Below are 72,089 nucleotides of genomic sequence, written 5' to 3' on the forward strand. Positions count from 1 at the left end.
AAACAATAACACAGCTTCTAACAGAAGCTACCCCCGTAGCCCTCCCGGCTACCAAAACCCAGACTCAGAAACCCACTACACATGCAAATATAATTTAGAACTTTTACACACTCACCAGCTTCTACTGTTAGAGATCTTCACCCAGCAATGTATAAAATAGTTGCACACTGTCAATCAATCTGCAATAGCATGTTTGGCTTGGAGGTTCACTGGTTGTATTAGGTTCAAATGTTAAAATTCTGCATATTTATGTGATCCTGCTTCTTGTGTTATTAACAGCAATGAAACAGTCAGGTACTAAGAAAACAGGGAGACTGCTAAAGCTTTAGCTTTGGAATAATGTAAATATATAATCATTCACACAGACATCTCACTGCACAGTTTGCTTTGCAGATTGCTTTACAATTGCATCTCTTCATTATTCAGTGTGCCCCATCTGATTACTGACAGGAACCATTAGACAATCAGACAAATAAAATATGCCAACATAATCAAGGAGGTTTCTTTGTCATAAGAAGGAAATGAGGTGAAAACTAAAATACTCTTCCTGATTGGTGTTTTTAAACACATGTATCATGAAACACTAACCTACAAGCTACAATCTCTGCTGCCTTCCAGTGATTGATACTAAATCTTTAACCAGAGTTTCGATTTTTTTCAGAGAATGAAAAGGTATGGGTTTGTGTCTTCTAAAGTGACCACAGCCATACATTGCAAACACCCTGCTGTAAGCTGATGTGACCAGTTCTCAAATCCTGGGATTTGAGATAACCATCTGGCCTTCAACAAGGTCAGCTTTTGGCTTGTCCTCTTGTCAAACACACAACTGCAATGCCTGAATGAATGATGTAAGTCTGAGAAAATTATGCCCATCAATTCCACATTTGTGTAGCATTTATTTAAATTTTGAAAGGATACAACGTAGAAGAGGTCTCAAACAGTAGGCACTACTGATTGTGAATAAACATTTCTAAGTTACTGGTAAAAAAAAAAAGGTATGACCTTGTACATTGGCCTGCTAACAAAAGATTTGAGTTTTCATTCAGCTGCATCAGCCCCAGTGAGGAAAATGCATTGCAAGAAGGTGTAATTTTGTTTGATGATGGGTCACTGAAGAGAGAGTCTCATGATAAATCAAAATTTCCTACCCCTTCCTCAGCAGTAAGTTCCCCAAAGACACAAGTGCCTTCTAAAATTTCCGCTCATGCACACTGGTACACAGTCGTGTCTCAAAATCAGCCATATCTTCCCATTTTTTCTTATTCAAAGCAATAAGGCTTTGTTCTTTCTAGTGAATGAATTTGGATAAAATGGTGGATCAAAACCATCCTTCTCTGAGTGGTATAGAGATGACCAATCTTCCAGGAACAATTGGGATGCTTCCAAGGGAACAGCATGTATTTTGGACTCATTATTATATTATATTTAAACTAGAGGCAAAATAAAAAATTTCAGACCAAAAACTCTACCTACAATAATTTCTTCATAAATGTCCTTTTTATGTATAATTTATAGCAATTGTGTAGAACAATGTGGTAATCTGATTATACACCGCACAACTACAACTCATAATAAAACATGATTAACTCCTTACTACTGTGAACTATTTGCATGTGCAAATAGTTTTGAATAAAATTATTGGAAAATTTATTTTAAAGTCAAGTTTTATCTTTTGTTCTGCATATTAAGTATGACTTACAAGACATGTCTTACAATTTCTCCAGCTAATAATTTAAAATGTCATCTTATTTAATATTCTGTAAAACAGAGAAGAAGTGCAGAATGACTGTCATTCTCAGTGGATTTCTTTCCTCACACCAATAACATACTGTTGTAGTAGCCCAAATAGTGGAGTAGCCCAAAGCCAAAATAATTATTAGGAAGATTCACTGGAAGAAAAGCCAGAAAATTTATGGCCAAAAAATATATTTGTTTTTTGAAAAGGAAAATCTTTTTCTCTGTGTGTATAATTCAAAACAATTCTGGAAGATTCCATACTTACACAGTTAAAATTCTTTATCTTTTATAACACTGTAAATGTTACCAGATCTATGAAATGTCACAGAAATGTGATTTTGGATGGATTTGAAAGATGCAGTGGCACTTCCAAAAGTCCTAACTGTCTTAGCAATAAATCCACAAATGGACTTCAAAGTTAAGCATCTATAACTGGTCCGACACTGCCTTAAATTTTGATTATGCTTCCTGATATCAACAAAGCACAGACAAAAAGTTAAGGGCTACATCTAAGCCACAGGTGCTGTCAGTGAGGTCTAGATTTTGGTCCCCAAATCATTGATGCTGAACAGTTTGAGCACACCGTGGCTTCTGTGCACTCTGTCCCTCTCTAAACATGTATTCTGGCTTCCTTATAGCAAAAGAGTGGGAGAAAACCAGCAACAAGGACCAAATGCCCATGAAGCTTGTTATTCAGGAGATCTAGGAGAAGATAAATGCTCCAACATCTAACTACATACAGAAAGTTCCAGCCATGCAAAAGCCTAACTGAACTGTCAAAATAGAAACACAAAGGAGTATTCTATCCCCTGCCCCCAACATTTTAGTTCCTGTCTCTTTCCCTTTATGAATTTTCTTCTGTGTATACAGTCAACAAGATAATGAGCATTTCCCAGCCAGCATGAAACGGACTATAATGCGGCAGGAATCAGCAAGGTAGAACATCTTTTTTCACTTTCACGAAACTCAAAAAAAAGATTGCATACCATTAAATTTGGATAGTGTCCCAGGAGCTATTCTGGGAGCCACTCTTCAGTCTGCTCTGCTGATCTGGTCCTGATTTTATGGTGAGTTGAAAAGACTTCAACACGGACCCTCCTTTCACAGACTCAGTAATATCCTCAGCAGTGCAAGCTGACACAACTAAAATGCAGGGGGTGTTTAGCACTAAATTCACATTAAACCTGGCTCAGAATTATTAGTGTCAAGACAATAAAAATCACCATTTTAGAGTTAAGGGTTGTTGAGAAACTCTTGTTGTCAAAGAGCTCCACCAGGAGACAAACCCTGAGTCTCCAACTCAGCAGTAAGGTGACCATGTTTTGGGAAGCTGCTGCTCAGTTTTTGCTGGCATCAGACACAACACTAATGAATGCAAGTTTCCTACATCTCAGCAGACAGCCTTAATCACTAGGAAAGGGGCATCATGCCTTCCTGAACTGAATCTTCCCATTTTCTGTGTTTACAGCCCTAAAAGTCCTTCCCAGCAAGCTTCATCTGAGGTATTTGCAATTTCAGGAAATGTCTGGTTTCACGACTCAGTGTTTCTTGCCAGTAGCACATACCTAAAAGAATTCCTGACTGTGTCTAAATTCTTTGTGTAAACAATACATATTAAAAATATGGTTTTCTAACATGTAGACTCATTCAGGATACTAAGCACACATTCACAGGGACCTGACTGCATACCCCACAAGTATATGCAAAGAAAGCTAGCTTAGGGTTGTTTAAAACCACAGACCCATCTCTGAAAGCCGGGTTTCCAAGGGAAACCAAGGATCAAGAGATGTTGGAAAAGTTTTGCATTTCTGTTAGCAAGTTGATGCCTTCTTTAATCATATTGCTTCAAATAATGAAAGAAATAGTCAGTAGTGTTCATAAAGGCTGTGGTTTTCAGAGAAGCTCAGGGTAGGTTTCTCCCTGGGCAGATCCCAGCCAAACATACTAACATTTGAATGCAGCTGAATGCCAAATATTGTGCACTGGAATGTTGCCATTTACCTCAGAGTCCAGCAGCACACCCAAAATTCTCAGAAAACTCCCAGCCCCTGCCAGCCACTGCATTACAATGTATATTTTCACTATGAAGAGCAAAATATATAACCCTAGTTATTTTAATACCTCCACTTCAAATATTAAGACAAACAGATCTTTTAAGAATAAGGAGAAAGAGAAAGACAAATATCACCCGAACAGCCTACTATCAAAAATATGAGCTGACATGAAAAGAGTAAATTCACCATGAAAAGGACAACAGTGCTGGTGGTCTTGTTGGTTGATATAAGATGCTGACACACAGGCATCCAACCATTGACAATTCCATCAGAAGTCTTTATTTTTGACAGTCTGGGCCCCCAAAAAGCTTTCTAGTGTTCTATAAGTTGACAGGTACGTTTGACTTTACGTAAGTTGCTGAACAATTCCATTGCATTCAGAGAAAGCTTGCATGCTTGAATAAAGGGGGGATCATGCTTAACACTTGACTTTCACGGGACATTAGTGTTGCAGGTAATTTTCCTCTTAACAGGATGCAATGTGTTACAGAAGATGGGTAAAACAGGTCAAATAGAGTTTGGCAACTACAAGCAGGTTCTGTAGCAGCAAAGATCCCCTACACTGAGGCCACATCCCATCAAAACCCACACGTGTTTAAGAAAACCCACTAAATTTTGGTGTATGCTTTCCTTCCCTTTTCTTTTTTTCCTTTAGAAGAAAGCAAACACAGGAGGAGATAAGTTGAAAATGATGGCATGTCTGCCAGCAAATATCTTGATGCCAGTCTAGCTAGAAATGACTCTTTGAACACACAGAAAAGGAACAGTTTCCTTAGCAACCAGGGCAAAAGCTCTAAGAATCTCTCTTCTGATCTGTGATGCTTCACCATTCCCCAGTTCAGTCTGCCACCTGTCGCTCATGGATTTAATTTAGTTTAACATTTTATAAGGTTCAGATGGGACAACTCCTGCTAGTGGAAGAGATAGTAAGGCTAAAGAAATTTGACGTGGAGTGGCAGGGGGGGGAATCCATCCTCATAATAAGGGGAGGTATGTGGTTTGCACACCCAGTGGGGTGTAAACGAGGTACTGGAGAGTCCTCTAGTTTGTCAGGCAGACATTGGCCTTCTCAAATACCAGATCAGGTCTTCACAGAGCCCTGGCTCTGCCCCAGGTTTTGAATCCCTTCTACTAACCTGTCTTAGCACAAGTCTTTGCAAAGCAGCTCAGGGGCTCAGCTGCTGCTTCTTCCCTTTTTTATACAGCTACTACAGGAAGGAATAGGAGATAATATCTACATCTCTTTATATTTTCAAAGGTCTACCAAAATATTAATCCATGCATGTGATCTTTAGATACCAACACATTCCAAACTGTCCTAGAAAATTAACCACCTTGTTTTGAGTTGCAAGGAAAGGGAAGAGGATGGAGAGAAGACAATAGACCAATTTTATCATCAAAGCCCTCTATCGTCTTAATTAAAATAATACCATTTTTATATTATAACTCCTATTTCTTTTTTGCTATATCCGGGCATCTTAACTCCTTTTATACTTCCTCTGTTTCAACTTCAATGAGTGAATTCAGGTTGCTTCATGCATTTATAAAACCTTCGGTTAATACAGGCAAATATTTAATTTCCTCCACTAAAAATTTGGTGACGAGCCTCTGTAGTATGGGCTATTTCCCTTTAGCAGACACATGTGACATTTTGATTTGGGATTGTATATCAGATAGTACATAGACTATTAGCAGTGCTAATACATGCTAAGGCTGGAATTCTGTGACACTTTGACTGATCTCTTTTATCAAGGAACACAAGGAACCAAAATTGCTGGCACAAAACCAAAAAGGAATTCCTCTCCTCTTCCTCCCTACTACCAAGAATCCAAAATTTGCTGCAGCCTTCCTAAGACAGTTTACAAGGGAGGCACCTTGTGTAAGGAAGATGTAATTCCGGGAATACAAAGACTTAAGATGCAGAAAACTGTGTCGGCTTTCCAAGCCTCTGGAAATTATCAGATTCTGTAAGTACTGCCAGGAATAACCCGTGAAAATGAGACAGAACAGATCTTACTTTTTCTCACACATGACATACAAAAGTCTTAAACAGAGAAACAATCTCCACTTCAGAACCTAAACTGAGCTTCATCCTTGAGCAGATTAAGAGTTTTAAAAGTGAAGCGTTTCACATGATGTAGTAGCAGGCTTCAAGTCTATTGAATGCTTTATTGAATTTCACACATTTTAAAAAAAGTCACAAAAAACACCCAAACTTATTTTTTTATAGTCATGCAGCGGTTTTTGCTAGAATATCCCAGTGCTTCTGAGAGATGTCTGAATGAGACATGAATATAAAGAGACAAGATAGGAATCCCTCTTGACTTTAAACCATCTGTTGTAAATTTCCGGAAATTGGTTAGGTGATGATATCCCTGGATGCTTTAGTCACAGCAGTGTTCTATCACACACATTTTTAAAGCATCCATTTGGAAAGACTCATTTCATCTGTCCCTATTTGATCAATCTATGCAGCCCCTTAGAAACATACATATTGTGTCACTTCGGTTTTCAGAAGTTAAAATGGATTGCTTCCAAATCCATGTTCCAAATTGAATTTACCCACTTGCTGAAGCATTCTGCAGGATCACAGCTCTCAGGCTGAGAATCCATCCCTCTGCTGTTGTAAGCCAATCAAACATAATACCAGGCAAGGATTATTTATAAAAGTTCATTAACTATAGAAATTTACCTCATGCTGGCTTTGATTGATAGTATCAAAATGACTGTTTGCTTCAGAAGGTTCTACTTTTCCATGTGTGCTTGCAGTGCTATGTATGTTATTTTTCTGAAAAAAAATGTTTTCTCCTGGGTGAGGAAACTCCTCTGATTTTCCAAACCAACCACAGCCTTAGGAGCCAGCTGACAGTATGGTTCAAACAGCAGGGAAAGGGAAACAGCTTTTACTGTGCCCTTTCCTCTTCCTTTCTACAGCCTTTCTTTTATCCCTTCTTCCTATTTCTCACATAGAGTACAGTGATAACAACGAGAGAAAGTGAAAAGCATAGCTGAGTTTGTGAACAAAGTAAAATTAGCATTGATTGAGGTCAATCAATCAATCAAAGGGAGAAAGGAGATGAACTGTCTGAAAGGAAGTGACAATGAAATGGAAAATATGTCAAGAGTAGGGAGGGGAGTACACAGGGAAGAGCAGAAATGTGCTTAGAGCAACAGCTTTTCTGGTCCCACGGTAGTTTTGATTTTGATTTTGAGAGTCAGGACATTACCCATGTCATTTAGATAGCAATTGGCAGATGCTTAATCTGCAGATGGAAAGAAAATTAGATGAAAGATGATAAAATAATGTCCCTGTAGCTGTGTAACAATGGAAAGCTGTTCTTCATTCATAGGCATTTGGAAGGCAACACTGCTATTTTCAGTTTATTGTTTTGTTTGCATTTAGTCTGTTCCAAAGACAGTGACCTGGTTTTTAGGCACATATTTTAACAGGGGGAAAGTGGATTCACCTTGGGTGGCCAGGTAGCCCTGCCATTCTCACAGATGTATCTTCCATCTCAGTCCCATCCACATATGGATCCGATAGCACTGGCAGCACAAATATGGAAAAAATAGCACAGGTGAATGGCACTTTTCAATCTGGTGGACACAAGCTTTTTTATTCCCTGTATGTTGCTGAAACGTGAGAGCAGGAAACCAAGTGTAGATATGTCAGTTTACAGTTCAGTCAGGAGCTACACAGGAAAATGATTGGAAAATGAAGGGAAGGAGAAGGAAACAGCTCAGTTGAAAGGAAACATTTAGATTACAGAAGAGAAACAGACAAAGAAGAAATTGAAGGTTGTGTTTTTCAGCGTAGAAAGCAGAGTTTTCTCTCTAGTTCCACTCTTTTTTTCAGTCCTGAGCCTCTGTCTCTGTTACTATCACCTGTAATATAACTGGATACCTGTCAGACTCAGGGAAGAAATCCAGGCTTCTGGGGGAGTCTTTTAGTCTGAATTTATATCCAAAGAGAAGGAGAGAAACTAGGCCATACTTGTGCCATTTCCCATATCAGGTCTGCTCCTCACCGCACAAAAAACACATTCAAAGACTGTGAAAATGATATGAACCTTTTTATCCAAAAAGAAAGGCAATTGGAAAAATAAACCACAAGTACACTGTCAGGAATATAGGGACTGCCACAGGTACCAGTGTCATGGTTTGAGATAGCCCCAAAATCCAATTCCCTAGTTCCATCCCCCCTCCCACATCTCAACCTAATGTGAGATGGGTTTTTCCAGACAAAACACACCAGACTCAAAGTGGGGGAAAGGGAATATATTACAATGACTGTACAAATAAATACCATATCACATTATACACATGATCACAAACTATCTCTACCGTGACATATGTATTTACAATGATCAGATCTCTTCTCCCCTCCAAATAAAAGTCCAGGAGGGAAAGAAGGACAGATCCCTTCCAGTCCTTAAGCAGCAGGATCTTCTAATGCAGCAGGTTCTGTCTGTCTTCTCCACATGCAGCAGCTGATAGCTGGCTTTCTGCCAGCACTCAATGAGGGAGGTATCAAACTCCCCCGGCCCCATCGCCTCAACCGAGGGGGTCTTCCGTGGGCTTCGTAACCGCAGACAAGGTCGTATCACCACGTCATATCACGAAGACACAGGGGGGTCTTCGTGACTGTCTGGTATCTCTTGCAGGAGACTCAGCTCCTTCTTGCAGGGCTTCTGTGCCACTGCCTCTCAGGCTGCCACCATGGCAGCAGTGCAAGGGGGGGAGGAACCAAGGTCAACTCCCCCCGCATTCCATCTGGCCGTCCCGGTCCAGCTCTAGGACGTCTCTGAGCTTCTCAGCTCCTCTCTCTCTGGTGCTGCATACTCCAAGGCTCCTCTCAAATAGGAGTCCATGTCCCTCTTCTCCAAGAGGGTCTCCAAGGGAGTTTTGGGGAATCTGGTACAGTCTTACCCCAAACTCTGTCTCTCTGCTGCTCTCTTCTTCTCCTCCCTTTCCAGGAGTCTTCTCTCCGGTGCTGCATGTTGTTTCTGCTGCTTCTTCAGTTCAGGTCTTATCTCTGGCTCTCTGCCACCGTTTCTCTGGTCAGTCCCGGCTGCTGTCTGTGTCCATGGAGAAAACATTCTCCCGGCATAACTACAGGCACCTAGCCCAGCTTATGCTGTTCCAGGTCCCTGCAGCCCCCCAGCCGGGGGCTGGGAGGGGGCCAGAGGCCCCAAGGGGCACAGAGCCCCTACCTCGTGGCTCACAACATGGCCACCACTCCACAACAACCAAAAACTACAACTCTTCTCTTCCGGTGAGTTTGTGAGATGTTGACATTTCTGCAGGAGCGCCCATTGGGTAGAATTTCAAAACTTCTAGGGGTTTCCACCCCTTGGGGTCTACCACTTCTCTTGGCCTCTGGGGGAAAACAAGGTCCAAACCACAAAACATAAATATATACATGAAGGCGAATGACACTGATTAAAGCTGAAGTAAAACCCAGCAAATAGAAGGTTGAGGGGAAATATTTCCATGTCACAGACTCCTTGAAACCCATGGAATACTTTCCACTAAAGTTTTACTAGTATTGCAATATTTATAAAAACTTCTTGAACAGTGTTCCACAAATATTATAAAAAATACACATGTTATTGCCCATCACTAATTTATATCCCCCTTCTTGTGTTTCTCATTTTGGATGAATTTTTAAGGCTTTTTTGGGGAAAAAATAGCGGTTAAAAGTCAACAAAAACTATAAATCTCAGATTGACTTGAGCACCTCATCACAAGACATATTTCTGTCCTCCAGTTATACATTTTTCTTCACCTTATCTCCCTAATTACTCTAAGATTCCTATTCTTCCACAAACAGAGTAAGATTACTAATTGTGAAGTTAGGAGGACATGCCCATAAGTCACAAATCATCACACCCCCCCAAATGCCTGACTTGATCCAAAACCATCTTATTTTGGTGCTTTACTGAATTAACAGATAACTTTCTTAGGCAACCAAAGATGACAAAACTCTGTCTGGAACACTCTTACAAAATGCCAACAATCACTGTGTTGGCGAATGCATCTCAGAAGCAAGGAGGACCCTAAAAGAGTCATTGCAAAGCAAGATATTAATGAGTAATGGAAAGCCTGAATAAAAACAGAATGTAGACAATTACAATCCAGATGCAGCACAGGAGAGAAAAAAGCAAACATCATAGTCCAAATTTACCACAGCACTTCTTAGAAAATAGTAATTGATCCTATGTTGAAAAGCAAGGAAATAAAATAACATTAAGGAACTCCATGGCTGGAATTATTAACTGAATCCAAGTGTTTAGGACAGCACTAATTCAGAGTCAAGGTTTTCTGAGCATGGTGAACTGTCCTAGAGAAATATCATCATGTCAGTGGCAAGAGCTTTCTTTAGTGCTCTGCTTAATGAGAGCATTCCTTGGATTAAGCTTTAATGACTCCCCTAAAATGCTTTGCACTGTTCTTTTCTGCAGGTAGAACCAAATGTCAAAAGGAACTAGAGAAAAAAAGGAAATCTCAGAATCATAGAATCATAGAATCAGTTGGGTTGGAAGGGACCTCAGCGATCATCAAGTCCAACTTTTGATCCACTACCGCTGTGATTACTAGACCATGGCAGTAAGTGCCACATCCAGTCTCATCTTAAAAACCTCCAGGGATGAGAATCCACCACTTCCCTGGGCAGCCCATTCCAATGCCTCATTACTCTTTCTGTAAAGAATTTCTTCCTAATATCCAACCTAAATCTCCCCTGGCAGAGCTTAAGACCATGCCCTCTTGCCTTACTGATAGCTGCCTGGGAGAAGAGACCAACCCCCACCTGGCTACAACCTCCTTTCAGGGAGTTGTAGAGAGTGAGGAGGTCTCCCCTGAGCCTCCTCTTCTCCAGGCTGAACAACCCCAGCTCCCTCAGTCTCTCCTCATAGGACTTGTGCTCCAATCCCTTCACCAGCCTTGTTGCTCTTCTCTTGACCTGCTCCAGCACCTCAATGTCCTTCCTGAACTGAGGGGCCCAGAACTGGACACAGCACTCCAGGTGTGGCCTCATCAGTGCTGAGTACAGAGGAAGAATCACTTCCCTGGACCTGTTGGCCACACTGTTCCTGATCCAGGCCAGGATGCCAGTGGCCTTCTTGGCCACCTGGGCACACTGCTGGCTCATGTTCAGCTTCCTGTCAATCCAAACTCCCAGGTCCCTCTCTGCCTGGCTGCTCTCCAGCCACTGTCCCCAGCCTGTAGCGCTGCAGGGGGTTGTTGTGGCCAAAGTGCAGGACCCGGCACTTGGCCTTGTTGCACCTCATCCTGGTGGAATCAGCCCAACTCTCCAGCCTGTCCATGTCCCTCTGCAGAGCCCTCCTGCCTTCCAGTTGATTGACACTCCCCCCCAACTTAGTGTCATCTGCAAATTTGCTGATGGTGGATTCAATCCCCTCATCTAAATCATCAATAAAGATATTAAACAGAACTGAGCCCAACACTGATCCCTGGGGGACACCACTAGTGACCAGCTGCCGACTGGATGCAGCACCGTTCCCCACCACTCTCTGGGCCCAGCCATCAGCCAGTTCCTAACCCAGCACAGAGTGCCCCTGTCCAAGCCATGGGCTGCAGCTTTTCCAGGAGGATGCTGTGGGAGATGGTGTCAAAGGCTTTGCTGAAGTCCAGGTAGACACATCCACAGCCTTCCCCTCATCCGCCAAGCGGGTCACTGGGTTATAAAAGGAGATCAAGTTGGTCAGACAGGACCTGCCCCTCCTAAACCTGTGCTGGTTGGGTCTGATCCCTTGTCCATCCTGTACATGCTGTGTGATTGCACTTAGGATGATCTGCTCCATAACCTTGCCAGGTACTGAGGTCAGGCGCTGACAGGCCTGTAGTTTCCCAGGTCCTCCTTCCAACCCTTTTTGTGGATTGGCATGACATTCACCAATGTCCAATCATCTGGGACCTCCCCAGTGAGCCAGGACTGTTGGTAAATGATGGAGAACAGCTTGGTGAGCTCTTCCACCAGGTCACTCATCACCCTTGGTGATGCAGGAATCATGTTGATATATGGGACCAAATATTGGTCCCATATACTTGTGGGGATCCAAGTGGTTCAGCAGGCCACCAGCTATTTCCTCCTGGATTACAGGGGGGCTATTCAGATTCTTATCTCTTTCTACAAGCTCCAGAATCCAACCTGTCCTCAGGACAACCTGTTTTACTGTTGAAAACCGAGGTAAAGAAGGTGTTAAATACCTCAGCCTTTTTCTCACCTTTGATAACTATATTCCCCCCCATGTCCAACAAAGAATGGAGGTTTTCCTTGCCCCTCCTTTTGCTACTGATGTATCTGTAGAAGGACTTTTTTATCCTTCACAGAAGTGGCGAGATTAAGTTCAAGTTGTGCCTTCATCTCTCTAATTTTCTTTCTACATGACCTACCTATATTCCTAAACTCTTCTTAAATAGCCAGCCCTTCTTTCCATAATTGGTAGGCTCTCTTTTTCGCCCTAATTTCCTTCAAAATCTCCCTTTTCAGCCAGACCAGTCATCTTCCCCACTGGCTTGCCTTTCGGCACACTGGGACGGCCTGCTCCTGTGTGTTCAAGACTTCCTTCTTGAAGCATGTCCATCCCTCCTGGACCTCTTTGTTTTCAAGGGTTGTTTCCCAGGGTACACTTTGAGCTAGTCTTCTGAATAGGCCAAACTCTGCCCTTCGGAAGTCCAGCGTAGAGGTTTTACAGAGTATCAGTTCAGCTAAGATAAGGAACAACAAAATCTTTTTTTTTCTTTTTTTTTTTCCATACCACTTAAATCTCTATAGTCATGCTCAACACTTCCTCAAGAGGTTTCCAACGCTTCCTGCTCTGAGGCAGAATGGATTACTACCAGAATAGCCTGCTTTGTAGTTAATCAATATCACAGCTTTGAGCCTCTGCAAGAACACTACACTCCAGGTTAAACAAATATTTTAAAAAGCTGGAGAAAAAAATACATTGAAAGTACAAAGATTGAAGAATAACACCAGTTTTCCACTTCTACAGGACTTCTTTCATGCGTTCTAAAACAAAGAGAATGTTTGGAGATTCCTGCAAAGTTTAGCAGCAAGATAGTGATTAAAGACATGAAGAAAAAAAAATGAAACTACCTGAGAAAAACTGCCCTTTCCCCTAGATCTAATACATACAGATCAAAAGGGTATATACCAAATTCCATCCCCACCTCTCTTTATAGGATGCACAGTTCTCCTGTGCCCATTATTTCAGTCAGTTGCATTGTTAGCTTATGTTCTCTAGCCACCTTAATTATTTACATATGTCATATTTAAGTATTTTAATTAGAATTGTAATCATAATAGCCAGTAAAGCATCATTGCAAATTATCCCCTTAAACAGAATTCTCCAGTCAATTTTATCTCTTTTTATAATAACCTGAGCACATAAAAGATTAAAGGGATTTTTTTCAGCTTTTTCCTTTGGTCACATTAGGCATGATTCAAAAATGTAAATTTTCATGTTTCTTTGTAGTCCATGATGGTACCACCAACCTTCTGCAGTCTCCCATTGTCTCCCAGGTTCCTCCAGAATGTTTCCTAACGTTCTGTCAAGATCTCAAACGCTTTGACTGGATTCTTCTCTCGCTTTTAAAATATCATGTGTAGATTGCATGTCTGTATCAGTTTTGATTTCTGAATAAACATTCATAATAGACAATTAAATATTCACAAAAATAAAATAAAAAAAAGCCTTTTGAACATTTAAGTAATAGTATGTAATTAATCTATCTAGTATTTTTGAGGATTTTTGCCACTGGCATCTTTCATTTTCATTCAGAATTGACAATTTTATTTAAAACTAGAGATTTTTACATCAATAATTTGATATACATGACAAGTAACACAGGAATTACATAGCCCATGTAAACTTGTTTAGGTAAAGCACCAGTAAAAGTGCTTTAGGCACCAAGAAAATCTTGAAGTTTGAGATTACTGAGTCTGAGATTGCATGAGGACAAACTGTTAAAGCAAGACCCAAAGGGCACCTTCCTCTGATCAGGTAAAATAGGTAGTGAAGAGGACCTTGGAAAACCACTTTAGTTCCTTTTCAGTGTAGAATGAGGCCCTGATGGCTGCTGACATCAAACAGATCAGCTCATTCATAGTGGTACTGCACACAGAAAGGAACACAATACTTTCCTTGGGAGTAAGAAGTAGGACAAAGCACATGAAAGATGAAAATTATGTATATATTTAGGGTAAGATCACCCTTTGAGAAGAGCACTAAAGAACTGGGTTTCTTCATAAGACTGCAAGCCCTTTCTTTAATTTCTTAGATTTCTTTGTGGTTTTTATTTCAGTCAGAGCTGACCAAAGGGAAAATCAAGTATGACTGACCATCAGCTGCTTCTAAATTCCCGTTCAGCTCCTGTCAAATGTCAAATGCTTTGCTCTCTTGCAGATTTTTCCACTGGTATCATGGGTCTTCGATATGCCAATTTTTATTGAAAAATTATTCTGGCTACCCACAATAACTACATTAACTTACATCTTAAAGATGAAGGCCATAAATAGGTATTACACAAAAAACATGCACTTAATGTCAAAGACTTTTTGGAGTCTTCTTATTATTCACTATCAGAGTTCCAAAGAATCAAATATGTCTCTGACGATACAGCTATCACAAAAACATCAATAAAATGTGCTATAAACATATAGATATTTTTAAGCACTATCAATATTCAACAGAAGAAGTTTGCTCTGACCTGCATGATCAAAAACCGGTTGTTTCACCATTCAGATTTCTGATTTCAGCATATAGAAATGCATTTACTTTTTCCCCTGAAGCAGTCATTTCCCTGGTTTGGTACAGGTAAACTGTTGAAACATCAGTCTGGGTTTCTTCTCATCTTACATTTTATCTTTCTGTAATTTACAGTACCAGGAGATGTTAATTGATTTTTTCATTCTGCAGTTCTGAAATATTAAAGCTAACCTCTCAGAAACAAAACAAAAGGCAAGTGGCACTATTACCACAAATAACTGAAGTAAATACTAAGATACAACTTGCCTTTGGGGAAGTTCTTAATTAGAGCTGTACTCCTCATAATAGGTTTAGGTATTACAAAGCCAAAACATGAGGGAAAATTGAAATTATAGGAATGCACTTTGTCTTGGGGATTCTTTTAAATACATTCTTTTATGTCAAGAATAAACTGCAAATAAAGTAGTCAAAATCTTAGCATGGAAGGCTAAGTCACTGCTCTGGCAGAGGAAGCAGTGCAGAAAGCAGGACATAATTTAAGAAACTAAAAATGGATTCTCTATTCAAATCCTAATCCCAGTTAGGAATCCAGTTAATGAAGTACATCAAGAGACTGCATTTAATAGACAGGGTCAGACTAAGTCACCTCCTCAGTCTTATACATGAAGATTAGCAACCACCCAGCCCTGGGTCTTTTCACTTTTTTATCTTATGCTGTATATTCAACTGATTTTTGCTGTGAAAGCTCCATCGAAACCAGTTGCGCTCTGAGTGGGCAGAAGCAAAAACCTCCTCTCCTGCTGACTGGAAAGTGTAGAAATCAGTGATCAGGCAGGCACATGAGCAGTCCTGTGATCTTTGCCAACTTATTACACAGACAGGGATGGGCTTTGGAATCAGGTTTAAACAGCGGTATTGCAGAGGAGCATAACACTCAGTGCGGTTCTTGGATCAGAAAAAGGCCTTGATGCCTCTACATGCTGCTCCCTGAATATACCACCCTGCAAAAACTAAGTTTCCTTTGATTTTTTTTTTTTTCTTTAACACTTTTCATAGAATCACAGAATATGCTGAGCTGGAAGGGGTCCACCAGGACCATCGAGTCCAACTCCTAGCCCTGCACAGGACACCCCAACAATCCCACCACATGCCTGAGAGCATTGTCCAATGCTCCTTGAGGTCTGTCAGGCTTACTTTCTCTGTGTTTGAAAAGAAAAATTAAGAAAAATAAAATTTGGCAAACCCACAAATTGTCATTTCTCAGTAGATGTAACTTCTTACCCATGGGTTTATTGTCAGGAGGCAGATGATGACAACCAACTATCTCACCTCAGCAGAGCATTAGAAGAGTATTTAGGACTGTGCGCTATTCAGAAAGTATGATAAGGGGATAAGTAACATAGATATTGTCAGAAAGGAAATATAATTACCTACAAAGTCACCATTTCTGTGAACATCTGTGAAAATATCTCTTCACAATATTTAAAAAAAAAATAGACTGGAAAACCAAAGAGCTTTCCAAGTCAAGGGGTTTTCCAAGTTCATCTACTGATACATGCCACACTGCACAGATTTCACAGTTTTTAGCTAGTTTCTCCAGGTTTTCATACATCATGATTGTAATTTACACCATTAATCTCCCTGCAGTGAAACTGGGCAACTTTCTGAGAAATTGGAGGTGCATTTTTAAAACATAAATGTTTTGCCATTAGATTTTAACAGAAAATTTGATGTTAACAAAATACAAGAATATTTTAAAGTAATTTATATTTTATACTAATGGAATTTTGTTGAATAAATTGATTGCAGTTGGAAATACAAGTTAAAAAAATTCCAGTCCTATAACTGAATTAGAAATGTGTAGAAAAGAGTGAAAAATAGACTTAATGCCATTTTCACATTAAAATTAACAATATGAAGAAGTGTCATATGCAAAATTCATACAGAGAAAAACTAATAATTTTTTTTCCTTTCTTAATTTTTTTTTGCATTTTTCAAATACAGTCACATAGCTCTGTATGTAATTAGCAAATCTGGGAAACTCTTATGGAGGGTCAAAATTTCACGCAACCTCCATACCCCACAAATTTGACAGAACTGGGCAATGCTACACCTGGTTAACTTACTTTTTTTTCCGCAGCAACTTTTTTGATTCTACTTATCAGCTTCCCACTGTACCAACAGAAATCAGCAGCACCACCAATTTTGTTCCTTCTTGTTGCCTACATTTTATATTCCAGTTTCTTTGATGGATTGTTGTTTTGTTTTTTGAAAAGTGAAATAAACTTCACATCACAGAACAAAATTGTTGCAAGAAAAAAATTAAAGTGACGGTTGAAAATAAATAAATACATAAGTAAATAAATAAGTAATTTGATCCCCACAGCTTTAATGTTCTGCATATAACCTTAGCATGATACTGCTCCCCATTGCCTGTCAAAGCAGGCTACTGTTCTTGGATTAAGCAGTTAATGCAGTTGGTGGTGAAAGAAATTGCTCACTGTACAGTTGCTCTTGTTAACATTCAGCTCATAAGCACAAAATGCCTTATCCATAAAATACCTCTTTAGCTCTCTTTTGTCCAAGAACAAGAACAGGAGCATCTCTGACTGTATCAGTTTAATGAGACTGAAGTGTTTTGCTAAGGAGGAGGAGTTATGAGGAAGACCAAACTCCTCTCTCTAAGCAATTATAAATCCGAAACTAAGAGGCTCCAATTGAGGAAGTATGGAGAAAGAAAAAATAACAGCCCTTTATTAGAGGATATATGTGTATTGCCAGAACAACAAAAGAACACAAAACCAACCAAACAATAATCCTGTACCCAAAAACCCCCTTCAAAATGGAAACAGTTCAGTACCTTCTGCCTTTTGGCACAATTAAAACCACGATCAGGATCGTTGGATCGCTGTTGGATCACTGAAGGAGCAGAGCCTGCAGTTGCTCAGCGTTGGTCAGCAGGGGGAGCTCTTGGGCTCTGGTGGTCACTGTGTGGGGCCCCGGTACGTGGGAGAAGGCAGCGATGGTGATTTTCCCCCCACACACCAAGAAGGGGAAGGGGAACAGAGGAAAAAGGGGGCTCTTCCCACGAAACTCATGCTGTCTGCAACTGGCTGTGGCTAGACTTCCCCCCCTCATCGATGGGCACAAGCCTCTGCCAACACGGGAGTGGAGGAGAGAAAGGGTAGCCTCCTCCCCAAAAGGTTCCTCTGCAGGTGGGTCAAGACTCTGATGAAGTCCAAGCAGGTCTGGGCTGGGGGCAGAACAGGGCGCAGGAAAATTGAAGGCAAACTGGGGCCAGAAAACAGCCAGATGACCAGGCCTAAAAACAATGTGAACCTTGGACCCCTCCAACACACCTTGCCTCTATTAGGGCAAAAGTGAAGTGCCTGCTGTTTCCCAAGGAGAGGGGAAAAAAACTAACCTCCCCCCACAGTCTTCTGACAGCCATCAGTCTGGAATGCAGGCCTGGTAGTTAGTTCTTTTGTGTATGTCAATCACTCCAGCCAAAAGAACTACCCTCCCCCTCCCTCCTTCAATATCCCTCTTTCAAAAGTATGCAGGGGAAAGAAAAAAATCCACTTGTTTTGGTTTTTTTTAGAACAAGTAAACCTATGACACTGACAGACATGTAATTCGGCCTCAAACAAGCAACATCTCATGGACCTGGAGCAGCCTGACCCTGCAAAATGTGGTGAAGGAAATAGGTGGCTGGAGAGACATGGAAAGGAAGGAAAGCCACAGAATTGTTATTGAAAGTCCCTAAGAATGCAAGGCATCGCTTTTGTGAACAGACATCCGTAATTAAGCCCCTAGATAAAAAGTGAAGGCGTGAGTTGGGAAACGGATAACATGACTGACTCTGTGGGATGGACCTAATCCATAAAACTGGAGGTAGTTGGAGGCATGCAGGAAAGAAAATTAAGGTTAATTGAGGGAGCTTGCACTTCAAGGGTGCTATTTTTCTCCACTAAAGAAATTCTGGACAACTAACTCAGATGCAGAAATGCAGGTAATAAAGGCGGAGGGAAGCATAACAGATTAAGTATCTGTGCAGACACTTCTGTTCTATTTAACAAAAGTGCTTGTGGCACTTTAATCAATGCATGTTTAAAAAGACAAGAGATCATCTGGAGAATTTTCTTACTGGATAATGATAGGATTTACTCCTGTGATTAGTAACAGCATCGGGTGTATTTAGCTCTTAAGTCATACTCACAAATAAATTTGAGCAGCAAGCAAACTTCCTCCTAATAGTTTAAAAGTCCTTGTAGACTCTCATGTCTGTGTGATTTACATTGAAGAGGACAAAGAGTCTTGCAGAGCATTCACAGCCTTTGGCCTTGCAGAATGAACAATTATAAAGCAACAAAACACCTGTGGATCTACTTTAGGATTTTATCTTAGCACGTAACTGCATCATGATGCTTTTACTCACCCTTCCAAAAGTGAATGATCCTTGTCTTGGAACAAGGCATCTATGCCAGAGGAGAACACACTCAGATAATTTGTCATTATTCCAGTTAGAGGAAACCCAATATGAACTGCTCAAATAGCAAAAAAGACTTCCTGAAAACAATTTTAGGTGCAATAAAGAAACCAATCCTCATTTATTTATCCTCATCTCTCACTCAGAGATGCAAGTTCCTTGTACAACACCTGAGGTGTTACACTAATAACTAATGAGTGTAGGTACTTACATGTAAAATCATCACCCTGGTCTCCTGTATTCAAACGGAAACCATTTCTAGAGTGTGATATATTTTATTTTAAGAGAATTTGTAGGAATAGATCAGGTGCCTTTTTTTGAGAGACATTTTCAGGTCTCTAACCTGTCACAGACATTTACACTGGGACCTTCTAATGCCCAAGGAGATGCACAACGCATGAAAGGTACAGATTATTTTTTATTTTTCCTGACTATTCTGTACTAGTCCAATAGAACAATTCTAATTGCAAGCCAAATACATATATTTATATCAGCCTTAGACCCATTCAAATAATTGTCATGGAAAAATTCTCTCGTGACAAACTGCGGTTTGTGTGTCCTTTAAACTCTCAAGAAAGATCACCTTGTTGGAATATTTTTTTGTAGTTAAAACTGCAATGTCATGAACTGTCTCCCTGGCATCTTACCATAGGCCAAAACAGCAAAGTGGGTGAACAGCAAAGGTAATATAATGGGTGAACAGCAAAAGAAAAGCAATGAATTGATTTGGAACAGTCCACTGTGAGATCCTGGATCCGAGTCTCATGGAATTATTGATACCAGTCGGAACCAACTCACTGTGAGAGTGTGTGTGCATGTGGGGAGGGGCTGGCCCTGGCCCTGCAGGTCCATGGTGAGGCCTGCACATCAGGCCTGTGCTGAGGGCACAGGGCAGAGCTGAAGGCAAGGCCTGCAGCCCACGCAGAGCACGTGGCAGAGCTGAAGGCCCGGCAGCCTTGTCAGTCGGGCGGTCAGTCAAGGCAGAGCTGCCTGGCAGCTCGCCCACACCACACCCCTGCAGCCTGTGACTGGCTACAGCACAACTCAGCTGGGGCTGGAAAGCCTGGTGGGATAACCTGCCTGGGAGGGAAAACTGAACTCTAGAAATACATGAGACTCCATGTGGTCTCCCTGTTTTTCTCTTCTCCCTCTCTAGTTGGTACCATGTGAATCATCGAATCTTGTCAGCAACCATTTTTTTCCCCCTTTCCTTTCTCTGCTTCTCTCTTTCTTTTCTCTTTACCCCTTTTAATCTGTTTTCTTTTACTCTTTTCTTTCTCTTGTGGGTAACTTAAAACCAGTGAACTGTGTTTTACTAAAGCTGGTATATGAATTGTTTTAGTGGGTGTTTCCTGTGGAATGGATCTTTGTGCTGAATGTTTTAGTGAAATGCTTTTTTCCTGGTTGTATTTTACTCCTGTAAATACTTTTTGCCAAAATATCCTATTTTCTTACTAAATTAAAAAACCTTTCTCCTAGAGAAGAGTGTGAGACTCTTTCTCCGGATGCTAATTAGAGGTTATAACAAACCAAAACGCTTTTAAAAAGTTTTAAATAAAAATTTAACCTCTCTGGGCAGTTTATAGCTTAATCCAGAGCATGACATCCACCTAAAAGAAAATAAGAATTTTATAATAGTTAAATATGTGAACTAGAACTTGCCCATGTAAATCACGTAACTATCTTAATACTGTGTTTTTGCAACTTGCATCTCAAAAGCCTTGCAGAACATTTCTTTTGGGGAGGGGGGAGAAAAGCATAACAAGTGCATTTTTTATTTATTCTGTGTGAGCAACAGAAGCAATTCTCTATTTCCTTTGCCTTCTTTTCCTCTGCTTAAATTCACCTTCAGTATGATAAAATTCCATTGTAAAATGGAAAATTATTATACAGTCAGAAAGGAAACATATAGTAGTACAGGTTTTCAGCTTTTACAAATCACCTTACACAGATCATTTATCTGATTAAGATTTACTAGGTAATTATAACTTTATGCATTTAAAGAGGATAAGATATATTTAAACAGTCCACTTTCTTCAAATATAGTTTGCTTTCATTTAAAACATCTGAAGTCTTCTCAGTTTTATCGAGGGATGTACTATTTATTTTCCATAACATTTTGTTCTTCTTCTTTCCTTTTCTCCTGTAACTTTAAATCTTCCAATACCCAAAGGAATCCATAAAAATAAGCAATTTAAATTGACTCTTTCTATGCTGAATTATCCATTTTCGCCTCCTCCAGATTGCAATTTACATTCCAAGTGGTGTCTGAAATGAGAGTAAGTACTATTTTTTTTTAATTTTGATGTGTATTCTGTTCCAAGCACTATTTCTAGGACAGATTCATACATCAAAAATTCACAACAACAAGAATATAAAATTGCCTTGGGATGACTATTTCTAGGGCACATTCAAGCATTAAATTTGTTCACTACAGTAAGAAAATGAAATTGCCTTGGAACCTACCATTTAACTACTTTTAAAACTGTCCTGTTGAGGTGATGTGCAGTAACCCTCTTTTGTCTACAACAAAGTGAACTGCATTAATTAAATAATTTTCAGTTTCCAGTTAAATTTCACTCTTGGCAACATCAAAAGTGTAGATTTTTTTTCTTTTCCCTTTCAGGAGTACTTTGAAAGTATAAACCTACACATCTTTGAATTCCCAGACTTTTCTAAGTCACATACATTTCTTCCATGTCTACTGAACAAATATACTATGATCCAAAGCCCTTGAAAATCAACAAAAATCTTTCCATTGACTTTAGAGAGCTTCAGGTCAGCTCAAATGTACTAAGTTTTTCTTGGAAAAATCCTAAGAATTCAGGGGGGGGGAAATACAAACAATTGATTAGAAATTCTCTGTTCTTCTTTTTTTAACCCACAAGTGAAAAATGCCTCCCTACATGGTTGTCTGTAAATTAAGATATTCACAAAGCACTTTCAGAACAGAAAAGTTTTAGAGCTACAGAAAATGTAAGAATACCCATGAAACAGCAGGCTGTATCAAAAGAGCTAGAAAATGAAAAGCTATGTGCAGACTGCCTGTTGCATATTAAAGGCAGTCTGGGAAACTACCAAAAAAAAAAATCCAAAGAAGGAAGAAAGCAATGCAGTATAATAAGTTTTTACTGCTTTAAGTTGTTGGGCAAAATACTGACAAGAAGCATTCATAATGCTGAAATTGCTTCAAAACTTTTATTACATATTAGCACAAGGCAAACAGAATGTGTTAGATCTTACTCTTATAACTAGAACTGAGAATAAAGTAATGAAAAATATGCATGAGACCACTAAAGCTAGAGACTGAAACCTCATATTTCGTCTCACTTTGTGATGAATATTCACTTCCTGTGACCCATATGATTTTAAATCATGTGCTGCTTAAAAAACTGTAATAGTAACCTAAGCATAAGATGCAGAGGCATATATAGTAATTGTGGTAGTTTAGTCTAGGCCTTCCTTGGTGACCAGTTTGTAACCAAGGAAGTGCCCATATTACCCAGTATTCCGTATGATTTTTACGTAAGCCAGACTATAAGAAGAAAGGAGGAGAGGCCTTCCCGCTCTTTCCTTCTGGCGGCTTTGGAGGTGCGAGTTTCCCTGCTGTTGAGTCTGTCGTGTTGGGGAGTGAGGCCTGGTTAGGCCTTGCCGACCTTGGGAGGTGGAGGTTGCCAGCAGTCATTCCAGCATGACTTTCCATTGTCCCAAGGAGAGTAGTAAGATATTCTTTGCTAATTCTTTTAGTTGCTAGATCTTGGGCTATTGATCGTGTATATTTTATTTTGTCTGTGTTCCTTTTTCCCTTCCCCCTTCCCTTTCCCTTTTCCTTGTGAAATTGTATATATATTTCAATTGTATATAACTGTAATATAAGTGTAAATATATTTATATATATTGCTTTAGCTGCCTCTCTTGCTTGTTTCAGCTCTCTTTGGTTTTTTTCCCTCTTCTCCCTTGGTTTGTGGGGGGGGGGGGGGGGGGAGTCTTGTGGTGAGGTTTGGGGACTTGGCAGGGAGCCAGCTTCAAACCATATCGGTAATGTAAATATGATTTTGCAAATAGTAAATTGAACTAGAACTCATAATTTTAATTTTCCTGATAATAAGTGTCCTGTTTTCATGTTTCCTTCTGATCCTGGACTAGATTTGCTAAGTGATGTCAACAGTACTTCCACTACAATTTTGGGGGATTGGTTTGTTGGCAATGTGGCAATGCCAACATTTTAGCCAGTTGTGCTATTACTGAGCCAAATATATATATACTATTAATAATTAGACCATTTATAAACCTTTTTTTTTTTAAATCAGAGTATTTTTAAGGCATGATGCCTGAAAAATTAGTTTTCTAAAATGTGCAGAAGGCATAAGATGAGTTTGAGGAATTATTCAGGAATCTTTTACTTTAAATGACTGCACCAGCGAACCTGTATAGTGACACTAGACCTTGAAATTCAGAATCTTTAAAAGATGAAGTCTGTTTGGGTGTTCGTTGCACCTTTTGTACTTACAGCAGTCTACTTTTTAACTTTGTCACTCACAGTCTGTCAGGCTTGTAATAAGGTGATAAATGCTACGATGCTACTGATTTCTAACATGCAACTCCGTGCCAGACTTGTAATACATAGTTACTACAAACTTCTTATCTCAGTTTATGACACATCATACAAAAATACAAGATAATCAACCATAACTTCCTCTTCCCCTCAGTCTCCTCCTCCTCCAAAAAAAGAAAAGTAGCTCAATATTGGGCTAAATGTCAAGTTCTCCCCTTTGTACAAAAACTGAGTCATAAAACTACAGCACCACAGTTAGAAACACCACCCTGCCTCTGGCAAAAAATAACATTTCTATTATTAATATTTCTTAATTCCTTTGGTACACAAGTACAGGGACAGGGAATGGCTTTGCTGCTTGCACAGGGACAGGGAATGGCTTTGCTGCCTGTCAACCTCTCTCTTGCACTACCAGAAATATAGCCCCAGAGTTAGGATGAGCTTTGGGAGCAGAGCAGTAGCTCAGCTATGGTTGTCCTTAAACAATGCATAAAGTGAAGAGCCAGACTTGCTGTGACCCACTGTGTGCTCCCCGTGAAGGGTGAAACAGGATTCTTGGAGAAAGGAAGAGGGAATAATTGTTTCCTTTCAATCAGCAAGTCTCTGTTCCTCACTGCCAGAAACATCACTAGAACCGAAACCATAATGTAATTATAAACTCTTTCTGAGAACTTTTAGTAGCACCTGAGCAGAATAAATTGCTGTCGAAAATATCAGAATTGATCTTTCCACCTCTAGAGTCTGGGGTGTTCTCAAAAGCAGAAAAAGAAACTGAAAAAGATGATCATTCACTGGAAGTGGTTCTGAAGCCTCCTGTGAAAGCAGTATTGGCCCCAAGAGAAGTCTATAAGGAAATAAACAGCACTGCTGCTCAGAGCTGGGGAAAGGATGCAAAGCCCAAAGGTAAAAGAGGGAGCCCAGGTGTCACTTAGGGCTGAGAGACTTAACTGTCTTAGCATGGAGCCTTGGAAATCTGTTCTTAACCACTGCTTAAGAATAAATGTTAAACATTAACACTGAAAAAGCATCAAAATTCATTTCAGACCCAAAAATTTCCAGCTAATTCTCAGCTAATTCTGCTAATTCCCAGTGCATCTTTCTTGATAGTGCTGAGTTTTGCTGACCTCTGATTCTTACTGGGATTCAGGAATAACATCATCTCCTGCATAAAACTCCCAAGGAGTTCAATCCCATGAGTGTTCTGAGATGAAGTTAGATCCAATAAATGTTCCGAGACTAAATTTAACACTTACACCAAACCTGGGCAAACCATAAAACAGCACCAGCCACCTCCGTCCCCTTGAGTGACTATGGAGCTGCATCCCAGCTGGGAAGAAATGGAGGGGGCTTTTGTCAGAAGGAAACACACAAAAAACAGGTAACACAATTCTGTTATGTTCAAGACATGCTTCATTTGCTTTCAAAATGAGGAAATAGGTCTCTGTTTCCAGGAGAGCAGCCGCTGTGGCTTTACAGACTCAGATCTGCTGAATGCACGGAGTGATACTCGTTATAAATTACTATGGTTTTGTTTATTCTACTTCTATGTGGGCAGAAAAAACCTATTTCACATGTATGACATCAAAATTGCATACATAAATTCAGGAAATAGTTAAATTACAGTATAAAGATTAAATTAATTTCAATAAAAGCAATAAAAGTGATGTTGCTGAGTATTTGCAGACTGTGATTGTCAGCAAGAACTTGGATAGATCTCCTGATTTGCTCTTTATTGAAGCACAATTGATACTAATTTGATGAATGCAGAAATACTGACTATGGCTTTCAGTGAACTAACCTTGTTTAGGAATAGAGAAATATGAAAAGCATGTCACCAGTGCATGACAGCCTTTGTGTACAGCTTCCTTCCTTTTACCTTTATTACCTCAAAATGAGACAAATATGAATGCAAGTGTTAGCAAACCTGAATATGGAAAACTAGAAGTCCTGACCTGACAAATGAATTTCAGTTATTCCATCTGATGGAATATTCTTCTATTTCTATTTGCTATTTTTTCCTAACCATGCATAGAAATAATTCAGGAAAATGTACATCTTTACATATTGTTTTCACTATAACCACTGGTATGGATTTTTTAATACTTTGTTTTTAATAGGGCCAATTACATGAGAAGATCAGAGAAATGAAGGAGGTTATCTCAAAATAAAATTGAGTTACAGGATACAAGATTTGGCCTTCCTAGTATAACTCTTGAGTGATGCTCATAAACAGATCAGTCATGATCTGCATTACTAAAAGATACCCCCACAGACATTCTTTTCTGTTCATGATTGTGAGTGTTCATGATTCAGCTAAAAAAAAAAATGTTACTTTTCAGAGGAATGAAGTGTCGGATTTATTGGGGTTTTGTTTTAATTTTTTTGTCTGGTTTCAGTGTTACCAGAAGGAATGGCCTTACCAATAAGGAGACCCAAGACTAATTTCCTCATATAAAGCATCATCCACTGACAGGAGACTCCACACCTTATGGCTCAGAAGTACCACTGACTCCCACAGAAGTGTTATTAAAACTAAAATAAATACAACTTTTTAGTTTCTTCCATAAATTGCAGCAGTGACCACAGTGGCACAATAGGTGAAGCACTCTCAGGTCACATTTATGTTCCTTTCTACAGTGATTTGGCTTGGAAAATATTTACATAAAAGGTAACAAGGTGCACGGTGCATTCAAAGCAAGAATGACAATGAATTTATCTTCCTCTAAACTTGTTTCAGCTGTTAAAGAAGGAATGATACAGATCATGCTTGTACAGGATTACTCACCAATCCAACCAGTTTCCAAGATTTTTGCATTCATTTGTGCTTATTCCTGAAAGAATAAATTATACATAAGATATCTGTGTTCTGTAGAGTTTAATTGGAAACACAGAGTGGGAAAACAGACATGAGAAAGAATGCTTAATTATTTAACAGCATTGAAATAACTAAGTTACTCAGACTCAATAGCAGTCGGAGTGTGGTACAGCTAATGCTTTGAGAAGTTTTAGCTTCCTTTGATTTTTTTATTCCATATAAATTGAAAGACATGATACGCATATTTTAGCTCATATTTTCAACTACTTTTCAGCAGATAATATGGCTAAAGGTCAGCAGCCAGCTTAGAAGAAAGGGAAACAGTGTCTCTGTGAAGTTAATTTGCTAGAAAGCAAAGGGGACAGTCCTGTAGTTGCTCATAACGCAAGACTGTCACTGCCTTCCCAGGAAGATGGAAGAGCTCAGTGTGGAGGATGGCTAGTAATTTGCAGTGCTGAATCCGTGATGTGCAAATCTGCCTAATTTCCGAGAAATTATGTGCTAAATATTTTTATCCCCAGCTGGAAAAACCACAGTGGAGAACATTAACAATATTCATAAATGTAAATGCCTGAATTTTTAGTTGGCTGAACCTGTCATCCACACAGACACACAGGAGCCAATCACTACTAGGGATCAAACCCAGAAATGTCAAGACTGAAAGATCAGACTTCCATTGTATCAAGTGAAAAATTGATCACCAAGATGGAATAATTAGTTTGTTCAGTTGCTGGAAACAGGTATTGTGGGTGCTAGTTGAGATAACAATTTCTGCTTTGTTTTTTAGAAGACCGCGTCTAAAGAAAATTAGGCATTGACCATAAAATTGGTTTTACACAGACTAAAAAACAGTCACTTGAAAGAAACTTTTAAGCTTTTACAACCTGAGCCAGGCACAAACTCAGAATCTGAAAGGAAGGGTCCTTCACTTGGACCAGACACACACACACACATCGCTTTAACAAAGGTAGAACGAATGTTGGTGAATGCAAAAGTAGCAGTTAACTTACTGCAGCTATGCTGCTATTTCCTGCTCTATTTACATGGTGTGTAATTACTTGGTTGTATCACTTAGGCATCTACAGATGTGTAGCTATTAAATGAATTATTCATTCTTCTCAAAATGAAAGTTATGATTATGCATCAAAAATGAAAGTTGCAACTATATATCGCTTTCACTCTTTTCTCCTTTACTCTATGTCATTATTCATTTTTTCCACATGCATTATTCTGTCCAACCCTGTATAAGAAAATAAGGTAGATATATGGAATCATACATATCTTAACAGTAACTATTTTATTTACATAGACAAATGAAACCATGATTGCTGTCCATATAGATTTACACAAAGCTAATATAAAAATACATTGTCTACACTTTGAAAATAGAAAGTGTTTAAAAATTTATAAGCTTTGTGATCCTCAGCTGCTTTTCCATGATCATGTTATCTTTAATTCAAACTGAAAGTTTTGTAAATTATTATAGACCAAAACCTTGTTGTTTTTTTTAAACTATGTATCAAAGGTAATCATCTACTAGTGATGTAGAATAAATTGTTAGTAAAATATATGAGGGTCTAAGTTTTATTCAGGAAGCTGCCCTGAGGCTGAGTTTGAATGAGCAACCTTGGTCTCTTTAAAGAACTCTCTTACTTGACAGAAAACAGAAAGCAGGGATGAAAAAGTCAGGGAAAATCAGCTTGCAAAGTGATGAGCAATGGAAGCCTCATGACTTCTTTGTATTTTAATTACTCCCGATTTCACTGTAATGTCATAAAATAGAGGAAAATGTGTTTGTTATTTTGAAATCATTACTCAATTCATTGGGTCATTAGGCACCAGATAGATCTCTTGCATGGAAATGCTCCATTCTGTGCATCAGACAAGTAGCTCCAGGACCACAGTTTCTGAAGGAGGTGTTATGCTGGCACTGAGCAGGAAATTACTTTTTCCTCTCATGACCAATAGTTCAGATGAAATTTTCTGAACTGATAAAATAAGTGCATTTTCAGTTTGAATTACTCAGAATGTTCTACTGACATCCAAATAATCCTCTTCAATGTTATGGAGTTTTGCGAAGATTACAGTTTCACTTCTCATTAAATTTCTAAGTATCATGCACTTAAATTCTGTTTCAGATAACACAATCAAAACCTTCACTGAAACAAGGCAAGAACATATTATAAAAACCACTGTTTTCAAAAGCGTTTCCTGAGAACCTAACTGAAACAAGCACTTTCTCATGAAAGGCTTCTATTTTGCTAAATTACCTCTTTCAACAACAAAAATGTCTCACAATATTGAGAGGCCTTGTTTTTTTATGAAACCTATCTTTCCACTTTCTGCGAATAAATCTCTGTAACAAACTCTTACAAATGGTAATTTTCCCACATTTTAAGACTTGTGTCTGAAATGGTGACATGTAGCAAGACTCCCTGTATTGCAGTGTCTGGCTGTGAAGGGTTCTGGGACATTGCTACCTTATAATACACACGAAGTGAATTACCTCTGAGATCATCAAGTCCAACCCTTAATCCACTACTGCCGTGGTTGCTAGACCATGGCACTAAGAGCCACATCCAGTCTCATCTTAAAAACCTCCAGGGACGAGAATCCACCACTTCCCTAGGCAGCCCATTCCAATGCCTCATTACTCTTTCTGTAAAGAATTTCTTCCTAATATCCAACCTAAACCTCCCCTGGCAGAGCTTAAGACCATGCCCTCTTGTCTTACTGATAGCTGCCTGGGAGAAGAGACCAACCCCCACCTGGCTACAACCTCCTTTCAGGGAGTTGTAGAGAGTGAGGAGGTCTCCCCTGAGCCTCCTCTTCTCCAGGCTGAACAACCCCAGCTCCCTCAGCCTCTCCTCACAGGACTTGTGCTCAAGACTCTTCACCAGCCTCATTGCTCTCCTCTGGACCTGCTCCAGCACCTCAATATCCTTTCTGAACTGAGGGGCCCAGAACTGGACACAGCACTCCAGGTGTGGCCTCACCAGCGCTGAGTACAGGGGAAGAATCACTTCCCTGGACCTGTTGGCCACACTGTTCCTGATCCAGGCCAGGATGCCATTGGCCTTCTTGGCCACCTGGGCACACTGCTGGCTCATGTTCAGCTTCCTGTCAATCCAAACTCCCAGGTCCCTCTCTGCCTGGCTGCTCTCCAGCCACTCTGTCCCCAGCCTGTAGTGCTGCAGGGGGTTGTTGTGGCCAAAGTGCAGGACCCGGCACTTGGCCTTGTTGAACCACATCCTGGTGGAATCAGCCCAACTCTCCAGCCTGTCCAAGTCCCTCTGCAGAGCCCTCCTGCCTTCCAGCAGATCAACACTCTCCCCCAACTTAGTGTCATCTGCAAATTTGCTGATGGTGGACTCAATCCCCTCATCTAAATCATCAATAAAGATATTAAACAAAACTGGGCCCAACACTGATCCCTGGGGAAAAGTGAAAATAAAAAAAAAAGGAAAAGAAAAATAGACTGGTCCTGTAGCTTTAAATGTTTAACATGTCTGTAGAAGAGAGATAGGATTGGTTTGTACCAGTTTAGAGATAAATCTCACATGTTGGTGGTCATTTTCTCAATCCAGCACACAGATCTATCTCTTCTGATCTTCTCTTTATTTCCTTTGTCCCTTCCTGTCAACTCTCTTCCTTAACTTTTTTCGCAGAAAATTAAATATGTCTGGATAAAGCAGAATGCTCCACAGGGGCATCTAAAAGGTGTTGCCACTTTGCCTATGACTAATAAACAAAAATCTCCTCTGAATCCTTCTTCTCTTACCACCACACTAACAGAAGTTCATCTTCCACATTTCCCTTTGTTGCTTTTCATTGCTCTCCACACTCAGAATCCCTGTCTTTGCCAGTGTGAAATTACCAATTCAAGCAGTGCTGGGAAAGCAAATGGCACTCCTGCCCATGTCTGACTGACCTGATACTCCAGATTCCACTCCAGAATTGCAATTTTTCAGTGCTATTTGTGCATTACTTTTTTTTTTTCTCTGAAATACTGAGGATGCCTTTGCCAGAGGGAGGAGGTAGGATTTGAGGAGTAAAAGTCATTCAGAAGCTGACACTTGTTCACCTCTTGACTTTTCTCTTAAAAAATCAAACATGATTAAAGATTTGTTTTTATTCTCATTGGAGTTAAAATAAATTATTATAATGAAAGATCAATGTGCTTTTCAAAAATATAAAGAATAATGACTTCACAGAGTTCATAGTCAGTCTTGTGGGTTGATTTCCTCCTTGAAGGCATATTTCATTTAAATAGATTCCTAAAAGTTGGTTAATGTAAATGGGATCTATATGTAACATATCAGTCCTTAGCTCTATTCAAAAACAAGACAATAAAATTTACAATGGAAAACAATAAGTAAATATTTATAATGTTTCTTCATGCCTATTTCTTGTACCAATCTTCTTAATCACCCTTTCTATTTCATTTGATAGCACTATATTTTGTCATTAACAATCACTGAATGAAGTTTCTTCCATGCCAGACTGTCTCAGTTTAACAAGACAGAAGTGTTTGCTAAGGAGGATGAGTTATGAGGAAAACCGAACTTCCTCCTCTAAGCAATTGTAAATCTGAAATTAAGAGTCTTCAGTTGAGGAAATGTGGAGAAAGAAAAAATAACAGCCCTTTATTAAAGGATATATGTGTATAGGTAACACAACAAAAGAACAAAAAACAAACAAAAAAGCCCCTCACCCCATGAGTTCTGCACCGAAACCCCATCCTTCCCTCTGAGGGAGAAAAAAAGAATACCAAAACCTAAGTTCTCGCTACCCCCCCACCCTGGCAAGACAGCCATTAAGGTCTAAGCCAAGCATTCAGCAAAAGCTGAAAAACTCATCTCCACCCCAGCGAAGCAGTTGGTGTGAAAAAATTTACCAGAAGCTAATGAAAAAAGGAAGAAAACCTACGAAACAGAGAAAGACACAAACAAAAAAACCTACAAAACCAACTGACCAACCAACAACAACAACAAAAAAAACAAAACAAACAAACAAACAAAACCACAAAAAACCACCACAATAACAACAACAAAACACTTAAAACTGAGTTTAGCACAGAGCAAGTCATTTCAGTGACTTTCTCTCCAGCAGAAAAGGAGCCGATCTCATAAATTTTTATCAGCAGTTTCTAGAGAATCATTAATGACTCAGCTGCCACTCTTCACCTGGTTGTAAATTTGATCTTCCATTCCCAAACATCTGTGCTGACCTTCTGGCATGGAAAGCAGACTATGTCACTTGGAACTTTCTCTGCAGGTCTTCTGAGAAGCTGATGAGGAAAAATCATAGAATTGCAGAATCAGAGAAATGTTTGAGTTGGAAGAGACCTTAAAGTTCATCCAGTTCCAACCCCCTGCAATGGGCAGGGACACCTGCCACTAGACCAGGTTGCTTGGTTTTGATTCTCTTATGCAGAATGGGGATAAATGTACTGATTTTTTATAAAATGATAATGTAAATGTCCCCTTCACTTGCATCACTTCTGCAACTGCTGCTGCCAAAGACATCACCATTCAGACTTTCTTCCAGAGACTTCTGCAAGCAGCAGAGAATTCCTTGTGGACTGACATGTCCACCTGAGAAGGTGAGTAGCACTTATCAACTGCTCTGCATGTTTGCATGAAGAAGTGTGAAGAAAATTGTCACTGTGAATTTAGCAATTGAAGTATGGACACAGTTCGTTGTCTGTGCATCTCCTCCAGTGTCCCAGCAGAACACAACACTATGAGATACAGCAGAGCAACAGCTTGCAAAGTACAAACATGAGAATTACAAGATTCCCAACAAAATTCCATCATAGCAAGAAAGTGTCAGGGAGAACAGGAAATGCATCCAAACAGGAAAATCACCGAAGGCCTATTGAAAAAAAAGAACTGGGAGAACAAACAGAAGTTACTATTGCCGTATTTCAGGTCAGCAGTAGGAAGGAAGTCTTCCATTATCCCCATATCACCATTGGCCAATCAGAGCACAAATCAGTCCAGCAGTTTAATTACCTAGGTAGCCTCATCTCCTCAGATGGTAAGATTGATGGAGAGATAGACAACAGGTTAGCAAAGGCATACAGAGCTTTCAGAAAACTCCATAAAAGAGTTTGGTGTAATAAACACTTGAAGAAAAGTACAAAGATCAGTGTTTACAGAGCCATAGTGCTGTCTGCTCTCTTATATGGATCTGAATCATGGGTCATCTACCACCACCACCTGCGACTCCTAGAATGCTTCCATCAACTCTGGCTCCATACAATCCTAAACATCCACTGGTCAGATTATGTGACCAATACATCTGTTCTAGAACAAGCAGCAGTCACAAGTATTGAGGCCATGTTGATGAGAACACAGCTGCGCTGGGCAGGACACGTCTCAAGGATGAAGGACCATCGCCTCCCTAAGATCTTGCTTTATGGTGAACTTGCCACCGGCTGCCGCATGAGAGGAGCCCCGAAGAAAAGATACAAGGACTCCCTGAAACAACATCTCAACCTTGGCCATATTGATCAACATAACTGGTCTACTCTGGCCTCAGATTGGGAGGCCTGGAGACACACCATCTATAACGCTGCTGCTTTCTTTGAGAACGCATGCAGGATCACTCTTGAGGAGAAAAGACAACGCAGAAAGAATCGTGCCTTGCAGAATATACCACCTAAGGAGTCTTTCTGCTGTGCCTTTTGCAATCGGACATGTCTAACTCGTATTGGGCTTTTTAGCCACCAGCGTGCCTGTAACAAATGTGGATAGAGCCCTTCCCAAATCTTCGTTTGCGAAGCCCAGCCCTGATGACTAGGAAATTTACCAGCCTTGGATATCAAGCAGTCCAAGGGCTTTCTGAATAAAAAATGAGTTATAGAAGTTCACCTCTGCCCATCTTGGACATCTTCAGATTGCAACAGGTTCATTTTGTGTTCATCTGACAGTAACTTTTCTTGTGAAGAGGCAAAATAGTCAAATGAAGCATTCATTCCTCTTCACCACAGAATGTCTGCTTCCTGTAGCCATTTCCAACATTCTCTTCCACAGTTTTTACTTTGTAAAGGCCAAATGACTGTGTAGATATTTGTCCAGTGGAAAATAGCAAAGTATATCCATGCAGCTAGTTAGTATTAATTTGCTGTAAGCATGTTATTCATTCTTCACCTTTTCAAGCGGTATGTGCCGCAGTCCGAAATGGGGAAAGGATCACGCAACAGCACAAAGGAGTTCGTGCGAAGTAGAAGGCTGCTCCGAGCTATCACGCTTTATTCTTCTCAGGGACTCACTTATATAGGGTAGGATTGGGAAGGTTCCAGAACTCGGGGTGGAGATACACCATATATGGAAAGAGTAGGAGGGGCTCAGACCTTATTAGGGTATAGGGGAGGAGAAATGCCCAAATAAAGGCATTTAGGGGATGAACAATACCAAATAAGGGAATACTGCAATGCAGTAAATTCTAGCCTATCAGAAAAAAGGAATAGCATATGAGGGAATAAACGTATTATAATTCGATAAAACTGGGGTACAAAGCTTTTCAAACTGTGCATTAACAATTCTATAACTCTCCTTTAGTAAACTTAGTTTGTTTTGTCTGGAATGGCGAGGTTTTAAGGCATCAGCAAGTGTCCACGTGTCTCTGTCATCTTTCGTACACTTCTCGCCACTTTTGGAACTTCTGCCAGTCTTCTCTTGTGCCCGCCACAGTATATGCTTGTGAGGGGGCTGAATAGGATTAGCCCAGCATGTGTGAATAGATTTTCGTAATTAATACCGTATTTGAATTCCTAATCCTGTATGGTTTTGGTGCTCAAAAAATTCTTAAGGCATTTATGAAGAACAGTCTTGCAAGACTTCAAGAGATACATAAGAGCTACACTTCTAAGGAATGGATAGCACAGACAGAGATTTTTTTCTTTCAAGTTCTTTTCATTGTGAAAAGACTTGATAAATGTTCAGTGAGTATTTCTTGTAGAAGTAACTGGAAGTAAAAATGAGAAGTCCTTGCTTTAGTTAGAAGGAAGTATCACATATTAGGCAAATCAACTCTTTAAAGCCTGGCCCTTTGCCCATCTTAACTACCTGGTAGAAACAAAAAACTGGACACATTATATTTGAACATTAAAAAAAAGCAGTTCTAAATATTTTGCATTACCAACTTCATGGTCCATTTTTATTAGATTAGTGAATAAGATTACCAGATAGTTAAAATACAGAGACTTTCATTAAGCACTAAATCAAAACAAATGAGAAACCTCAACTCTGAATACTGCATTATTGTAGTGTTCTTAATGGTGTCCAAGATATGATGCAGGTGTCTGAGTTACCTCCCTTTAAAATGGTACCATCAGAGGATGTCATCTGCTTTAATGCAATGCTTTTCAGCTTTAGCACATACATATTTCTAATTATTACAGTGATACATGGAACTGCTAATGACTCAAGTGAGGTATTGAGTGATAGCTTGCCTAACTGAGGGATTTACCTCAGTTACTAAGCACAACCTACAAAGTGTTCAGCTTCTACTTCAAAACAGGTAATTTCTTCCATTTAGTTGTGGAGGTGGAGTGTCCCTTTGAAATATGCTTTTACTGTTATAACTGTGTATCTCAATTTTTGTGCTGTCTTATGACTCTAAGTTTTAAGAAACGTTTTTTTGGAGGGTTATACTCTTCTGATCTTAGAGTAAAATATCTAATGAAGAACGTAAGTATTATTATAAAAATCCAGTGATTTCTCCCTCACAATCCACAGCTCACACCTTTTTCAGGCAAAAATTGCTAATTTAGGCAACCAGCTGTGGAGCTGAAAAAGATGCAAATGGATTAATCAACTCCTGTGCTAATGAGCAACTCAGCTGCAAGAACATCTCTGCTATAAGGAAAAGCTGAGAGAATTGGGGCTGTTCAGCCTGGAGAGGAGAAGCTTCAGGGTGACCTAATTGTGGCCTTCCAATACCTGAAGGAGCTACAGGAATGATGAAGAGAAACTATTTACAAGGGCCTGGAGTGACAGGACAAGGGGGAATGGCTTCACACTGACAGAGAGTAGGTTTAGATCAGATATTAGAAAGAAATTCTTCCCTGTGAGGGTAGTGAGGCTCTGGCACAGGTTGCCCAGGGAAGCTGTGGCTGCCCCATCCCTGGCCAGGCTGGACCGGTCTTGGAGCAACCCGGGATAGTGGAAGGCGTCCCTGCCCATGGCAGGCAGTGGATAGAGATATCTTTAAGGCCCCTTCCAACCCAAACAACTCTATGATTCTATAATTGTATGAACTCTGTCAAGAATAAGTCTTTCTTCAGCTACAGCAGAAAGTAAGAATAGGCCTGAGAACACGAATAAGCATCATGGAAAACATGTATCCACAAAAGTCTTCAGGATTTACCGACCACACACAGAGTTTTACTGAAAGCTTCCATCTCTCTTTTAAGTATATGCTCAAAGCCACCAGAAAAAATCTGCATGAATTAGTTACTGCATTAAAGTTATTGCCCTGCTACATATTCAACACACTGGCTATAGAACCAAAGAACAATTTGGGTTGGAAGGGGCCTTAAAGCTCATCCAGTTCCATCATCCTGCCAATGGTGGGGACACCTTCCACTAGATCAGGTTGCTCAGGGCCCTATCTCATAGCTACTGCTACAACCTAGAGTTGTCTATCTACTGGACATTCCTTAAAAAAATGCTGTTTATTTTGAAAAAAAAAAAAAAAGAGTCTTCAACTGTTTTGAAACAGCTGATGGTCATATTATTTTAGTGCGAGACCTGGCAAAACAGGTAATACATTTCACAACCTGGAAGGGGCTTTTATCTGCTTCATTGCAACAACCAGCTGAATATCACAGAATACACAGATCTGTGCACAATATTGTGGGATAACACCAAAAAATTCACCAGGTGCGTAGGAATCTGACTGTTAAAAATAGCACACTAGGACAGGTAAGAATATAGAGATTTATAGTGTTAATGCTTTGTGCCATCTTAATGCTTCGTCAAACTAAATATTTAATTGAATATTTTGTTTGTAGGACATAAAAAATTTTAAGATATGGATGTACACAATTCTAGGAGATTACAGAGTAGGCAGTTATGAATTTAACAGCTTAAGGCAAATGAACAAGAACTGTGTGCTCCACTCTGTGCCAAAACCACAGCAGCAAAGGGAAGCTCTACAGGGGCTGGTGGAAAGATTTTGGAGACTCTCAGAATAGACTGAACAGTCCCATTCCCAAGCAAACATGACTCACCAGGTCCTGCCACAGGGGACATATTGGATTCATGTTTTACCTACTAGTCTGAGTGTCCTGCAGTGAATGACAGCTCCAGACCTGCCCAAAGCCTGCTGGACTGTGGAGACTTGCTCATTTATTTACAGATGCCATACACATTTCCCCCCCCCCACCCCCCCGGAAGCTCTGTACATCTCTATAAATTCCAAGCAAAATGCTGGATGCCAAGTCACCACAAGGTACGTGTCAGCGTTTCTTAAACACACTCTGTAAACTCATGTTAATTTTACATGGCTGTGGTTTCACTGCTGGGGAAATGCAAATGGCAGCACATGGCATTGCCCTGTGGGGAAGCAAGGGAAATACTGCATATTTTAGTAATGCAGGATTCGTTTTTCTTGCCTTCATAGACTTCTTTGCAATTTTTTGCTGTATGGGCAGTTTCTGTGACACTTCTTACCTGCCTAAGGCACTCCTCTCTATAGGCAAGGTTTTTTACACACGACTTACAAATCTCTGAATTTTAAAAACAATGAAAGATGAGTTTTCATGGCAGGGGAATACTTTTGCCAAAAATAACGCCCTGTAATATTTAAAAAAAAACCAGCAGCAAAATCCTTCTTCCCTACGGATCAGTCTGTAGGGTGTAGAGAAAGGCTCATACAGCATTTCGGTTCTAAAGCTTGTGTACTCTCAGTTCAAATGTCCTGTTACAGGGCTGAAGAAACAGGATCAAATTGGTGCTGGATGAAAACTCTACTTGATTTGTAAAGATAAAAGGAACATGACTCCAACAGGCAGCTGTTTTTACTCTAATATGGGAAGAAGTTGCAGCAGCTGAGTTTCTGTGGCAAATTGATGTTCCCAGCAATGAACAGCAATCAGGTCTGGTGAAGCACAAGGTTAATGTGATTGCAGGGGAACATCAAGAGGAGAGGGTGAAGTAAACCTGCTAGTCTGATGGAGCACATTTCTTGCTGTATCAGTTTGTTATAGCCATCATCTGCCTCTGCATTTTTCTGCCCATTTTTCCATAGTATTCACTTAAGAGTCCTTTACCAGCAAAATCCCCAAGCACGAAGACTCCATACTTCGCACATCCCATGGCTACAGAAGGTTGCCCTGAAAAAATACCTGTGACAGTTTGGCATTCCCTCAGCCCCTTGGTCTCAAGACCAGTGGCTTGGCATCATTTATTTGAAGCAAAATAAGTACATACCTGCTATATTTTCCACATGCAATAGTTCACTCATGTCTTCTTGCCTGATGTCAGCCAGTAGTGATAGAATGTGAGAAACACATCAGCTTGACTAAGGACCAAATATTTTCCTTTTTCCATCTCACCAATTTTCAGATATTTGGCAGCATCCTGCTCCCTTCCCAGTATCCTAGAGTTTTCAGAGGGTTTCATCTGTCTTGTGGGGTTTTGTTTTTAATAACATCCTGCTTTTCTTCTTGTAAGTTTTGATCTTGTTATATACAATACATCTATCACTCCCAGATGTGAACAAAGCTAGGCACACATGATATGAAGGACTGTGCTTTTCAATTCACTGTGAAAAAAAAACCACACTGTAAACAAACAAACAAACAAAAATAAAACCTACAGCAACAGACCAAAGAGTAACAATAATTTTTTCAGAACATGACGTGGGTGAAGCAGAGAAGCTTAACTTAAATGAACAACTCCATTTTTATCCATAGTTCTAACTTTAAAAAAAACCAAACAAAATCTCCCTAGACTAGGTGATCAAACAATGTAAGGACTACAGGATTTATCATAGTTAAGAGAAGCCAGTTCCATAGATGCTGATTCAGGAACAGATGTAAAAGTAGCATATATTCCACTAACAGAAATAAAAGGTTGAATATATTTTAATTACTTCCAAACCTCTGGCCAAAATAATGCCTTATTGGATACATGGCTTTTGCCACAAATTCAGCATTGATGAATTTTGCTAATCTACTCCTCTTGTTGAAGAAATACGTTGAACAAAGAGGGAAGAAACCATGCTCAGGTGTTCCCCTCTCCCCACAGTAGGAGGTTCACCAGTTCTCCCCAGGTATTCCTACCAGAGGATAGTTTTGACTATACCTCAAGGTACACTGACAAATCTCATACACTGAAGAGCTGGCTACACCCCTCTCTCTGCACTGAATCCAGGTGTTAGATCCCAAATCTGTGAGAAATTATGAAAACAGCTTTCTGTTTCACTTTGCTGTTATAGAGGATAAAATAGCACAGTTCACTGTTTGGATGCAGCAAGATGACTTCTGATTCCTGAATTCCACTGGAGGATTCCTGAATATCCCTTGAGGATGTGTCAGAAGTTCACACAGTACCTTAAGGATGCACTGCAATTAATTTTAAATATAAGGTGAGAAAACTCTCTTTGCATCTGATTATTAGAAAGGAGTACATTCCAGATTTTGATATTATTGCCAAACAATGGACTTAGAATAAATTTCTACTGATAGAAGAAAAAAAAAAGAAAGAAAAACCAAAACGAAACAAAAAAAAACACAAACACACAAACAAAAACTAAAAACAAATAAAGAAAACCCCCTAAGTTTTGTATTAATTACTCAGTACCCAGCACCGTACCCTGAATGATTTATACAGCACAAGATAGCACCTTGAAATTTATGTATGTGTGTCAGTGGCCAATCTCTTCAGAGAAGTTCTTTCTGTACAGAACTTGGATACATTCTGGCATTTGTTCTGTTTTCATGCAGAGCAAAGACTTGGTTTTGTGGATTTGTGGGAAATTCAGAGAAGTGAAGTTACAAAAAGCCCAGAAGTTTCTGTTAAGTGGGAAATAAAATTAGAGCATACCTCAGTTAATCTGCAGTGTGAAAAACACCTCCCAGTAAGTCAGTAAGAACAGTGATGGCTTGTGCTATGGTCCCCTGGGCTAATAAATCCAGAAATAATTTCTGTTCCATGGAACACTCTAAGTGCCCTTCACATCAGTATAGAATAGAGTGCATTTAGATGTCTTCAGCAAAGAAGGGTCTCAAGTCTGCGTTGCCCCTCTCGAGACTAGAGGGGGAACCAAAGTGGAAACCACCAGCACCTCCAGAATTTTTAAATGAAATTATAAAGTAGAAATTAGTTCCAGAATGACACTGTGATATTTCTTAAAACATCTTAAAAAGAGTGCTCAGTTTTAATATTTTTTAGTTCTTTAAAAAATCTATACCAAAAACCAATTCTATGCTGAAAATAATAAATTCTAATGGCACAATAAGGCTAAATAAGGCAAAAGTTAAAAGATACTGAATTTAAAAGGTTAGATATATATTTGCACTATAATAATATAACTATAATATGTATATAATAACCATAATATGTACTATAATAACATATTCTCTCAATATAGTACAAAATTATTATGTCAAGCTTGCTGCCATAATATATGGAGAACAGGATTTTTAGAAATTCAGAAAAGAATAAGGTATAAAAAAAAATTTGTGTTTGAAAATTATTTGTATCATCTTTTCTTAAACTATGTTTCCTCTAATTTTGAAGATTTCCATATCAAAGATACAGGGCTTGATTAGTCAACACTTCTTAAGCACAAGCTTTTACTCAGAGTCTATCTAGCTTGGTATTTTTAAACTTGTGGTAAGGATATAAACTCTAACACACACAGAAAGAGACAAAATTAAAGTAACATGGCAAAAACATAATTTTGGGGCCTGGAAACAGGTGCTGAGAACTGATTTTAAAACACAGGTTCAAAAACTGACCACTTTTCCTCTTAAAGATGCTCTCCCCTACCCAGACAGGCATTAAAAAGGGAGGAACATCCACCTCGCTTCTGAGAAAACCAGTATATTTATGAATCTTTTTCAGGTATTTAAAACATTGTTTTAGATTGAGTTGCAAATTTTCCTTTTTCACTCACACCACCATTTGGGGGATTATGTAAGTTGGACTCTCAGAAATTTTAAAGTTTTAAAGTTATTTTTCTATTGCAGAGACTATATAAAACTATATAAAACTGTTAAACAAGTAAAAATAAAGGGAGAATAAAAATTAGTAATTCCTTAAACAGGACAGACACTGAAACTCATTTTACTTGTATGATATTCAGTAAAAAGCTTCTCTTCTGCCACTTCCAGAATCTTAACTACCAAATAAAAGAAAATGTTTAAGTGTTTATTTGGATATTTTCAACTGTTTTCATACATATGCATAATGTAATTGGTTTCCAGCTAATCTGATTGTAGTAATTTATCTTGCACACCACAAAAATAAAAATAGCTCCTGGGGAGTTTAAATTGTCTAGCAGTGAAGATTATATGGGTACAAAAGTCTATTATCCTCCAGTGCTGCAGAAATTAATGCTTAAATAAGGTTAAAATGTCTAAACATATTCAGTCATCTAAAATTTTGCCACTAGAAATATTTTATCATTGTAAGGACAAGTGGTCAATGATCCATCAAAGAATTAAAGTGTGAAAGCATAATTTATTTGGCTAAAAAGTTTTATGAGAGAAACTTAATAATAATAATAATAATTTATAATATTAAATGTCTGTCTTTATCACAAGCCAATGTTGAGTACATGTCAAGCAGTAATTCTGATTTTAATTTCTCTTTAGAGCACCACCTGAACTGTACTCTGACACTTCACTGGGCATTAGTCCACAAGATATAATGTGTGTTCTCTCACATTAAAATCTGTGTATGTTTATTGAGTGAATTTGGTAAGGATTCTGTCTGCTGACAACTAAAACAGTCAACTCTTTGGCTGTCAAGAAACCTCATTGAAAGCAGTGACTCATTTACAGACAAACTGGAAGTTTTCATAGTCACTGGCTAAACTCTCATAAAATATGTTCTTGACAGGTAACTTTTCACCACTACGAATTTCACCAATGTCTTTGGGACCTCTCTCAAAAAAAACTTTGAAATACAAATACATTATTTCCTCATTTTTCAGTTTCTTCTAGTACTCCACATTATGATTTTGGTTGGTATGTAAGGTTAAAACCAGTTCCTGATGGTTGATTCAGGGAGGGATTGTATTCTCTGCTTTAAGCCATGGAGGTTTTTCATACTTTTTTTCTTGGGCAAAGTGGGGATAGTTACCTCTAGAAAATCTAATTTGAGCTTCATTTCTACATTTTCTATGGATTTTATGGGTTTTATCTCATTATTAAATTATCTGAATAGAGGATCTCTGTTTGTTTAATGCATTTCAAGATATATGGAGATGGAGGCAGTGCTACCTTCTAGACAGTACTTATTAACTGGTGATTAATTTAATTGAAATTTCTCATACTTTGTGAAAGTCTCTCTCCCTTCAGAGAACTGTGAGTACTCTTGGTTGTTCTTGCTTTTTAAACACCAATTGAGATGCATATACAGATGTATGGATGTATACAGGGAAATTATATTTTAGATCAGTTCCGTTTCTTCAACTTACTTCCTTGTGGCATTTAGTTCAATCTTGCCCTGTCTTTGGTCTCAACCTGTAACTCAGACTTTCTACCCTGTCATTCACCATTGTTTGGCATAAGTTGCAATTCCAACTAATATCTTTCACGTTTTTCATATATTTTTCCATTTCATGACTTTATTTTTGTTGGCACCTGTGCAAAGAACAGTTTCAATCAACCAGTGTTGTCTTGGACCCCAATTTTCAATCAAGTTTATACAAACCCCTGTTGCTGCATGAGGCTTTCATTGGTTTTAATCAGTGAAAAGTTCAGGTGAAAATCAGTGAAAAGCACCATATTTCTATAGAATCCAGAAAAATTATGCAGTTTATTTGTCTGGGAGCAGGGAGAGACAGGGACGTAGTTCACAAACTGGGTGATTAGAGCACTTTTTGGAGGGGCAGATGGAGAGGTTTTTATTGTAGTGATTTCTCAGTGTTTTGTTCAATGTGAATTGGCTTCAAATGAGAAAATTATACTTTAAAAAGCCTTTTATCCTGAAAGTTCTCCAGGAAAATAGGCATCAGGGTTCAAATCAGCACAAACAGAACAGGTTATTGAACAAATTCCTATTTGAGTGTCAGTGGCTATAATACTCAATTAAAAAACGCTGACCTGCTGCAGCCTCTTCATTTTGCAAACTCTTCTCACAATTCATTTTGACTACTTCAATTCCATTCAGGATTTGTGAAATGAAAATTAAACTTTTTGTTTCAGGCTGAAAGGAAACAACATGCACTTCAGCAAGGTTAACCTGCCACACAGCCATGCTCCAATTTCTATTCACCTGATTCCTCAACCCAGCTGAGCACTAGCAGCACCTCATCTTCAAACTGTAAGAGAATTCTCTGCTGTAAAGAGACCAGTGATATTAGTCATCAAATTTTCCTATTATTTCATAAAATCTTGAGAGGATTCCATGTAATCTGGGAGGAATATCGACAATGTATCAAGCAATTGATTTATTAGCTTCACTGTTTTAGCATGAGCCCTTGGTTTGTTCCAAAGGGTCTAGCTGAAACACAGTAATTAAGCAATATCCAGCAGGAACAACACACTTTTAATGGATATGGATAATGGATATCTAACAAGAATGGATGACGTCACTTATATCTGTATTGAATGTGTATCCCTAGGGAGGGACAGACATCCTAAACCTTCACATAAAAGAAACCAATCTAAACCAGATATAAAAATTAACCTTCACCTCTTCAAAAAGTGGGGAGAAAAAATGAAAAAAAAAAAAGGAAAAAAGAGGCACCAAAATGCAGCATGTGCATTTTCTTGTTATTTCATTGGATTTGGCTGGTCTGAAAGGAGTGCTTATTAATGGAGAAAACAACTTCCTTTAGCAACCACATAAATCTGATCTGTACATCCTTCCTTCACTGCTCTGGGAAAGAATAAATTTCAGTCCCAGCCTTCAGGTCTTTCTGTACTATCTATCATGCCTGAAGTATTCACTCTGAAAACTTTGTTTTGGTATATTCAATAAAATCCTCTTCTGGTCACTCTAAAACCTTATTAGGTATGACTAGGGCTGATTTTTTAAAATCTGTATTATAGAAAAATAACTACTACAAAACTAAAACCTTTTAACAGTCCTTACATTTATTTCCTTAATTGAGGGCTGTTGTTTCTATCCCTTTTCTATTTTTGAAGGAGTAGAATATATATAAATTGAAAAGTCAAGCAAGTGAACAGTAACTTACTGTATTCTTCTTATTACTCTTCAATTTCTAAATTTCCTAAATCTAACTCCAATTCTTTTCAGGGAAAAAAACTATTTTCCTCTAACTAAAATATAATTTTCACCCAAATGAAATTTTGGCATAGAATACATCTTATATCCTCAAAAATAAAACACATACTTCTCTAAGAAAAATTACTGAAGTAATTATTAGTGCTAGGCCACTTTGCAGCCAACAAATATGCAAAGTGTTAAATTCCAGATTGCTGAATTGAGAAAAAAGTACTTTGGTGCTCATGTGTTTGCTTTTGATAGCCAGAATTTTCCCAAGAAAAGAAGCCTTCCTGATCAGCCTTCAAATACATCAACAATGCCAAGCTGACATTAACCAGTATACAATTTTCCTCTGAATAAATAAACCTCCTATAAATAAACCCAGTATATTTAATAAAAAAGGAAAATTGCATACTTGTCTTGCAGGTTGGGATGTTAGAAAGAATGGGAAACCTTCGTTTTATAAATCTTGATGACTTGGGGAAATCAGACCATATTCTACAACCTTCAGCAAAACCACAGAAAAAGTGTCTATACAGCCCTAAACTGTCATCTTCTGGGGAAAAAAAAACAAAACCAAACCAAAACCAAAAACAGCCTTGCTATTTGGAATACAGTTACGCTCATGCATTTCTTATGCCTCTAGCGTAGTTGATAGTAAAAAGTTTTCTCTGGAAATAATCTATGGAAACACAGGAAATAAAAACAGGCATAATTCTTTGGCAGATAAAAAAATCATCAGGAACAGAATCTGGTTTTAATCCTTGTCTTGTAAAGTAATTATACACTGGCACTTTAAAAGAACCTGGAGAAATAAAGAGCCATCATTTGTGGCACTTTATCTTCTTTCCATTTCCTAGTACCAGGAGTTTGTGGGTATTTATGTTTGACCTGCATGGAACTTCATTGCAAGGCTAATGTAATCTTCACTACTAAATGCATCCTGGAATTACAGCTATTGGTAATGTCTTCCCACAGACCTCATCCTACGATCACCTAATGAAGTATTACCTGTAAAGAAAACAGCTATTATAACAATTTTTTTGATTTCTTGGTGATGCTATTTGATCCCACCCAGATGTTCTCAAGATCAGCCCTTCCACGAGCAACTGCCACCAGCTCCAGGATGAAGGAATCTGTCCAGATGCTAATTTAAAAAAAAAAAAACACACAAACAAAAAACAAACAAACAAACACACACACACAAAAAAACCAAACAAACAAAACAAAACAAAAAAACCAGACCACACCCAGGCAGCAGAAATATGTAATTCTGTTTAAATACGTTTAAATATTTTGATGTAATTTTTGTCTTAATACATCTTTCTTAGACATGAAAGTACAGGTTTGGAAGATCATAATCTTTTAAAGATGTTTGTTTCTAAGAGTACTGCGAAGTTTACATCTCTTGGGCAAAAGACTTGCTTTTAATGAAGTATAAATCAGTTAAAAATACATTGAATCATATTTCTGTAGATGGGCTATTCTCCAGCTTTAGGCAAAACATTACAAACATCTGCTTCAATATATCTACTGTACCTCACTGGTCTACCGATGTGTGGTAGTTTAGTCTACGCCTTCCTTGGTGACCAGTTTGTAACCAAGAAAGTGCCCAGATTTACTCAGTATTCCCTACGATTTTTACGTAAGCCAGGGTATAAGAAGAAAGGAGGAGAGGCCTTCCCTCTCTTTCCTTCTGGCGGCTTTGGAGGTGCGAGTTTCCCTGCTGTTGAGTCTGTCGTGTCTGGGGAGTGAGGCCTGGTTAGGCCTTGCCGACCTTGGGAGGTGGAGGTTGCCAACAGTCATTCCAGCATGACTTTCCATTGTCCCAAGGAGAGTAGTAAGATATTCTTTGCTAATTATTTTAGTTGCTAGATCTTGGGCTATTGATCGTGTATATATATTGTTTGTGTTCCTTTTTCCCTTCCCCCTTCCCTTTTTCTTTGCCCTGTGAAATTGTATATATATTTCAATTGCATATAACTGTAATATAAGTGTAAATATATTTATATATATTGCTTTAGCTGTGTCTCTCTCATTTTGGTTCTCTTGGGGTTTTTTTCCCTCTTCTCACTGAGGTTTGGTGGAGGACTTCTTGTGGTAAGGTTTGGAGACTTGGCAGGGAGCCAGCTTCAAACCATATCACGATGTTATAGCTTTTACTGTGTTTTTAAATGGCTCTGTTTGGATGTATATTTTGTGATATTTAAAAGCAGCAGATGTATACCTGGGGATTTGTTTCAAAGAATGATTACTGCTACGGAACATAATTGGCATATTCCAAAAATACTCCAATTTTTATTGTTTTATTGTTATTAAATGTTCAGGAAATCAGTAGGACAGAATTTTTCAGATATCAGAGTGTGAAGTTCCCAGGAAAAATCTAAAGTTTTACCTTAATACTTGGATTGTTTGGGCAGAAAATCACACACTGTACCATAACACAATTTTGCTTCTACAATTTAATCCAAAATGCTCTTGCAGAATTAAATACAAAACTTTTGAGTTTATAGGGAACATGCACTTCACATACAATAGCAAAATTTGTCATTCCCTAAGAATTGGATTTAACAACTACTAAAATTTGCTAATCACAACGTATAAAAGTACACCACATGCATGGAATAGGAACAAGTGCTGGCAGATCACCCCTGTTCTCTCCTCGCCCACAGACCTGAAGGGAAGGGTAAAAACAGCCAGCAAACTTCATATTGCAGCTTGACTTTTCTCTAAAATACTTCTTTTCACTGTAGTAAAGAAAAAAAGAAGCCAAGAATCATTATAACCATTCTGGGCACAGAGTGGCTGGAGAGCAGCCAGGCAGAAAAGGACCTGGGAGTTTGGATTGACAGGAAGCTGAACATGAGCCAGCAGTGTGCCCAGGTGGCCAAGAAGGCCAATGGCATCCTGGCCTGGATCAGGAACAGTGTGGCCAGCAGGACCAGGGAAGTGATTCTTCCTCTGTACTCAGCGCTCATGAGGCCACACCTGGAGTGCTGTGTCCAGTTCTGGGCCCCTCAGTTCAGGAAGGACTGGAGCAGGTCCAGAGAAGAGCAACAAGGCTGGTGAAGGGACTCAAGCACAAGTCCTGTGAGGAGAGGCTGAGGGAGCTGGGGTTGTTCAGCCTGGAGAAGAGGAGGCTCAGGGGAGACCTCCTCACTCTCTACAACTCCCTGAAAGGAGGTTGTAGCCAGGTGGGGGTTGGTCTCTTCTCCCAGGCAGCTATCAGTAAGACAAGAGAGCACAGTCTTAAGCTCTGCCAGGGGAGGTTTAGGTTGGATATTAGGAAGAAATTCTTTACAGAAAGGGTAATGAGGCATTGGAATGGGCTGCCCAGGGAAGTGGTGGATTCTCCATCCCTGGAGGTTTTTAAGATGAGACTGGATGTGGTACTCAGTGCCATGGTCTAGTAACCATGGTGGTAGTGGACCAAGGGTTGGACTTAATGATCGCTGAGGTCCCTTCCAACCCAGCTGATTCTATGATTCTATGATCTCATATGTGTCAGCAGTAAAATATAATAGCACAACCAGACATGAAGATTTTCATTTCCAGAAGCAAAAAGCCAGTGAAATGCATATTTATCAATGTCATGCTAAGACACAAAAGCTGGCCTATAAAACATAAAGACTTAAACACAGCCCTGATGTTGGAAACATTTCAACCATAAATAACAGCTTTAAAAATGTGTAAAGCAAATCTGGAGCATCATTCCAATAAATTAGCAAAAAGGACTTATTGTAGTTACAAAATTTCAAAGTCCAATTTATTTAACACAAAATTAGTCCAACCAACTGCAGATGTTGTTCACAGGCTCCCTGTGTTCAACATATTTCTTTGAAATCCCATTTCTCTGATGCTAAATCTACATTAAAAAAAAATGGTAAAAAGAGAGGCAATAATTATTTGTTATCTCTTTCCTCTGTCCTTGCTGTTAATTGAATTTCTTCTGGCTAAGGAAAATAGACTGGAAATATCAAATCAGTCACACTTAATTTTATTGAGAACTATGAAATGTAAATGCAAAACAAACATTAAAAAAAACAAGCTAGAAAGGAAGATTTTGGCATTTAAGGATATTTGATAATAGTATCTTCTCTATTGCCTTTAACATTAATTTCCTCTCGATTATAAGAATTTTAATTGTATTAGCTCTCACAACCTGATTTTGCTTCCCTCTCCCTCCTGATATAAAAGCTGAGATATAAAACAAAAATTAAATAGGTTAACACGACAAAAAAATAATTTCTCCAACATGTAACTGGTTGGGAAACATTCAGAACCATGAATGTTTTTTCCCTCAGCATGTTTCTGTATGTTCCTCATTTAGTCAGTCTGATCCATTTCCAAGTCTTACAGAAACTCATATGTTTTTTAACCCTTGAATAATCCCCAAACAAACAACCAACACTGACAGCACCTGCTAATTCGAGGTCAGAAATGTTAGAATAGTAAATCTATGATATTCTGATCTCAAATGAGACTAGAGAAAGACAAGCATGCAAACATGCAACAAAAAATCATTAAGGTATTTAAGTAATATGCATTCATAATTTTATAGTAATGCTATGGGATACTTTTACAATTGATTAAGTGGATATAATTCATTCTGTCCTGTCACTGGTCATCACTGAAAAGAGCCTGGCTTCATCCACTCTGCATCCTCCTTCAGCTATTTGTACACAGGGATGAGTTTATCCCCGGACCTTCTCTTCTGCAGGCAAAGTACTCCCAGCTCTCTCAGCCTTTACTCCTAAAAGAGATGCTCCAGTGTCTTCAGCAGCAGCAGCAGCAGCATCATGGCCCTTTGCTGGACTCTCTCCAGCATGTCCACTTTTCCCTTGTACTGAGGATATGTACACACATGTTGTCTCACATAATATAAACTGACTTTAAAAAGTCAGTTTATTTTTAATTCCTTATCCTACACTCCATTATTTAGCACCCATTTTCAGGAATACTTATAAATTATGAATAATTTACCAGATTTACTTCAAAACTACAAATATTTCAGTAGTCAAAGAAGAAAAGACTTGGATTAAATTATTCTGCATGACTTCACACATATCACAAATAAATCAATAAAAAAAATCCAAAATGCACAGTGTGCATAAATTTAGGAATTATTGTGATTACGTCAGTATAGGCTCATGAGGCAACATTCAAAACAGCAAGATTGTGTGGAGGACGAGAAATCAGAGTGGGAAAGGTTCAAAAAGTGAAGTTTATGGAAATTAAGAGAAGACATTGCTAAGTTGACTTCAAGGACTTTAGAATGTTTATAAAACTGTTAATGCATGCATACACTGATGTACCCCATTCATTCCTATTGCCAAACATGTTCAGACTTGTTCACCCCTTGTTCCCCTGTTCCTCCCTCAAATTGGCTAGGATTTGCCGCAGTGTGGAGTGACTTGTTATTGGTCCCCGGTTGTTTCAGTTTCCCTACCTTCCTTAGTTTGTTCCCTAGTTTGTTTCCTCACCTGTCAATCCCATGCTCCACCTATCTTTCCAGCACCTTCCCCCAAACCCTATAAAAGCAGGCACCCTCCTTCAATAAATTTGGAATAGCCTCAGACCTTCCACCTTGTAAAGAGCCCTTTATTGCTGTCGTCATCCCATTCCACACCCGGACCTCGGCAAGACTGTTTGCAAGCAGAGCAGCTGAAGAATGCAAATAGAAATAGCCTCCAAGCTTCCATTCGTTCTTAGAAAAAGCAAACTTATTTGGCCTTGTTGAACATTTTATGACTTTATCTGTTCCCAATTTTATGTAGTTATCAGTATATTCCTATTACATTCCTACATCATTTGTGACAAAAACATGCAGTTTATTTTCTGACATGATGTGAAACTCTTGCTTTGCAGCACAAAGCATGTTTTTTGAACACCTGAAGAAAAAAATGGCTAAAATATACAAATAACTATTCTCATGGACACAGTCTGGGGCTGAGATAAATTTTATCAGTTTCATGCTTACACTTGCACAATTACAGCTACGTTACACATGGTTTATAATGTATGTGTGGTTTGCCTAATCCACACTGTCATTTTTCACTTATTTCCTCCTTTGGAAACATGGTGAACTAGTTTACTACTTCTTGTATTTTTAATTCTCTACCTCAGCTTAAAAAGGTTAAAAACATCTTGGATGAGTGTTGGAAAACCACATCATATGCTGGTTATTGTTTTATTAAACTATAATCAGTTTCAGCAAAGACTATGACATCAGTAGAGAACTTATGTAGATTTTTACTAAGTATAGTTTACAGAGCTCTTCTAAAGGTATCAATTTATTTAAGTATAAACTTCCAGCTTATGAAGCATTATCCAGAAAGTTTTTTCCCCATTGAACTTCAAAATGTTTATATATGGCATGATCCCATTTATAGATGGCACTAAGTAAAAGCACACCATTTTGAGAAAACAATTTCTATGATGGTATAGAATATCAGAGACTTGATACAAAATTATAAAACATGGATTTACAATTAAAAAAAATATTATGAACTCAAGTCTTACAGTGGTCAGTACAGGATCCCTAAATGAGATGGGAAAAAAGCAACATTTACCAAGTACCATATGAGGTACAAAGACACATATGTGTATACACAGAAACATAAACATCAGAGGAAGGGAAGAACACTCACGGATTCTTTCATTTAAACCCTCAAAAGGAACTTCTACCAAAATATTGGTGATAAACAAAACCTTTATCACTAATCAATAAATATTTTTTTTCTCACTGATTTCATTACCATCAAGTTTTTACCTCTGAACTAAAATGTTGTGAATTCCTTCTCATGTGCTTACCCCTCTGCTTCCTCTTTAAAAGAAAAAATCCTTACATATATGATACTACTGAAATGGCTGGAGATTAGGTGTCCTAAGGAACATATGGAAATACCAATAAAAATTGAATCAGATTTATGAATATATTTTTTACAGAAAGTTTCAGGTCCTTAAAAGACTATCTTTCTGGTTTTCCATACATAAACTTATGAGACAGGTATCTTTGGTTCCAGTGTTAATTGGCTATTTGGATGTGCACACAGCAAACTCCCAACACCCTCAGAAACAAGAGAATGACAGTATCTAGTTTCTTTCATACTGATCTGTATTCAGAAATAAAGAGAAGGAAACAATACACAATAATTTAATTTTATGAATGTCAGGAATGACAGTGCACTCCAATTTTGTATCTGTCTCAAATTATATCTGAGCCAAATATTTCATTTTAAGAGTACTGTTATATCTTTTTAAAGGCCTTGGTTTATGTGTTCACAAAATAACTCACTATTTTTTAGTTTTCAGGAACAGTAATTGCTGTAAATCTCGTAAATTACCATGAGTAGTACCAGGAAGACACTCTGTGAAAATTCATCTACATTGTTGCTGGAATATTTATTAAGTACTAAAATATTTAAAGGAAACCTACAACTACTAAAATTCAAATTACATTTCACCTGAGAAAGCCTTTCTTATACCACTTAGTATTATTGTTTTGTCACTGTATAAGGAAGCATCTAATCCAATAACTAATCTTGAGTGGAAAGATTTCTTTTCATTAGACAGCTGAATGAAACCATTATATTAACTGAATATCCCCTATTGTGTTTTATCAGTTTGCACAATAAATTGCACTGCTCACTGTGGTAACTGACATTTTCAACATTTGCACATACAATAGAAATGTTAGCACCACTTACAAGCTGGTTAGCTCCTGATGGCTTGGTGACCTTCAGAGGTCCTTCAGTACAGATTTTACCTGGCTCCTGCTGGAGAGATCACCTCACATTTTCTCATTATGATCACTCACTTTCCATCATCCCTTCTGCGTCAGCCTCTTCTAACTGATTCCAGTACAACTGAGTTACGTGACACCTTTTATTTAAATTTTTAACATTCACCTTCCCCCTTTGCCTCTCTTAGAGCTCATTTGTATTCTCTGCTCCAGCCGATGGGTGACAGGATTTGACAGTTTGCTGCATAGACCATACACCAATTCCTTCACATATTAAAAGACATTACTCATGTAAAGGCCAACCTCAGAAACTGGATTCTTCCTCCTCTATGAGAAAGTGAGTTGAGAAAAGAACTGCACATACAGACATGACCTCTTCTGTTGGTCCTACAAACAAACACAGAGCCAAGAAAAGGGAAGGAACTAACAGCATTTGGCTTTGTGCAAAGAAAATCCTTAACACAATACATATTAACCTGTGGCTCTTACCCTGTTCTGTTTGCAGCTAGTTTAGGAGCAAAATCTATAGAAAACAGGGCTGACCAAAGATAACTCAAGTAACAACTAGAATGGGTAGCAATTCAAACTCATCTCATGGAGAACGATGACATGAACTCCTCACATCTTTTCAGTGGTAAGAAGATAAGCATTTTGCAGAGATAAAACAATCACCACATTGCTCATCTTTTGTGAGAGAAAAGCAAAAAAACACATGTATTTTTATGAGACAACATACCATGTATAAGATGTTTCTCTTTAAACTATTTGCACCATCCTTATAGTTTTGGTGTTTGATTAAAAAAAAAACAAAAACAAGCAAACAAGCAAAAACCTCAGACAAAGGCAAACAAAATCCCATACAAAAACTCCAAACAAACAAAACCAAAACTGACAGTCTTGATGTTGCAATACACTTTCTCCTGCTTCATGGGAAAGAACAGCTGTCAAAATACTCTGCCATTAATCCATGATCCACAGGATCTTTCTACATGCATCCCTGTAGGCACTGAATGGTGGAAGTCTTTCCTCTTCTGGTTGATATGGCTGTGAAGCAGAGACATTTTTGTAGGCCTTAAAAATAAGTCAACTTGAATTAAAACAGAACAAAGCCAAACTAAAAGAGTGATGTAACATTCAGTTTTCATTTCTCCCTATAAAAGTAAAAAGAGAGCACAAAGTCCTCATTTTGGGATTCTCTACTATCTAAAACATTGATTCAAAATTTCATTTCAAACAATAAAAAAAACCCCTTGCCAGTAGGAAAGTATTAGTGAGATAGAAAACAAGAACTTGGTGCAAACTCACAGAAAGAGCAGAAAGAGACTCAGAAATGCAGTTACGGCCAAGCACTAACCATCTTTCTTACTTACTGCAAGTTTGGAAAAAAAAAGGTTACAGGTTATTACTCATCTAGTCAGGTTTATTTCAATATATTAGTAAATAAAGGATGATTAGTTCCGTGTCTCAAACTACAGTAGAATCTCAGGCATTGTCATGGAACTACCAAGTCTTGGGCTGACTGATGTTCAAATTTCAGAACAACCCTGGTCCTACTGAAATAAATGCAAAATTGTTATTTTGAAAGTCTGCGGTATTTAGGAGTTTTAGATTAGTTCTTTGAGCTCTAACTCTCTATACAGCATTGCCTAAAGACTCTGCACACTGATCACTCCAGTACTCATCACATTTTCCTGTAGCATGAGGTTCTGAGACAACAAGGCTATAAAACCAAAATATTCCCTATTGAGGAAAAAAAACCAACAAAACTATTTATTTGTTTTATTACTTGTTTTTTCATTCATTTTATATGCCCCTGCAGTGATGACCCAAGTCATACACAGCACAGCTTGTGGTAACTATGTCAATCCTATCTCACATGGGCTTTCTCATGAAGCACCTGCATCTTTGGAAGCCCTAATGGTAAGGGAGATACGCTAAAAAACCAGGACATAGCTTTGCTATCAGACGATCGTGACATTAAAAAACATAGTAATAAGCCCTTGCATCGCACTAAATAGAACACATAAGTTCTCTGTTTACATGCACACAGACAAAGGATTGATTTCTCCTCCTCCTCTAGAATGAGATCCAATGACAAAAAACAAGACAAATCATTATCTTCTGATACACTATCATTTAAGTCTCCTCAGTTAAGGTTATAAAATGTCTGTAGGCAAATAGAAATAGCCAGAAACCATGAAATATTGCTTAGGGATTTTTAAATTTATTTATTTACAATTTTTCTGGAAAAGAGGATCATTAGAATATATTGCTAGGGGCACTTTTTACTCAGGTGAAGATTGATACATATTAGGAATGACAGACAAAGGCACTAAACATCAGCAGCACCCTATCTGCATCTGTGTGTTCTGTAGCGGTCCTGTGGACAAATCCGAATAATCTCTGTGAGTCTCAGTCTGAGACTTGACAAGACTCACTCCAAAGATCATACAGCTACAGGTACAAGACCAAGGAAGACAATTAGCTTGTCTGTCTTGCAGATCAAAGAGAATAAATTAATATAGACAGAAGCTACTGCTGATCACCTTAAATCTAATTCACAGATTACATTCAGATTTGGACTTTGTCTCAACAACTCATCTTTCTTTGCTTGTCATAAATTCCAGCAGAAACTGAAAAATGCCCCATATTTTTGCTTTATGTGGAAGGAACATAAATCTCAAGGAAAGCCTCCTAACGGTGAAGCCACTATATGATTCTTGAGCAGGGACTTAAAATTTTCTTTAAAGTACAGGGCTATTTAATCTTTGGTGATCAGCAGATATGAACCCAGGTCTAGTTCTGAGTGAACAGTTGCAAAATCTCAGCTACCACTTCTGAAAAAATAAAAAGCTAAAATGTCAGAAAATGCTTTCAGAAAGTCCATAAACTAAATGTGGAAGGTAGAATTGCAGAGAATGTTAGGGGATTGTTAAGAACAGTTAGCAGAGTGAGATTTCAAGAGAACAAGAACTTGCACAAAAATATTCTGTGAAAAAAAATTAACAACAAAAAACTATGAGAAGTACACATTGTTATCATCACATGTATCACATCGCCAACACTAGTATGCCTCTGCACATCATCCAGGACAACAATTTACTGTTTAAATGTTTTACTGAAAGAAGAGAATGACAGATGTGAAAACATATTTATCCTCTCAACAAATGCAGTAGTCTCAGTAGGAGGCAAAAGAATAAACATCACACAAGGCACAGTAAATATAAACTGAAAGTATTTATTATATTGTCACTTCTAATTTAAGGAGATTTAACAGGTATTTCCTTATAACATTCACATGCCCTTTGGAAACTGTGACAATAGAACGATGTCTCTCTGTGACAATAGAACTGTCTCTCTTTTATTTAGACACCAAATCAGATGGATCAGATAAAAACATGGGCTCACTTGTAAGGCCAATCCCAGTTTAGTAAGCATGTCAGCACACACTGCCTAGGAAGCCTACTCCAGGGATGCAGGGTGAGGCATTCTGGGTCTTGGAGTGTCCAGAGGTACACTGACACACATGAGCAGTGTGTACACTACTGTCATTGGTCCAGGTGAATCACATGCCCCCCAAGGGTATATATTGGGGGTTTTTCTTTGAAATAAAGGATTTGGCTGTTTGCAATCCAAGCTGCTGGGTCATGTCTTATTATATTATATTAATAAGCCATCCACTGGACTGCCATCCAGTAACATGCCAGACCAAAGAGCCTTGAGAATCCAAGCTGGAATGGTAGCACAGAACACAAGCTGGTGATGTTTATCTCATGGATATGTCATCCACCCCCCTACGACTTCTTTCACTGGTCCCTTTCTCACCCATCTCTTCCCAAATATCCTTCCTTCATGTATTTGCTTCCAGTCCTGGCCCTCTGCTTCCTTCCTGCTTTCTCCCCAAAATCACTGTCCATGCATCAGAGGGATGGAACTGCAGCTTAAGGCAATTCCATAAAACATCAACAGATTAAACGGACACAGGTGCTCTGCCAAGAAAGCTTAGAACAAGACTTCAGATTTGGGGGAAAAGAAAAAGCAACAGAACACCTCTCCGCTCTTGTCCTAGGAGTTGCAAGTAGTTTCTACAGTAAACGAAATCCCAGAAAAACAGATGCAAGAACTGGGATGAAGTTGTGGCACACACCCTCAGTCTCAAGAGGCAAGAAGTTTCTGTGTTCTCATCCTACATGAGCAATTCTCACACTTTAGACATAATCTAAGAGAAAGTGCTCTTGGTGGTAAAAATGTTTTGTATGAGAAGTTGAGCTGATGTCTGACATTATGCATGTAAGTAAAAGCTGTGGGAGAACTGAGCTTCTTAGAGAAGCTTTATATCTCTGCCCAAAATTCCTCCAAGCAGTCAAACTCCACCTCAGCTTCAAGTAGGTTTCCAGCCATGCATCATATTTATCTGAAAAATTGTTAAACAAGTTTTGTAAGCTGTATTCAAGCAAGACTCAGCAATAGCTACTCAGCCATGGGCTTGTCCTTCCAAAAGAAAAGCATTCACTGCAGAAGTTCCTGCCCCAGTGTCAAGGCCCTGCTCCCCACTTTGAGGAGCCACAGGAGAACATGTGCTACCAGAACAGTGATTATAATGGACCATCAATCTGCTCAGTTTTGTGTAACTTTAAATAGGAATTAAACATTCAGAATCTCAAAATCTGATCAGGACAAGCCACAAATTACCTTTGATTCAACCTAAGTATCTTTAGGCAAAAGACATTTTTCTGTTTCATATTTCCAGTACTCCAGTCTGGTTATTTTCAAAGACAAGGACCGCTTGCTCTACAGTAACATGACACCCTTGAGCTGGATTAAATATGCTGTATTCTTGCAAAGTTAGCTATTTTTACACTCGAATAGTCAAAGCAAAAATTGGCATATCATACAGTTCTAGTCAGAAGTCAAGTTTCCATCTGTGAAATGAAATACTGTGAAGCAATTGAGAACATGCAGTAGAAAAAAAAAATCCACTACTTTCCCCATGTCTAGTTGATAATGATTTCCTTATATAAAATGTATTGAGTTGCCATTTACAAAATGAACTATTTTAAGGGAGAGATCTGGGCTCCTCTGACAAGTTGCTGAAGATATCAAATTCTTCAGAGAAGCTTTCCACGCATCTCCTCAAGACACAGAATAAGACAAAGATGAGATATGAAAAAAAAAGATAACATTCTGAGCAAAAGACATTTTTCAAGGTATTTGATAAATACATCAAATATTTGATAAAGTTTGGAGCCACAGAGGATTAAAAATGACAGTAAGTCCACCTAAGATAAATTCCAGAGTGTGTTTCTTCAGACATTTAAGAGGAATTTTTTTAATATTGGGCACAAATATTAAGCTGATAAAAAAGATTTTAGAAAGTGTTCAGGTAAAGTTCTTAATAAGGATCATGGAATTTCTCTGTTAGATGACTTGAGAGGAGCTAAATGGCAGGCACAGGGAGCCAAGTTCATGAATTCCAAGGTAAGGAGGGCAAATTTACATTTTCCTAACACAGGCTGGCTGTTTCGGGATCTTATCCTGTAGCCCTCCCACTACCAAAACCCTGCCACATAAACCTAATACAGCATGAAATTCTCCCATCGTGTCTTAGAGTGGATGGAACAAGCACTGTGGGTTAGTAAAAAGACATCCTGTTTTAGGGGGAGGGGAAGAAGACACAGAGAGAACATACCAGGTAGGAAACTGCCCACTATCAGTATCTAGCTTATGCTCCACAAAAATGTTTGGATACATCATAGAAACAGATCCACTGCCAAAAGATGTGGCAAATTACTAGCTTGAGATTCCCATTAGGAAAACTATCATTTGTTCAGATCTTGGGCTGCATTTGCAGTCTGCAGCTTGGCACAAACTTTGTTGTGTCTCTACTAAATAAATTCAGTGCAGCATCTTCTGCTTATTTCACCATGAAAAGTGTATCACTGAAGCATCTCCTCCTACTCACCTTACTCATTTGACTGAAAAGACTTGACTCCAGACTTTCTAGCACAACAATCTTGTTAGTGCTTGTAATGAAGATGATGTGAGTCATCACCACTGACACTTCATTTTAAATTCATATTTAAAGTTAACAAGTCAGTATAGCCTGAATTACACAGAAAATTCATAAGCAAGTCCCTGCCCCTTCAGCATTGCCTGACTGCTGACCGAACAGCCAGTTCTTAAACAAAAAGTATCTGTCCTTTGGCAGACATCAGCTCTTTGTTAACCTCATAGACAAAGCGGACAATGCTGAGGCACAATGAATATAATCTGGAGACCACTAGCATATTTCACATTCAACATCTTGAACAGTTAACATTTCATGATAATGATCACTGATAGGTGACACGTTCAATTTAACTGGCATATTACAAAAACATCCTGAAAAACTAAGTTTAGACGAGAAATCATGAACAGGTCACTGGGGGAACTGACAGGCACGTAAGTAAATAAATTAGCTTGACTGAGCCAGGACATTACTAATGAATCAAAATATGATAAGAGATGTGCATAGTTTCATGTGATATGCTTACAGGAGGGTGACATACAGAAACAGGCCCTGATGGAAGTTCCAGCTTTGAGCTCAGAGAACTAAGATATTAAATTATTTTTACATCCTCAGTGATGTCAAAATTAAAATTACACTACTTCACTCCCTGTCAACACTGGCATGTCTGCATTAAGTACCTCGGAATGGATTTTTACTGTTCTTTCATCATGGTAAGTGAGAAGTAACCCCATTGGCAGGCATCCTTGTTGTAAAAGACACAGTTAGAAGCTGTTGTGCATGGACTGTCACAAGTGAATTTATAGTCTGACAACATATAAACAAAAAAACTAGGGCAATACTTGCTTAACAGAGGAACAATCGACTGCTATTAGAGAAAGAAAGTAATAATAACTTTGAGGGCTCTTTTCTGCCCCGTTGCATATTTTGAACGGCATATTATCCTGTTGATGGAGAAATCATCAACTAGATTTCAACCCCCCTGATGAAGCAAAACAAACAAACAAACAGAAGTAATTTTTTTTAAAGTCCCTTTTTAAACTATAGAAAAAATAAGCACAGTTAGGGCAGAAAAAATAAGGGCAGTTTTTGGTTTTTACTACCATGTAAATTGACTATTGCACCTCCAAGTAAATTTAGGGCAAATATGTGATTCTGGGGCTCCTAGATAGTCCTATACGCAAAAGAGCTCCTTCAAGCACAAGCTTTAGCAACCAAGCAATGACTGTTACATTTTTTGCTGCCCAGGCTTGGCTCCTCCTCGGAACCGATTAAGGTGAGTGGGAGGGGTCAGGCTCATTAGCAGGCTTGTTAGCAGGTGATAGGGGAGACATAATAAGAGCCTCCAAGAGAGCATGAGCGACAGTCGCTCACGCACCCCACACAGGAGCGAGCAAACAGGGGCGTGGCACGGCAGTGAGGGCGTGGCACGGCAGTGAGGGCGTGGCACGGCAGTGAGGGCGTGGCACGGCAGTGAGGGCGTGGCACGGCAGTTTGCACGGCAGTTCGCCCAGGCAGGGCAAACAGGCAGGGCAGAAGCCTAAGGTATTTCTGAGGCTTTTTTTTTTTTTTTTTTTTCTCACAGCTCAAGGCAGTCATGCCTCCCAAAAAAATGAAAGCTGTTGCTCCTATTACCAGTAGAGGGGTCTCAATAGAGACAGAACCCTCTAAAAAGGATGCAGCCACTCAGGCCTCTGGCTGCATAGACTGTTTGAGCCTAGAACTGCTACCAGAGGACAGCGTGAGAAACACCTGCATACGATGTGAGCAGGTGGATGATTTGCTATGTCTGGTGGCAGAGCTAAAGGAAGAGGTGGAAAGGCTAAGGAGTATAAGGGAGAGTGAAAGGGAAATTGACTGGTGGAGTCACACCCTTTCGACTCCTAAGGAAGCCCAGCAGGAGGCGGTGAAGCCCAGCCCCCCCTGCCATCAGGCAGACAGAAGGGACAATATGGATGGGGAGGAATGGAAACAGGTGCCTGGTCGTAGAGGCAAAAACACCCCCTCTCGACCCCTTTCACCTGCCAGGGTGCCCTTAAAAAACAGGTATATGGCCCTGGTTTCAGAAAGTCTGATGGAGGACAGTCAGGAGGAAGAGCTGTCTACAAGGTCTTCTGGTTACACCCGGTCTACTGGATCTGTTACAACTACAGGTAAGAGGAAAAAGAGAAGGGCTATTGTAATTGGTGACTCCATTTTGAGGGGAACTGAGGGCCCTATATGTCGGCCAGACCCATCCCACAGGGAAGTTTGCTGCCTTCCTGGGGCCAGGGTGAGGGATATTACGAAAACACTTCCTAAGCTTATTCAGCCCTCAGACTATTACGCACTGTTGGTTGTCCAGGTTGGAAGTGATGACATCAATAACAGGAGTACCAGGGTAATTAAAAAAGATTTTAAGGCTCTGACCCGATCACTTCATGGGACAGGAGCACAGGTAGTAATTGGCTCAGTTCCTGCGCTAGCTGGGATGAATGAGGAGATAAATGAGGAGAGGTTTAGGAAAGCACAGCTTACCAATAGGTGGCTTAGAGGATGGTGCTATCGTCAAAATTTTGGGTTTTTTGATCATGGGGCAAACTCCATGTTGCCTAGTCTCGTCAAACCAGATGGGCTTCATCTATCTGGGAAGGGAAAAAGAACTGTAGCCCGTAAGTTGGCAGGGTTAGTTAGGAGGGCTTTAAACTAGGTTTGAAGGGGGAAGGGGCGGCAACTGGGCTCTCCAGAAATAAGCCTAAGGGTGTAGAGCCTGAGTTGAGAATAAAATCAATGGCCCAGCTGAAGTGCATGTACACCAATGCACGCAGTATGGGAAACAAACAAGAGGAGCTGGAAGCCATAGTGCAGCAGGAAAACTATGACATAGCTGCTGTCACAGAAATGTGGTGGGATGATTCACACGACTGGAGTGCTGCTGTGGGGGGCTACAAGCTCTTCAGAAAGGACAGGCAGGGAAAGAGAGGTGGAGGGGTGGCTTTATATGTTAGAGAGTCTCTTGACTCTGTTGAAGTTGAGGTCAGCAGTGACAAGGGGTTGAGTGCCTGTGGACCAGAATCAGGGGGAAGGCCAACAAGGCTGACATCCTTGTGGGTGTCTGCTACAGACCACCCAACCAGGATGATGAAGGAGATGAATTATTCTACAAGCAGCTGGCAGATGTCTCAAAATCTCCAGCCCTTGTGCTTGTGGGTGACTTTAACCTGCCAGATACCTGCTGGGAGCTTCATACTGCAGAGAAGAGGCAGTCAAGGAGGTTCCTGGAGTGTATAGAGGATAATTTCCTTCATCAACTGGTAAATGATACTACTAGGGGTAAGGCCCCACTAGACCTACTGTTTACAAACAGAGAGGGGCTGGTGGATGATGTAGTGGTTGGAGGGCGCCTGGGGCATAGTGACCACAAAATAATAGAATTTTCAATCCTCAGGGATGTAAGGAGAACCATCATTAAAACCTCTACTCTGGACTTCCAGAGGGCAGATTTTGGCCTATTCAAAAAACTAATTCAGGACATACCCTGGGAAACAACCCTTAAAGGCAGGGGGGTCCAGGAGGGATGGACATGCTTCAAGCAGGCAATTTTGAGCGCACAGGAACAGGCTATACCAGTGTGCCGAAAGGCCAGCCGGAGGGGAAGACGGCCGGCTTGGTTAAATAGGGAGGTTCTGAAAGAAATCAGGGATAAAAAGAAAGTTTACAGACTGTGGAAAAAAGGGCTGGCTACTTATGAAGAATTTATGAAGAGAGTTAGGTCATGCAGGAAAAAAATTAGGGAAAGAAAAGTGGAATTTGAAGTTAATTTGGCTAATTCAGTTAGGGATAACAAAAAGTCCTTTTATAAATACATTAATAGCAAAAGGAGGGGCAAGGAAAACCTCAATTCTCTGTTGGACCTGGAGGGAAATATAGTTAACAAAGATGAGGAGAAGGCTGAGGTACTTAACATCTACATTGCCTCAGTTTTTAGCAGTAAGACAGGTGGCCCTCAGGACAACTGGCCTCTAGAGCAGATAGACAGAGACAGAGACCTGAACAGCCCTCCTGTATTCCAGGAGGATGTAGTTAGTGACTTACTGAGCCAGCTGGATCCTAACAAGTCTATGGGACCAGTTGGGATCCATCCCAGGGTGATGAGGCAGCTGGCAGAAGAGCTTGCCAAACCGCTCTCCATCATCTTCCAACAATCCTGGCTCACTGGGAAGGTCCCAGATGATTGGAGGTTGGCGAATGTCACCCCAATCCACAAAAAAGGCTGCAAGCAGGACCCTGGCAACTACAGGCCTGTCAGCCTGACCTCGGTGCCTGGCAGGGTTATGGAGCAGATCATCCTGAGTGCAATCACACAACACCTTCAGGATGGACAAGGGATTAGACCCAGCCAGCATGGGTTTAGGAAGGGCAGGTCCTGTCTGACTAACCTTATCTCTTTTTACGATCAGGTGACCCACCTGGTGGATGAGGGGAAGGCTGTGGATGTGGTCTATCTAGACTTCAGCAAGGCCTTTGACACCATCTCCCATAATATACTCCTGGAAAAGCTGGTAGCCCATGGCTTGGACAAGTGTATCCTCTCCTGGATTAGGAGCTGGCTGGAGGGTCGGGCCCAGAGAGTGCTGGTGAATGGAGCTGCATCCAGCTGGCGGCCGGTCACTAGTGGTGTTCCCCAGCGAACACCACTGTGTTGGGTCCAGTCCTGTTTAACATCTTTATTGATGATTTAGATGAGGGGATTGAGTCCATCATCAGCAAATTGCTGATGACACCAAATTGGGAGGGAATGTCGACCTGCTGGAAGGCAGGAGGGCTCTGCAGAGGGATCTGGATAGACTTGAGAGATGGGCTGATTCCAGTGGGATGAAGTTCAATAAAGCCAAGTGCCGGGTCCTGCACTTTGGCCACAACAACCTCCTGCAGCGCTACAGGCTGGGCACAGAGTGGCTGGAGAGCAGCCAGGCAGAAAGGGACCTGGGGGTACTAATTGACAGGAAGCTCAACATGAGCCAGCAGTGTGCCCAGGTGGCCAAGAAGGCCAATGGGATCTTGTCCTGTATCAAAAATAGCGTGGCCAGCAGGAGCAGGGAAGTGATCCTTCCCCTGTACTCTGCGTTGGTGAGGCCACACCTTGAGTATTGTGTTCAGTTCTGGGCCCCTCAGTTCAGAAAGGATATTGAGGTGCTGGAGCGGGTCCAGAGAAGAGCAACAAGGCTGGTGAAGGGACTGGAGCATAAGTCCTGTGAGGAGAGGCTGAGGGAGCTGGGGTTGTTCAGCCTGGAGAAGAGGAGGCTCAGAGGTGACCTCATCACCGTCTATAACTACCTGAAGGGAAGTTCTGGCCAGGTGGGGGTTGGTCTCTTCTCTCAGGCACTCAGCAATAGGACAAGGGGGCACGGGCTTAAGCTCCGCCAGGGGAAATTTAAGCTGGATATCAGGAGAAAATTCTTTACAGAGAGAGTGATCAGGCATTGGAATGGGCTGCCCAGAGAGGTGGTGGATTCACCATCCCTGGAGATTTTTAAACGCAGATTGGACGTGGCACTGAGTGCCATGATCTAGTAAATGGACTGGATTTGGACCAAGGGTTGGACTCGATGATCTCAGAGGTCTTTTCCAACCCAATCGATTCTATGATTCTATAGTTCAAAATGCCAGTAATTATAACACTTCATACTGTAATTATAAACTAAATATATCTTGGTGTCTATGATAAAAATATGGAGCTTTACATAGTCCATTTTAGAGAAAGACAGGAAGACAAAATAAATAGTGCAAAATGGCTCTTTCTCACTGTGCAAGTGCTTTATTCTCATAAGGCTGCTAAAATAGGTTCTGTGTAACAAACCTTCCATTACATATTTCATACAGACTTTTGGCAGGTTTAATTAATGCTGCAAAAGATTAATAGCAAAAAATAAAAATTCTGTCAGGTTGAAATATCATTGTCAGACACTTATTTCAGCTGCTGAAACATGGTTTTGTACGTACAAATGAGTGTTCACATCCATACGGAGTCATTTATATGAAGGTGCAATTTTTGAATTATTTCACGTAAGGCGAAAATAAATTTATCTAGGTATGTTGCCAAAATTGTAATTTTGTCACTCTGCACATCCAGCTACAGCTATGCTCAACCTGCTCTCGTGAGTAACATTATAAATTCAACCTTATAAATTTGTGCTCAACTTTTCATAATACCTGTATTTTTTACAACAAAATGACACTACAGTACTTACAATTGACTGACCCATCTAATAAGCAGGAACACTGCAAAGAAGTGCCTACAGCACTTTTGTAGTCATGATGGTTTAGAAGCATGAATTACACAGGTACTGTGTTACTTCCCCCTACAATCCTGGTAGTAAACTAAATTATTCAGCCAGAGCTAACAGCCCAAATTTGGATGCACAGGCCCACTTTTGGGTTTCAAACAGATGCTAAAATCATAGTATTTCAATTTAGGTTGAGAACAGTAAATCAAACTGCATATGTTAAATGTTAATAGGATCTTATGTTAACTGTAAGAGGTTAAAAACATTAATTACACAGTTTTAAAGTTGCATTTCTGGAGCAGTGGCTGACAGAAAGATAACACTCATCAGGGAGACCTTTGGACATAAAGACATTACAGGACAAAACATAAATTTCCAATTATTTTATCGTCTTGTTTATAACATAACGTGATATACTGAAATCTGCTTTGTGCATAGTATTTTAACACCTTCCACACCTTGTCTTGAATGTCATCACGGATGATCCTGAAGAACAAAATTAATAAATGTACTAGGCATTAGAAGTCTGGCACTTGGGAAAGAATTTGATTTGTTTCATGTAATAATTTCCTCATGCCCTAATCCGAAGTAATATATATATATATATATATATGTATTCAGTACTAAAGCTGTAGTTGGACAAGCTCTTTTTGCCAACACTAACTGATGTTGCTGCCAAGAAAAGTGTTAATGCTATTGCCTCCATTTCCACCTTTTTAATGCTACAGCTGTTTCACACCTTTCTGTGGGCCAGTGTAAGTCTTCGTGCCCTCTACACAGTGAACTGAATCTGTGAAATCATCCACTCGAAAGAACTGCTGTGGGGGGGAAAGTGTCCTTTGAATTATGCCTTGCAAAAATTACTTTCAGTGTATATTTACACTTGAAAGTCACTCAGTTTCACGCCTTAAGGAAGGCTCACACATTTGGAAGCTTGACTGGTTTTAACAGCTGTAATGGAAGAATAAAAGATGCTACTTCTCCTAACAACCTTCTCCCAAGAGCATCCTCAGACTATCAGTGCTTACAAAAACACTGTAACTGTTTCCAAAAGGACAATTCTTCTCACTACTCCACTTTCCAACAACTTATGTGGGCTCTTTCGAATCAAGGTAAATATCTTCTACAAGTGATAATTCTTTTAAACTAATATTATTTGTATTGTTTCACTTCAAGGTTTCCAGCCTTTCATGGTGCTAAATACAGATGCTTCGCACACTAACAGTTCTTTTTGCAGTTCAAGATCTCATGTTATTTGTAATACTCTAATTTGTTTATTTTACATTTGTAACATAATACTTACTTTTTGGGAAAAAAAAACCAACTATCACATAGAAGGCAAGCTAAATTACTCTTATGAAAGATCTTCTTCTATAATTGTGAAATTAGACTAAGACTGACAAATTATCAAAGATATTTCTGTTAACCCACAGTTTTGCTAAAAAACACGTAATTAACATCGATTATATAATGCCACTTATAGCTTCTAGTCAGCCTTTCCCTTTCATTAATTAGCATTTAAAAACTGCTTCATCCTGTGTTTATTACCTGACCTTATGACTGGAAGGAGAGTTACTCCTAATATGAAGCGCAACACAAAATAATTTATCGTGCTAACAAAAACACAGGACAATTTCCGCAGAAAAATTATAATTTTGTGTCATTTACGATGGCTGTTTTGCCTCCTGAGACCTCCTGACTTTATGCTGTTAAAAAGTTTTCATGAGGTACATACATCTGAACTTAATCATATATAACTCCAGTACTTAAAAACAGCTGTTTCCTTCACTCATAAAAGGGGATTTAAAAAGTCAGTTTTCTCTTATTGGTTTTATCACTGTATTTCAGTGACTGGCAGCTTCAAAGTGCACAGCACTGTATGGCCCTATTTATTTTGTAAAATGTACACTAAGCTTTCTATGCTTTTATCTTCCATCAAGATCACACAAGACAGATATTGTGCATTATTTTCTTTAGTTACCTGGGGTTTTTTTCTTACTTGTGTTTCTGCCTTCTAGTTCAAGAACACAAACGTTCTTTGTGGGGGAAAGTGAACAAGAAAGCAGCACCTGAAAGAATTCACCACCAAGTCATATTCACAAGCAGTAAAATGTAATACATTGTTGAAGATGAAGAATCTGGCAATCTAAGCAATTACAGTAACTGGGGGTTTTTATAGGAACTAAGGATTGTAGATATAAAAAGATGTATGTTAAATAATAGCCTAAAGATTCATAGATTTAAAAGATACCACTGTAATCACCCATTCTGACCCTACCCATGACACAGGGCAGGGAATTTCACCCAGTGACTCCTTCTGTGAGTCCCACGATTTGTGAGTTAGACACTCTTTTTACAAAGGCAGCCAGTACAGCATTTACCATCTCCTGTAATAATCTGCCCTGCTACCTGATTATCCTCATTATAACTATTGTATCGCATATTTCTAACATTTTGGAAGATATTATCTTTCATTTCTCGGACAAAAACCAATCAATGCCAGCTGAATCTGTTACTCTAAACTCTTCCTGCATAGCTTTCTCGCACACCTGGACTAGCATTCTTTGTATCAGTTTATGCTCTGAAGGAGAACAGATATGAGTGTTCACACAAATTTCTTCAGCTCTAGAGCAACTCCTTCTTCTGAAGAAGACTGAAATCTATACAAGACTTTTTTAGCAGATGCTACAACAATGCCAGAACAAGCAGATATCTGAATAAAGTGTTGATTTTGCTTCCATAAGGAGAGGCCAGCATTACAAACCTCACAAGTTCACCTAGTGCAAATTCATTCATATTACAGTTTTGCAATTTATAAATGAAATCATTCCTGGAAATTAAACCTATCTTTTTACTTAGTTCCACTTTATGTGAATAATTTAATTTTATACACTTTAAATATTTTAAAAACTCCTCTTTAATCTTGCTTTTGTGTTTTCTGCTTTAATAGACTTTGCCTCCCAATGTAATCTGTAATAATTATTCCTTACTATTCGCAGTGACTGTTTTCCAAAAGAGACTTTCTAAATAAAATCTAATTAAGCCACACTTCTTGAAGTTCTTTCAGTCTGCTTTTATAAATGTCTTATGTTGGTGAGCATGAAGATCCTGGTTTTCTATCCTCCCTTAGCACAAAACTATGCAGAAAGGCTATGAAAAAATTTGTTTCCTTGCAACACTAAGGTGGCAGCATCCATTTCATTTACTGAAGCGACAAAATTCATTTCCTAAAATAAAGAAAAAAACCAGATTTTGTTGGGGTTATTTTTGATACTGCATGTAAAACACACAGATGGAGACCATCAATTTTGGAAATAACTTTGTGGGTGTTTATTATTCCTTTGACAAACATGAAAGATGCTGAGGGTGGAGGGGTTTTTTTACCTTCATATTGTCAAAGTTTCTTTGAAGTGTAATTTAAGTAATCTGCAATATATTCATTAAAGTTAGTGAGACCACATAAATCATCAGCATCTATCAATCATGGAGAGAGACTTCTTTAAAAGACCATGGAGTGACAGGATGAGGGGGAATAATTCAGACCAAAAGAGAGTAGTATTAGATAGGGTAGTAGGAAGAAATTCTTGGCTATGAGGGTGGTGAGGCCCTGGCACAGGTTGCCCAGAGAAGCTGTGGCCCTCCAAGGACAGGTTGGAGCAACCTGGATTAGTGAAAGGTGTATCTGCCCATGGGCTAGAACAAGATGATCTTTAAGGTTCATTCCAACTCAAACCATTCTGTGATTCTATTTTTCGCCCATTTATCGAGATCTGGTAGTTCTACATTAGAGGCTGTCCCCTGTCCCTCGCATAAAGGTGGTTCAGAGTCACAAGCTCAGGGTTCAGCCCCCTGCCGCCATTTCCCCGCCTCCCCACAGTCACCATAAAATGGCGGCGGGTGAGGGCGGGGACTCTCCCGCCGCCGTGCACGCGCGTGGCTCGACCAACAGCGAGCGGTGACCCGGCCCCACGTGACACCCTCAGAACTACAACTCCCGTCATGCCCCGGCGCTCCCCCCTTCCTTTTCCGGCTCCCCCTCAGTCCCACCGCGCTCGGGAAGGTCGGGCAGGGCGGACGAGTCACCGCCGAGTCCTGTTTGTATCATGTTGTCCGCCGGCGTCCGCCGCTTCGCCACCTCCGCCATCCGCCGCAGCCACTATGAGGAGGGACCTGGGAAGGTGGGCAGGAGCGTTTCGGTCTGCTCAGGGTCGTGGGGGATGGGGGGGATCGGGGATGTCTGTGATGGCCGCCCTGTGATCACCTGCTTCGTGTGGCTTTGGGATGGCGCTCTGCTGCCATAACACCCACAGCAGACTAAAACTGGGGGCTGCTGGCCCCCAGCGCCCTTCCCTGCGGTGGTACAGATGATGAGCATTGCGGTATGAGCAGCAACAATGATACTGTAAACGCTTTCTGATGTACCTTGTGGGTTGTCTCAAAGCCCCGCGTCTAAAAACTTAATTTTAAGCGTATCTAATGGAAGTGAGGAAAACCTTCACGGGGCAAATAATTAAATGCCAGTACACTGGGGAGGCTGTGGATGTGTGTCCTCAGGAGAGGGTGAGACCTGCAGCAAAATGGCTCCGCTTTGGGCTGCAGATAGAGGTGACAAAGTGACCTCCAGAGATCACATCCAAAGAGTGTTAAGGTTTGCAATTCTAACCCCCTGCCACGGGCAGGGACGCCTTCTGCTAGCCTAGGTTGCTCCAAACCCCGTCCAACCTGGCCTTGGACACTCCCAGGGATGGGGCAAACTGTGCCAAGGCCTCAGCACCCTTACAGGAAGAATTTCTTCCATAAATCCAGCCTTAATTCCCTCGCTTTCAGTTTGAAACTGTTCCCCCTCGACCTGTCACCACAGTTGTTGAAGTCTCTCTCCAGCTTCCCTGTCGGTGCCCTTCAGATAGTGGCTGATTATTCATCATCACAAACACCGTGTTTCTTTCCTTGAAAGGAAGGGAAACTACTTTGAAATGACATGTTTATTTTACCGGTTTGTCTCTACCTGTTAGTGCTCTGAGTTTCTCACCGTTTTCAAGTCAATGAGAGAGCAATTAAACTGCACGGATTGCAAAACTAAAGCTCCCTTTTCTCCTCCAGAACCTGCCTTTCTCTGTGGAGAACAAGTGGCAGCTGCTGGCACTCATGTGTGGGTTCTTTGGAAGTGGATTTGCTGCCCCTTTCCTCATAGTCAGACACCAGCTCCTGAAGAAATGAAGGGCACAGACTGTAACTGCACTAACTGGGTAACTGATTTTATTGCTTTTCACAGCACAGTGGAATTTAAAGAGCCTGGCCTCATCAAAAAACATTGTAATTTTCAGCCTTTTGCAGTCCACGTGCTCACAGTTGTGGTTTGCAGTTGCATCATAATGGCTCATATAATGGACAGGTTTTAGTTTGTGTCACAGAGCTGCTGCACTCAGTGGTTTGTGAACTTTGCCTCCCCAGAGGCCACATCTCTGACTGTAACTAGAGCCATGTCTGCTTTCACCTTTGAGGAAACACAAAGGTACACCTGACACAAAGGTCCTCCTTACTGTAGGAGTAACTGGCATGGGTGATGTGACAAAACAGGATAAGAAACTGTGATACTGTAAATGCTTTCTGATGTGCCAGATAAAGAGCAGTAGAAAACAAGATTTCTTAAGCTTCTTCAGCCATATCCAAACAATTATACCAGCTACATCATTCCTGAATAGTTCTGGGCTAAAGTCCACTTGAAAAAAGGTCATTAACAGAAATTAATTGATGCTTGCTGATGGTCCTAGCAAAGCAAGCCTCAGACATGACCCAGACTGTGCAAGCATGTCACTCACAGTTAAAAGGCTACTTCAGTTTGTCCTGATACCATTTCCACCTTGGAAATATCTGATCTTGTCAATTCTGTAATCTGAAAAACATGTTTTTCAGAAACTGGAATGACCCAGGTAGTTCTTGGAAGGAAATAACAATCCTCACTGGCATCTCATAGTTGGAATAAATTGAAATTATCTGTGTAATTCCTTTGCCAGTTTGATGTTTTTGAGTCCCTGGACTGAGGAAGAAACAAAAATCAGCAGACTTTTATTGAACTTCAGCATTTAGAACTGTATGGCTTCAAGGCCTCTGCAAAACCAGGTGATGGATGAAGCCAAGCCCATCAAAAATTCTAATTAAAGTATGTGCTTATAGCTGTTCTGTATTCAAATAATAACTTGTAATTTTATTTGTAGTAGTAATGTAGAGTTCCTAAATTTGGTTCATTTCTTTTCCTTGCAGAGTTGGAAGTCTTCTACCCATCACCTTTCAGTGGGAAAATGATAGCTGCAGTACAAGCTGGATGGGTCTAAATAAAATCTTAAATCTGAAAACCTTGTGTTCTGTATTTTATGCAGCTGCTAAAGTGCTTTTGACAGCTGGTGTATTCTGAGAACCCCTTCAAATTCCAGTGTATTGCCATTAAACACTAATTGTTGTGTACAGAAACAGAGGGTAAGAAAAATTCACATTTCAGAAATGCAACTGGGCAAATAGTGGTTTACTATTAATATTTTCTTTACAAAGAACTTTCAGTACAATTTTGTAAGCTTTTTAATCTAATGCGCTCAGTTAATTCAGGATTTCTTGAGTACAGATTAAACGATATTACTGGTTTTGATCTGTGCAGCTCTGCAGTTGATAGTTGGTATTTTTTTTTATGTAACACCTGCCCACCAGAAGTTGCAAAATGAGGAGCCACATTCTCCATTCACAGCAAACTGTGCTGCCAAAGCAATAATTAGTCCCTTTAGAACCAGACTGTTTCCCTATGTGAGTTGCTCAGGCAGTTTTCAGTAATTTTCAAGCCCCATCAATTATCAAGTCTGCAAGTTCTCTGTCTGACTTTAGTAATTGGTTCCCTTAGGATTTCAGAACTTTCCCTTTGCAACAGAAACACATTAAGAAGTCTGTTCTGGTCTGTCTTTCTGTTAATACAAACTGGGACAGTCTGCATTCTACCCAAAGGCATTTTTTACTACTGGATTATCTATAATGTCATCGCTGTTCAACAAAGCAAAATCTAAAATTCATTGTTTTGGTTGCTTGAGTGGAAAATGCTCTTTGTCATTGAGAGATATGTGGCTCCTGTCATTCATATCAGATGTTGAACAGTGTTTAATTTCACAGAAGCACAACTCCAGATTGTATTTGTCTCTCTGGCTTTATGAAATCACTGCTTATAGCCAGACTTGATTTTGGGAGCACGTGTCAGTCTAGAGCCTCTTCCTCTTCAACCATATTAGTTATTTATCTATCTATTCATTTGACTGCTGTTCTTCAAATTTATGCTGGTCTTTAACCCATTCTATGGTTTATTTTAAGTCCCCCTACTCTTTTATTTGTTTGTTGGCTGCTAAACAGATGAGCCAGAAAACTCTGGTAGATTTTTTTACTCACCTCACTTTCTCATTTAGGAAGGACTTCTCCAAACACATTCCCACCACAGATACTAACATGGAAATACCCAGCCCTGAGTGATTGTAGAGACAGAAGTATCACTATAAGTATGCAGAATGAACTGATAATGATAATAAGTGGAATAGGTAGATTCATTAAAACCCAGCAGCTGTAGAATTAAGTTGTGCAAAACAAGTTTGTTCCGTCACACTCAGCTGTATAATAGTCTGAGTACCCAATGAAATATTTATTTTTAAAATAGCGTTTTGGATTCCCTTCAAGGCACCTTGACTTGGTAGGAGATAAATCAATTGAAGAAACAAGAGGTAGAAAAATAAAACCCTTGCAGGTTTGATGTTCCAACCAAAAAGCAATATGTAAGTGGTGCTTCTCTGTCATTAAAACTGTGTGAAGGAAACAAGGCAGTGGTTAAAGGACCTCTGGGACGTAACACATCTGCGTGAATTATTGTATTTTTTACTTGCTAGATGCCACTTTTAAGGAAACTCATTAATGGTCCCAGAGTTTTTCCCAGTTTTCCTGATATAATTTTCCCTTTCATGAATTCTATTTTTACACAAACTCAAAATTGTTTCACTTTTCTTCCAGAGAGCTTCACACTTTACCATTTTATTTCTGTAAGGTATAGTTCTCAAGCAGTTACTCAGTTAAATCTGAGCAGATGTGAATTAGGTGCCCTATGTTTTAATATTTTGAATGGTTTTAGTTTGGGGGTCGTTCTGTTGTATACTGGGACAGCTCTGGAAGGACTTGTGTTCAGTTACATGGAATGGGGTAAATATTTTGATGTGATGAAAAATAATATATTTTTTTCAAATCACCTGAT

At 39.5% G+C, this 72,089-nt stretch overlaps 1 protein-coding gene, 2 long non-coding RNA genes and 2 other non-coding genes across 9 annotated transcripts; 4 read left to right on the top strand and 1 right to left on the bottom strand.

Moving 5' to 3' along the window:
• The first annotated feature begins 21,247 nt into the window (after positions 1-21,247).
• Positions 21,248-26,118, top strand: LOC135406753 (uncharacterized). 2 transcript variants are annotated; one of them, XR_010426462.1, is made up of 2 exons: positions 21,248-21,295; positions 25,968-26,118. It is a non-coding gene; the product is annotated as an uncharacterized LOC135406753 (long non-coding RNA). The 2 variants fall into 2 exon arrangements; XR_010426461.1 differs by lacking the exon at positions 21,248-21,295 and adding an exon at positions 23,542-24,474.
• Positions 26,119-49,705: 23,587 nt separating this feature from the next.
• On the bottom strand, positions 49,706-67,728 carry LOC135407676 (uncharacterized). 3 transcript variants are annotated; one of them, XR_010426963.1, is made up of 3 exons: positions 65,805-67,706; positions 64,273-64,309; positions 49,706-52,594 (listed from the first exon to the last, which is right to left on the bottom strand). It is a non-coding gene; the product is annotated as an uncharacterized LOC135407676 (long non-coding RNA). The 3 variants fall into 3 exon arrangements; XR_010426961.1 differs by lacking the exon at positions 49,706-52,594 and having other exon boundaries at positions 63,333-64,309; positions 65,823-67,728; XR_010426962.1 differs by lacking the exon at positions 49,706-52,594 and having other exon boundaries at positions 63,333-64,309.
• Positions 67,729-67,836: 108 nt separating this feature from the next.
• Positions 67,837-70,176, top strand: LOC135407675 (cytochrome c oxidase subunit 7C, mitochondrial). 2 transcript variants are annotated; one of them, XM_064642920.1, is made up of 3 exons: positions 67,837-68,001; positions 68,924-69,069; positions 69,838-70,176. In XM_064642920.1, exons 1-2 carry the CDS (start codon positions 67,927-67,929, stop codon positions 69,038-69,040), a joined length of 192 nt encoding a protein of 63 aa, XP_064498990.1. In that variant the 5' UTR covers positions 67,837-67,926; the 3' UTR covers positions 69,041-69,069; positions 69,838-70,176. The 2 variants fall into 2 exon arrangements, with proteins under 2 accessions (XP_064498990.1, XP_064498989.1); XM_064642919.1 differs by having other exon boundaries at positions 70,085-70,176.
• LOC135407906 (small nucleolar RNA Z39) lies at positions 68,182-68,244 on the top strand. The gene has a single exon (XR_010427074.1). It is a non-coding gene; the product is annotated as a small nucleolar RNA Z39 (small nucleolar RNA).
• Positions 69,378-69,438, top strand: LOC135407905 (small nucleolar RNA Z39). Its single transcript, XR_010427073.1, has one exon. It is a non-coding gene; the product is annotated as a small nucleolar RNA Z39 (small nucleolar RNA).
• Positions 70,177-72,089: the final 1,913 nt, after the last annotated feature.

Source organism: Pseudopipra pipra, chromosome Z, assembly GCF_036250125.1.
Source record: "Pseudopipra pipra isolate bDixPip1 chromosome Z, bDixPip1.hap1, whole genome shotgun sequence".
In the NCBI taxonomy this organism is placed as follows: Eukaryota; Metazoa; Chordata; class Aves; order Passeriformes; family Pipridae; genus Pseudopipra; species Pseudopipra pipra.

Excerpts from the sequence above, each read along its gene's own strand:
- LOC135407675 (XM_064642920.1), top strand. The coding sequence starts at position 67,927 with ATGTTGTCCGCCGGCGTCCGCCGCTTCGCCACCTCCGCCATCCGCCGC. Across the intron at positions 68,002-68,923 it reads ATGAGGAGGGACCTGGGAAG|AACCTGCCTTTCTCTGTGGA; the intron begins GTGGGCAGGAGC and ends TTTCTCCTCCAG.